Source organism: Castanea sativa, chromosome 1 (assembly GCF_040712315.1).
Source record: "Castanea sativa cultivar Marrone di Chiusa Pesio chromosome 1, ASM4071231v1".
In the NCBI taxonomy this organism is placed as follows: Eukaryota; Viridiplantae; Streptophyta; class Magnoliopsida; order Fagales; family Fagaceae; genus Castanea; species Castanea sativa.
In genome coordinates this window covers 9562609-9633913 of record NC_134013.1, presented here as the reverse complement: position 1 = coordinate 9633913, position 71305 = coordinate 9562609, and the positions used below count along the sequence as shown (strand labels likewise).

At 34.5% G+C, this 71305-nt stretch overlaps 6 protein-coding genes and 1 pseudogene across 14 annotated transcripts in view; 3 read left to right on the top strand and 4 right to left on the bottom strand.

Annotated features, from left to right (window-relative positions):
• LOC142614226 (bifunctional nuclease 1-like) overlaps positions 1–2311 on the top strand; it is a 5474-nt gene extending 3163 nt beyond the window's left edge. For all 5 annotated transcript variants that reach the window (XM_075786795.1, XM_075786802.1, XM_075786811.1 and 2 more), the window contains 4 exons: positions 468–586; positions 961–1052; positions 1701–1755; positions 1987–2311. In XM_075786795.1, the coding sequence (XP_075642910.1) occupies positions 468–586; positions 961–1052; positions 1701–1755; positions 1987–2002 (282 nt within the window). In that variant the 3' untranslated portion in view covers positions 2003–2311. The remainder of the gene's footprint in view (positions 1–467; positions 587–960; positions 1053–1700; positions 1756–1986) is intronic.
• A 12286-nt stretch (positions 2312–14597) lies between these two features.
• On the top strand, positions 14598–22827 carry LOC142613661 (phosphatidylinositol/phosphatidylcholine transfer protein SFH8-like). Its single transcript, XM_075786112.1, has 14 exons — positions 14598–14997; positions 15466–15772; positions 16574–16673; positions 16802–17068; positions 17172–17249; positions 17360–17461; positions 17575–17624; positions 17740–17839; positions 17968–18063; positions 18151–18264; positions 19386–19518; positions 20663–21066; positions 21697–21771; positions 22462–22827. The coding sequence occupies exons 1-14, from the start codon at positions 14964–14966 to the stop codon at positions 22483–22485; spliced, it is 1884 nt and encodes a 627-aa protein (XP_075642227.1). The 5' UTR covers positions 14598–14963; the 3' UTR covers positions 22486–22827.
• Positions 22828–35626: 12799 nt separating this feature from the next.
• Positions 35627–41494, top strand: LOC142619100 (bifunctional dihydrofolate reductase-thymidylate synthase-like). Of its 3 annotated transcripts, XR_012841443.1 has the most exons (13): positions 35628–35781; positions 35882–35969; positions 36340–36878; positions 36955–37333; positions 37471–37515; positions 37730–37795; positions 38476–38537; positions 38622–38696; positions 38778–38943; positions 39029–39152; positions 39328–39434; positions 39981–40156; positions 41291–41494. XR_012841443.1 is itself a non-coding variant. In XM_075792167.1 (12 exons), exons 2-12 carry the CDS (start codon positions 35925–35927, stop codon positions 40089–40091), a joined length of 1719 nt encoding a protein of 572 aa, XP_075648282.1. In that variant the 5' UTR covers positions 35628–35781; positions 35882–35924; the 3' UTR covers positions 40092–40250. The 3 variants fall into 3 exon arrangements, 2 of the variants coding, with proteins under 2 accessions (XP_075648289.1, XP_075648282.1); XM_075792167.1 differs by lacking the exon at positions 41291–41494 and having other exon boundaries at positions 39981–40250; XM_075792174.1 differs by lacking the exons at positions 35882–35969; positions 41291–41494 and having other exon boundaries at positions 35627–35781; positions 39981–40250.
• Positions 41053–42638, bottom strand: LOC142619124 (AAA-ATPase At3g50940-like). The gene is made up of 2 exons (XM_075792197.1): positions 41618–42638; positions 41053–41549 (listed from the first exon to the last, which is right to left on the bottom strand). Exons 1-2 carry the CDS (start codon positions 42599–42601, stop codon positions 41193–41195), a joined length of 1341 nt encoding a protein of 446 aa, XP_075648312.1. The 5' UTR covers positions 42602–42638; the 3' UTR covers positions 41053–41192.
• A 1350-nt stretch (positions 42639–43988) lies between these two features.
• LOC142619115 (AAA-ATPase At3g50940-like) lies at positions 43989–45664 on the bottom strand (annotated as a pseudogene).
• Positions 45665–52276: 6612 nt separating this feature from the next.
• On the bottom strand, positions 52277–61844 carry LOC142621612 (inositol-pentakisphosphate 2-kinase-like). Of its 3 annotated transcripts, none has more exons than XR_012841813.1 (10): positions 61660–61844; positions 61415–61539; positions 61087–61290; positions 59551–59695; positions 57725–57765; positions 57481–57591; positions 56631–57230; positions 56123–56324; positions 54244–54400; positions 52277–52823 (listed from the first exon to the last, which is right to left on the bottom strand). XR_012841813.1 is itself a non-coding variant. In XM_075794909.1 (9 exons), the coding sequence occupies exons 2-8, from the start codon at positions 61517–61519 to the stop codon at positions 56160–56162; spliced, it is 1371 nt and encodes a 456-aa protein (XP_075651024.1). In that variant the 5' UTR covers positions 61520–61539; positions 61660–61844; the 3' UTR covers positions 52277–52823; positions 56123–56159. The 3 variants fall into 3 exon arrangements, 1 of the variants encoding a protein (XP_075651024.1); XR_012841814.1 differs by having other exon boundaries at positions 54244–54390; XM_075794909.1 differs by lacking the exon at positions 54244–54400.
• On the bottom strand, positions 52500–53034 carry LOC142606176 (heavy metal-associated isoprenylated plant protein 2-like). Its single transcript, XM_075777589.1, has 2 exons — positions 53026–53034; positions 52500–52916 (listed from the first exon to the last, which is right to left on the bottom strand). Exons 1-2 carry the CDS (start codon positions 53032–53034, stop codon positions 52500–52502), a joined length of 426 nt encoding a protein of 141 aa, XP_075633704.1.
• Positions 61845–71305: the final 9461 nt, after the last annotated feature.

Sequence of the window (71305 nt, the reverse complement as noted above, 5' to 3'; positions counted from 1 at the left end):
CTTGCTATATCAGATTCAATAATGCATAATGCTGTGTTAGACATGCATTTGAATATGCTATTTAATATCTTTGGTGTTCTGATTATTCGATTTTGCTTTCTTTTTTTAAAAATTTATTTTATTATAAATAAATATAAAAAAATTATTGCAGTTTGTTTGTTTCTTTCAGAAGTAATAAAATTATAGTCTTCACAGGACGCCTTTTTGATTTCCTTAGTATGGGAACTCCTTTTGATGCCATGAAATGCAATAGACAAATGCTAATTATGTAGTTCATCCTTTTAATGTAAAGTATGAATGGTGGTGGTAGGCCTACTGCTGACACAAGGTATTGTAGATATGGTATTCTCTAAGATTGACTTTTGTAAGCTTTAGAAATTTGCTATATTGCATACTTTGAAATATGAAGGCTTTAAATGCTTATTATTAAATTACTGATCAACTGACCATTTGTGTTTCATGGGCAGGTGCCAATTCAAGTGAACAAGTACTTGGCATATAGTGATGGAATGAGAGTTATTGAATCTGGGAAGCTGTTTACACAAACCCCTGCTTCAGATGGCTTACTATTTACTGAAATGGATCGGTAACTCCTGTGATCACTGGAGCCTTCTTTTTTTTCCACTTAGTTTCCTTCACTAGGAGCAAATTAATGTGTTGTATGTCCCCACAAGTTGTAATCTGGGTGTTTTGTTTGAATAGATAAGTTTTTCTATTATAAAAATTATGTGCATCTTTCCATCCAGTGAACCTGACTTTTCTACAATCTGATAATTTGACTGTTATCTGTTATCTATTACAATTGTTTGCTGTGGCTTAAGAGGTTCACATTGACCCACTCTGTTGGCTGTAGATTCTGGAAGTTGATAAATGAGAAATTTGAAAGTAGTGGCTATCTATTTATATTATGACCCTGTATTTGGTGAAAGAGAGGTGCTTATGAAGATGTTTTGGTTTCAGGCCAACTGGTCAACCGTGCATTGAAACAAAGGAGTTTAATCTTGTGCGCAACATGCTGATTGCTGCTGTTGAAGAACGCTATAGGGATGCTGGTATACTTTTGTCCTCTTCTTAGAATTTCAACATTATTTTTAAAGGTTGATAAAAAATGCAAAGTAGATGATATTGAATTCACAAATGGCAATTTACTGCAATTTTGAACAATAGCCTTAGATATTGATATGACATTATGCTTTCTGCTAGTAAGTGGGTTCAGGGCCATCATGCCATGAGTCTTGTTTGTAAGAACTTGATTCTCTGACCATTAGGCGTCATCACTTGGAAGGGAACTGGTCATATTGTGCATGGTATTCTTCAATTAATGAAAATATTCAGTTATTTTATCCTCTGATTATTATTTTTTAAATGAAGATAGTGATTTTCTCTTTAATCATTTCAAGGCACCATCCATTTTGTAACTGGGGTCATTATGGAAAATCAAATAATAACAAGATGTTAATGCTTTATAAGAATGATGCATTGATGCTACTATGGATCCCATCATGGGCGGTCTGGTTGTTTTGGTTTTTTGAAAATAACCTGAGTATCCCTAATGAACCATAATAAAATGGAATGCTAGCACCTTTGCATCCCCTCCCTTCCACAAAAATAATAATAATAGTAAAAGAGAACAAAATGGTTGATATTTCCTCCATGTTAGAGCGTAGGAATTCTCATGTTTTTTGATGCTCTACTTACAGCTCAGTGGAGGGACAAACTCAGTCAACTCCGGGCTAAAAGGAATATAAATAACAGGTATGGAGCTCATTGTTACTCCCAATTCAATTGAAGAATTTTTTGCTATGATTGCAGGATCATTACTCTCTCTCTCTGACACACCCTCCCTCCCCACAACCAAAAAAAGAGGGAAAACCTTGTTTAATCACTTGCAATTCCACTCCCCCCCCCCCCCCCCACACACACAAAACAAAAAATGTTAATGCAACTGACATAGTTAAGTGACAAGTTTTTCATTTTCTTTTTCAGCTCTTGGACAATTTAAACTGTACATAAAAACATTGTTCAAAGTGGATGAGATCGGCCACATATCATTGATGACTCTCCTCCCATCTACCTATATATATATAGCAAGCTTGTGAATATATGTAAATACGAACTCTAATGCAAATGTACTTTTTGAGCATGTGCTCTTGGTTTCTTTATAATATTCTGTTGCTGTTTCCCAAGCTTATGGGCTATTCTGTGTCACCAGCGTATTGTCGGGCTGTGCTTCACTGTTAGGCAAGCAGCTCTATGGGATGTTTGGTTGCAGTGCGTTATCTATTTATTTGATGATGATGTTTCACTAGTACCTTTTATCTTCTATTATATTTGCTGAGCTCTTGTATATAAATTTAGTGAACTTTAGTGACTAGTGCACCAGCCTCAGAATTTCGGGGTTTCAGTGCCTTGACTCCTTTTTCTTTGCTATGATTGTCCTTGGTTAACAGTGGATATATGAGTTTTTTTTTTTTTTTTGGATAAGTTATACACGCATTCAATGAGTCTTGATTTCTTGAATCCACGGCCTTTCCTCCTCCTAAAACTTATAAAGGGGGAGGTGTGAACTCATTGAATTATGTGATTTGATACAACTTAAACCTTCTAGAAGAAAGAGGGAAAAGAAGAGAAAAAAAAGAGGAAGAGAGGGGGAGGGGGGGGGGGGGGGGTTAGTAAGCACTCTCAATTGTCCATTTGTATTATCAACTAGGATTAAAGTGCCTAATAGCAGTTTATTGTGGTTAATTGAAGATTTTACTCCTTTAAGATGTCTACGTGGGCAACTGGGTGTCACCCTTCCACAGAGAGGGGAAATGGAGACGAAGACGAAGAAGAGTGATCATGAAGAGGAGAGAAAAGAAGTGGGAAAGTGGAAAGAAACTAGATTTTCTTTTTATTTGGTTTGAAATGGATGAGAGACTGTTTCACGGATAAGATGTAGTTTTGACAAAGTTGGTGTTTTTTTAGTGGTTACACATTATCAATGATTTATATAAATAACAAAATATTAACAGTGTTATTGAATTTTTGGTAATAAAAAAAATTAGTGATTGTTAAGTGTAAACTAAGTGGATTCTTTTTAAATTAATTCTAATGAGAAAGTTTTTGGAATTTTGGAGGAAAGAAAAATAGTGATTGAAAACCGCTTGATTTCTTGTTAAATTTTTACTATTTTTTTTTTAAGGGAGTTTCAAATTACAGCGCTTGCTCTTGATAATAGTTGTTTATCATTAGATCCAATTATCAATCAGTTTTTCGTGTAGGCGAGAGATTGAACTTCAGATCTCTTATATAACCATCAGAGATTTTACTAAATGAGCTAACTGTAACTCACTAATCATTACCACTTAAAACTACAGCATTGTACCATTGTTCCCCTTTGGTGCGACGGTTCCTCTACAAGAATAAATGCTTGTAGTGCTTGTAGGGTGTGAGGGATAAATGTCGGGTTTAAGTCTCTAGAAGGAAGTTTCACACATATATACATTTAGATTAGGCTAGAGTAGAAATTTTATCTTGTATAAAAATAATAATAATAAAAACTACATCATTGTTATTAAATTGGATTTGAACATCTGACGCTTTGGTGAGGAGGGGCTGTCACCACGCGGAAGACTTTATATTGAACAGACATTATTTTGCGCATTTTCTCCCATCTGTGATATGGTTTTTTTTTTTTTTTTTCCTTGGGGGTAAAATGGGAAATTGCATTAAACAAAACTAAATGCAAAGCATGTTAGAATACAATCCACAGTCAATCAACCTCAAAAACAATAACTGTGTCACAATAACTAGGTCCACATGCAGACTATTATACAAAAACAAATTTCAAATCCTAAAGAGATTTTATTTTGGTTAGGCTATCAGTACTCTTGTTTGCTTCTTGAAAGTAGTGGTTAATATAAGTTTGGGAAAGTTGGGAAGTCAATTGCTTACAATCATCCACAAGGAGACAATGGAATTAGAATAGGAAGGATTAGCAAAAAAATCTACTACAACTTCTGCATCCAAGTGATGTAGGGTTTTTACATGTGTTGGAGTGTTTATTTTACTATTAGTACTTTTTTTTTTTTGAGAAACCTATTAGTACTCATTTGGTTGTGGGATTTTTTATTTTATTTAGAATATATATACACACACACATGATAGGTTTGGAATTTACTAGATCTTGTAAGGATTTTTTTTTTTCAAGTACCTTTTGTATCATAAAAAAAAAAATGATTTGAACATTTTATCTAGGTCACATTACCTATTAGCAAATTTTCATTTCCATTTGAAATAATTAAGATGAATTAATATTGCAATTATAAAGGTGTATCTAGTTTCACGTCACGTGAAACTTTGTACATTTTAAAGTTTAAGAATTAAAATCTTAACTTTGAAATGAATTCTCTCAAAGTATTTGTTACTTCTAGCTAATGCACAAGAGTGCTAGAGGAGATACAAACATAACACGTGTTTTAAAAAAGTCACATGTTAATCCAGTTTTTTGTTTAACGTATAAGAACATTAGATGTGGAAGCTTGACTTGACTCTCCCCATTAATTTCAACTCGATATAAGATAATGTTGAATATTTATAATGTTATGAATGAAATTTACTAACAATTACTTTTATGTTTTTATTTTTATTTTTGGCATGAAAACCATTACTACTACTACTATTATTATTATTATTAATTGGAAATAACTTTAACAAAGAGAAGCACAATCAAATTACTGGTATTCTATACGACAATCAAAAGACAGAATAAATCTGGGTCAGCAATGATGTTTATTTTCCTCCTAAAAAGAAGTAAAAACCAAGTGAATTGCTATCTTCCCCAAGAACCATGAAGTTCAATCTTTCTCTTTGGAAACTTTTATCTTGAACATGTTCTCAAACTTACGTAGCATTCTGGTTGAAGGTAGAATGTCAAGGTTAGGTGGGGTTGGTGATTTTATTGATTTTGGCGGCGTCACAGAAGGCAAGCCAGGACTGGACCCCATTGTATCCCAGTGGTCTGGTCTCTAATAACGACCTGTATAAGGTATAAAAGAAGTCACTAGTGGTTGGCTGTAATGGTCCTTATTAGGACTCTTTAATTCCATAGGTGTCTCCGTTTTCTTTCCACTTGCGAGTCACATGTACAATGTTCTCTTATCTAAATAAAAATATCTATATTCTTTTTTCTTTTTTTTAATATCAGTAAAACTTATTTTTAAAAAGGAAAATAAATCGAAAGAAGATGTAGGGGGAATTAGATTCATTTCTCTCTTATATGATCCCGGCAAACATCAGGGATAGAAAAGATGAGAATATTTCTTGTGCAATTACCCAAAATGGCCCACTTAGCTAAACTGTGGACAACAAAATTTGCAATCCTAAAGCTAAAAGTGTGAATTACCGCGCTCTGTTTGTTTTAACAATAATTTTTTTTTTAAATGAGTCGTTTTTCAAAAGTATTTTTTATAAAATATTTCATTTTTCTATATTTGGTAGTAATTTTAAATAAGCTGAAAAACAATTTTCTAACTTCTCATATTTAGCTTACTATGAAATAGAGTTTTTTTTATAAAAAAAAAATTAGTGAAAAATGATCTCTAAAAATAAGTCATATCTTTTATGTAAGGTCACAATTTGCACCCGACCCCAAACGTAAGAATGCGATAGGCCCAAAAAGCCCAATACAATGAAATTTGTAGAAAGTGAGCTTGAAATCTAGGTTCTAGTGATATTGGATAACAAAGATGATGGGCTAGATTACAACATCACACATAATGGACTGTTTATGTAACAGAAATTGTCATCGGACACAAGCTAAGGATGATTTGTATTATCCTTCCCTCTTTCAAAGATAAATTACAATTATGGATGCTGATGTGTATAGTGTTTTCTCTCTTTTTTCTTTGATCCCCCCTTGAATGTCTTTCTTTGCCTTTTATATCCTCCACCTTCTTCTCTCCATCTTCCACGTATGGATCAGATTACTGATTTAGATACTTGTCCCATCAACCTCTCCCTGAAATCTTTGAAGGCAGCTATAAGGCTGAATCCTGATGCTCAAGCATCACTTCGCCATTAATGCGGCCAGAGAAGTAGTTGAAGTAGTTGTAGAGTATTCAATGCGGTGGTAATAGCTTTAACTTAGATATTTCACAGCACTTCTTCTTATCTTGTACGTCTACCGTGCTTACCCTTTCTTATAGGATCTTCTAGAATATTACATTTGGACGTAAGACAACCCTTCTCCTACCTCAGTTTTACATAGCCGAGGATATACTGTTGGTGCAAACACAATGATAATGGAAATACACAAAGAGAAACTAAATAATACTTCTGAATTTTTTTATTAATTTAAAGAGAGAAATTACACAACACTATTTGGACTGAGGTGCGGTACTCGCTTTCTTTAAGGAGATTCAAGCCCTTGATTGGTTAAACTTTGTAACCGGTGCAGACCGTTTCTGACTTGTCTCCCCCAGGATACAACAGCCCAACAAGTGTTGTATGGCTAGAACAATATTTGCACAAAGTGTTCAAGCCTAAAGCTCCACCAGAAAGAACACTCTTCCTTGCCAAGAATCTCTCTTTTTTTTTTTTTTTGTATATTGCAGTCATCTGGATTATATCTGAATGAGTCTATTTATAGGCTCAATGGGCCTCACAAAATTACTACCCAAATTAATCTGATTAATTAGATCCATTATTCTGATATAGTGGGTGTTACAAGATTAATTGCTGGATATTATTCTGATAGGCTAGAGTTACACAATTAATGGTGAGATAAAGAGTTTTCTGAATAATGAAAAGGCCCAAACGGATAGTCCATTAAGTGGGTTAATGGCTCATTATTTTTCATAATAAAAATGGAATATTAATTCGGGCCATTTACTCACTAATGGATATGGTAATTACTCTTAATGGGCTGTCAAGTAGGAGGATCCAAGGTGCTGATTCATTTCCAAATTTGACACCTTCACCCTTCACCTCCCCTTGCGCACGTATCTGGCCCAATATTTGAGACAATTCATATTAGCCCATTAATCACCACAATTAAAAAGAACAAAATAGCATCTCTCCTTTTCAATGTGGGATTAAACATTTTCACTAACTCCTCATCTTCCACATTCACTCCCACATCTTTACATTTATTTTATCACATTTATTCATTTTAATTATTTAATATTAAAATACTCCAACAATCCCCCACTCATTTTAATATTAAATTTTTAGTTAAAGAGAGATTACCAGGCAAAGATGGGTCACTATGCATCATGAAGGTGTGCTCTGCATTGAACCTTCACTTAGTAAAACAACGATCTCAACTCCAGAGTCGTAGTGGTCTCCGACTTGAACTAGGACTGCTTTAGGAAAATTAAGTGTCACTGCTTACACATAACAACTCAGGTGTTGACATGAGCTTTTATAGCTAGCACTTTACGGCCATGTGCTGATCCCGGTTTCATGAGTGTATTTGAGATTAAGTCCAAATCTCATAGGGAGCGGCCCCACCCCCACACTCACATAGGTGAAATTTTGTCAAGGATGCTTCTGTAATTCTGACACTCCACTCATACGAGCTACAAATTTCATTAAGAGTTTTTTACTCAACCTCTCCACATTACAGGATAAATGCACTTACATCATAGGGATGAACAATTAAAAAATTATTTACAAAATAAATAATTAACAAAATAAATTGTGCATTTCTTATGACCATCGTATGATTCGTTTTTCCCATTGAACCCAATTCTCAGGATCTCTGGTCTTTGGGTTGGGTATCCTCATACATGGCTCATGATTCTATGGACTTTAGTTCCATCCCCCTCGATGTATTCCAGACTCTATCTTTTGCCAAGGCCTTGGTAAATGAATCTGCAAGATTATCATTAGATTTAATATAATCCACAGTTATGATGCCACTACTCAAATAAGATCGCACGGTATTGTGCTTTCTTCTTATAGGTCTGGATTTACCATTGTAATAACGGTTTTTTACTCTACCAATTGCAGCAGTGCTATCACAATGAATTAATATAGGTGGAATTGGCTTTTTCCAAAGTGGAATTTCATATAACAAATCTCTAAGCCAATTTGCCTCTTCACTAGCTGAAGCTAATGCTATTAATTCAACTTCCATTGTTGAATTAGCAATTATTGTTTGCTTTTTAGATTTCCAACAAATTGCACCACTACCTAAGGTAAAAATATAACCAGTGGTAGAGAGAGAATCACCTGACAAAGTATTTCAATCGGCATCACTATAACCTTCAATCATAGCAAGGTATTTTTTATAAAACAAGCCATAACTTTTGGTACCAATTAAATATCTCATGACTCGCTCAATAGCTAGCCAATGATCTTTACTAAGTTTGCTAGTAAATCTTCTTAGCACTCCTACTACATATGCAATGTCAGATCTAGTACAATCAGTAGCATAACGCAAACTACCAATGATGCTAGTATAATCTTTTTGATTAAAAATCTCATCATCATTATTCACAGGAAATAAATGAACACTAGAATCAAAAGGAGTAGCTACACTTTTGTGATCATGAAAATTATATTTTCTCAATATTTTATCAACATAATGTGATTGATCAAGATATATTCCATCACATGTTTTTGTAATTTTCATTCCCAAAATAAAATTAGCCTCACCAAGATCTTTCATATCAAAATGGCTTTTAAGCATATTTTTTGTCTCATTTATAACATGCATATTTGAGCCAAAAATCAACATATCATCCACATAGAGGCTAATAATAACATGTAAATTATTCCATGATTTAGAATAAATACATTTATCACATTCATTTGCTTTATAACCATTCTCAATCATGCAGGAATCAAACTTTTCATGTCACTGTTTAGGTGCTTGTTTTAAGCCATATGCTTGTTTTAAGCCATATAAGGATTTAGTTAGCTTACATACCTTGCTTTCTTGTTCAGGCTCTACAAAGCCTTCGAGTTGATCCATATAAATCTCTTCCTCTAAGTCCCCATTTAGAAAAGCAGTTTTTACATCCATTTGATGAATTTTCAAATCAAAAATTGCAGCAATAGCAATTAACAATCTAATAGATGTAATTCTCGTTACCGGAGAAAAAGTATCAAAGAAATCAAGATCAGCTTTTTGTTTAAAGCCTTTTGCAACAAGTCTAGCTTTAAACTTATCTATTGATCCATCCGGTTTCAACTTTTTTCTAAGAACCCATTTACAACCTATGGTCTTACAACCCAGTGGAAGATCTACTAATTTCCAAGTTTTATTAGAAATTAGAGATTCTATCTCATCATTTACAGCCTCTTTCCAAAATATAGCATCTGGTGATGTTAAGGCCTCTTTTAAATTTTGGGGATTTTTCCCAACGTTAAAAACATAATAATCATGACCAAAATCCTTTTCAACTCTAGCTCTTGTACTCCTTTTAGGTTCCATTTCAAAATTTTCTTGATTTTGTAAATGTGAAGTAGAAGAACTAGGTTGTGACAAAATATTTTCTTTACCCCCACTATTTTTCAATTTAAAAGGAAATTTTTCTTCATGAAAAATTGCATCACCAGATTCAAAAAAAATTTTGTTTTCCAGATCAAAAAATCTATAGGTTGTATTATTAAATGCATAACCAAGAAAAGCACAGGTAGTAGCTTTTATACCTAATTTAGGCATTTTAGGGTCAGTAAGCCTTACATAAGCAAGACAACCCCATACTCTCAAATATCCCAAATTTGGCTTATGTCCTTTCCACATCTCAAAAGGTGTGGTGTGTGACTTTTTATGTGGCACCTTATTTAAAACATGACATGCAGTTAAAATAGCTTCACCCCAAAAATGTAAAGATGCACCAGATTCAATTAACATGACATTTGTTAACTCAATTAAAGTTCTATTTTTTCTTTCAGCTACACCATTAGAAGCAGGTGAATATGGTGCAGTAGTTTCATGGATAATTCCCAAAGACTGAACAAATGAGTTGAATGCACTTGATTCATACTCACGGCCTCTATCACTTCTTATTCTTTTTATTTTTCTACCGAATTGATTTTCAACTTCTTTTAGAAAATCTTGAAATTTTTCAAAAGCATCACTTTTATTTTTCAACAAATAAATAGTTGTATATTTTGAGAAATCATCAATAAAAGTGATAATATATCTATTTCCTCCACGAGTTAAAACTTCCTCAAATTCACATAAGTCGGAGTGAATTAACTCAAGCAATTCGGTATTTCTTACAACACTTTTATGAGGCCTTTTTGTAATCTTAGCTTGACTACAAGTTTCACATTTTTCAAAATCTTTTGACAGTCTTGGAATTAATCCTAAACTACTCATGATTCCCACATATCTACTATTTATATGACATAAATGAGCATGCCAAAAATTAATAGAAGAAAGCATATAAACTGAATTGGTAGATGCTTTATTATTCTCAACATTCAATTTAAACATTCCATCACAAGCATAACCATTGTCCACAAATAATCCCTTTTTAGTGATTACATAATTATCAGATTCCATAGTTTGCTTGAAGCCAGCCTTGTTAAGCAAAAAACTTGACATCAAATTCTTCCTCATGGATGGAGTGTAAAGTACATCTTTCAATGTTAGTACACGTCTAGAAGTAAATTTCAATTCAACCTCACCACTCCCAAGAACCTTGGTTTTACTAGAGTCACCAAGCATAACAGTTTTTTCTTCTTCAAAAGGAGTGTACAATTTGAACCAATTTTTGTCATAGCAGACGTGCCTATTAGCACCAGAATCTGCCCACCACCCTTCAACATATTGCACCATATTGATGTCTGTAATCATAGCCACTAAAGGCTCTTCGGTTACGTTAGCCTGCGGGACAGATTCACATTTCCGAAATTTGCAAAATCGAGCAATATGCCTACTCTTGCCACAGACAAAACAGGATTTATTAAATTGATCTTGTGAAGGGGTCCTTGGTTCTTATTGTAATTTTTATTCGGGTTTCCCCTTCCTTGAGGTGATCTATTATTGTTTTTAAAGGCTTTCTTTTTTTGCTTCAATTGACCATTTCTAGGAAAATAATTTTTGGGCATATTATTATTAGATGAAATAAGGTTTACCTTTGTGGTGGAATTACCATTGCTCTCTTGTGTCATGAGTGCATCTCGTCCTCTAGCCTCCTCCTCCACACGGATGCGTGTGATCAAAGTCTCCAAGGATGTCTCCTTTTGTTTGTGCCGCAAAGTCTTTTGGAACTCCCTCCAAGATTGTGGTAGTTTGTCAATTATGCCAGCTACCACCAAATTGTCTCCAATCTTTATGCCTTCGGATCTCAATTCTGCTACAATCATTTGGAAGTCTTATGCTTGATCCACCACCGATTTTCCATCCACCATTTGGTAACGGAAAAATCTACTAGCAGCATACTTCTTTGCACCTGCCTCCTCGGTATCATACTTGCTTTGTAAAGCTTTCCAAATTTTTTTAGCAGACTTGTAAGTTGTATCATAATAATCATAGAAATGATCGGCAAGACAATTTAATAGATAAGAGCGACAGTTATATTCATCTTTTGTATACTTATCTATTTTTTCTTGATGGAGAATATATTCTTCGTCACTCATCTCATCGGTAAGAACCTTTGACGGATTCTTCTTAGTGAGGATGTAGGCAACTTTGAGAAGGCTCAAGTAGAAGAGGACCTTTCCTTTCCACCTCTTGAAGTGGGCTCCCTTAAAGCGAAAGGGCTTGTTGAGATCTCCAACAGGCTCATTTGATTTCTCTTGTGTAGGCTCCATGTGATTGAATCTCCTTAAAATTGTTGGTGCAAACACAATGATAATGGAAATACACAAAGAGAAACTGAATAATGCTTCTGAATTTTTTTTATTAATTTAAAGAAAGAAATTACACAACACTATTTGGACTGAGGCGCGGCACTCGCTCTCTTTAAGGAGATTCAAGCCCTTGGTTGGCTAAACTTTGTAACCGGTGCAAACTGTTTCTGACTTGTCTCCCCCAGGATACAACAGCCCAACAAGTGTCGTATGGCTAGAACAACCTTTGCACAAAGTGTTCAAGCCCAAAACTCCACCAGAAAGAACACCCTTTCTTGCCAAGAATCTCTCTATTTTTTTTTTTTGTGTATATTGCAGTCATCTGGATTGTATCTGAATAAGTCTATTTATAGGCTCAATGGGCCTCATGAAATTACTACCCAAATTAATCTGATTAATTAGGTCCATTATTCTGATATAATGGGTGTTACAAGATTAATTGCTGGATATTATTCTGATGGGCTAGAGTTACACAATTAATGGTGAGATAAGGAGTTTTCTGAATAATGAAAAGGCCCAAACGGATAGTCCATTAAGTGGGTTAATGGCTCATTATTTTTCATAATAAAAATGGAATATTAATTCGGGCCATTTACTCACCAATGGATATGGTAATTACTCTGAATGGGTTGTCAAGTAGGAGGATCCAATGTGCTGATTCATTTCCAAATTTGACACCTCCACCCTCCACCTACCCCTTGCGCACGTATCTGGCCCAATATTTGAGACAATTCATATTAGCCCATTAATCACCACAATTAAAAAGAACAAAATAGTCTCTCTCCTTTTCAATGTGAGATTAAACATTTTCACTAACTCCTCATCTTTCACATTCACTCCCACATCTTTACATTTATTTTATCACATTTATTCATTTTAATTATTTAATATTAAAATACTCCAACATATACTCCTCCTTGGATCCCCTTCTTGGATAAACTTGATCAGATATCACTTCTTTACCTATTAGTATTGCCTCGTGGGTTGATATTTCCACATCCTTGGACCATTTAATGTCCTCGGTTGGGCCTTTAGCCCAACGAACATTCCTGGGCCAACCAAACACATATTCTTGAGCCCATTGACCCTACATTTTATATTGATCAAATATAATTTTCTTTTGACTCATTTTTTCTAATACTATCAAATATTAAAAAACACTGAAAACTATTTTTATACAAAGTTTTTTTTATCGAAAGAGACAATGTTGCACATTCCAATCAACAAACTATTTTAGAATAGAATTAATTCTATCTAAAAAATCTAATTAGACTAGCACTAATCTTATGAAACTAGTGGTTTTTTTAAAAAATTATTAATGATGAAATCATGACTGGATTTGGAGGTTGGTGCAGGGGAAAGGACAAGATTACCCACTTATTATGTAGTCCACAAACAAATGCAGTAATGAAGCTTTCCATATTACGGCCCCCCCCCCCCCCCCCCCCAAAATAAAAAAGAGTGAAAGAGATTAGGCAATGTATGGTGTGCAATAGATATCTCATATCTGACACTTTACTTGTCATTAAATGGTCAACTGGTGATATAATTATAATCCATAAATTAGGCATGCCACATTCTGAATATTCAATTGGCCGTTTTAATTCATTTAAGAAAAATTAATGAGTACATTTTGGCTGACGAGCAAAATGCATTTAATCTGAGAATGGAAGCGGCTCTACTTTTTTTATTTTTATCCTCGAAATTTTATTTTTTTATTCAAAAAATTACTCATTCTTTAATGTCATCATTATCAAAACGTCAAATGTTTTCTTGAATTTTATATCAAACTAGCATGTAACCCATACAAAAACATATGAATGTATTTAAAATTAAAAACATAATTTTTATTATAAAAATATAAATAATTATTCATATTATTAAAAATAAATGTAACACATGCATATGTACATATGCATGTGTTACATTTTTTTTAAAATTTTAAATGTAACACATGCATATGTACATATGCATGTAATTATGTTTAATTTTAAATCTATGTATACATGTATAGATACATTTAAAATTAAACATAATTTTTATCATAAAAATATAAATAATTAGTCAAATTATTATTTTAAAGTAAATGTAATTAGTCACATATTAAAATTTTTGACTAAATTTAATACTAATTATGATCATTTTTTTCTAATTTTTAATAAGATAGAACATGTGGTGATCTTTATTGTGCAATAATTTTTATTGTGTAGAGATCCTTTTGTTTTGATATTCAAAATTTGTTAGCTTCTTATTATAATTTTTAAGTTTCTTGAATTCCTAGGCTTGCTAATTTTGTTGCGCACACCTTAGCTAAATAGTCTCTTAATTGTAAAATTTTTGGTTCTTTTGTGTTAGGTAGTTATCCTTCTTGTTTCAATGATGTTATCATGAAGAAAGCATTTTTTATTGTGTAATTGTTGTTTAATAAAGTCTTGATTCATAAAAAATTTATAAAAAAAAAATCCCATGAATTATTTATAAAAAATAAAAACATATTTTAAAAAATGGTATCATTCTTTCTTGCAACATTGCCAAAAAGGATAAACCTAATAATGCCACCGTGCAATAACATAATAATTAATACACAAGTCAAAAGAGCATCTCTTTTTTTTTTTAATTTAAAAAAAAAAGAAAAGAAAAAGAAAAAGTAAAAAAGAGAGCAACGATCTTTTCTTTTTTTACTAACCACCGACGACAAATTCCCGCCAAGCTTACTTAAGCAATCACGCTACGCGCAATTTTGCCACGTGGCACCTCTCCCAAACCAAACTATAAAATCCCGCTTCAGTTAAAACCGGCGCGTATATAGCGTATTACTTTTACTTCTTCTACTCTCTTCGTAGTAGTTCAACCTTAACCGTGTGTCAACGTCTCGTTTTCTTCGTCCTAGTATTTACTTACAAATTCCATTTCGTTAATATTAGAATCTCTCTCTCTCTTGTCTATGTTTCCTTGTCATTAGTTCGAACTTCGAATTCAACTACACGCACAAGAATTTTCCCCCAACACACAAGAAACCTTACTAAACACGTCGTCGTATTCTTTTGCTCCGACCAGCAACCGATTCAATTTTCATCAAAACAAACATGCTCTCTGGATTTTGACTTCGATTTCTTTTTTTCTTTTTTTAATTTTTTTTTTGATCCGATAAACGTTGTGAATTCAACATGTCGGGTCCACTAGATCGCTTCGCAAGGCCTTGTGAGTATTCATATTCATGTTTATATCTCTTTTCCTCAAAAATTCTTGTTTTGATTTTTTGTCTATTTTTATTCGGATTTGTTCATTTGCTTCTTGAATTCTCTTTGATTATTTGTAATTAACTAGTTTTTGTTGATTCTTGGATTTTCAATTCACAAATTTTTTTTGTTGTTGAATATTCTTTAATTAACTAGTTTTTTATTTTTTGTGGCTCAGAATAGTCAATATAGATGCTCGAATCGTTTTAAATTTGATTTCAATTAGAACTCTGTCTAGCCTTTTTTCTTGACCATATCTTGGTGACATATCAATTTTCAACTGTCTTATTGATAACAAGAATCTTTAGTTTACTTATCAAAAAATGAATTCAAAACCTACAACAATTAGGATTTTGCAATGAATTTCATATTAGTCAGCCTATTTTAGGGATTGATTAAAGAATTTTTTATTTTTTAAATGTTTGTTTAGGCTTTGAGGGGCTTTCTGGGGGCCATGACGAAAGAAAAGAACGGAAATCCGATTTTGAAAACTCGGAGGATGACAAGAGGACTAGAATTGCGAGTCTAAAGAAGAAAGCAATCAATGCATCCAGCAAATTCAGACACTCTCTTAAGAAGAAGAGGAGCCGGAAGAAGAGTGCCAGCCTGATTAATTCTGTGTCGATTGAGGATGTTCGGGACGCTGGGGAGCTGCAGGCTGTAGATGCATTTCGACAGGCACTTATCTCGGAGGAATTGCTTCCTCCGAGACACGATGATTACCACATGTTGTTGAGGTGATCTCTCTCTCTTTTTATATAAATTCTGTTTCTGTACTTGTTTCTGCTTCGAGTTTTAGTAAGGACTGCATTATGGGACTTGCTGGGTTCACCATTAGAATATCCCCTTGTTTAAGTTTGTTGATAGGCCATTTATAGAATCCTGCCACTTGATTTGTTGCACAACATAATGTTGGCCTTTTGTGATGCCCCAGATTGTCTAGATTGAATAGAATGTGGGTTGTGTGGGTGTGTACTACGTTCCACATCAAGCGTGTACTAGGTCAAACTAGGCTATATAAATGATTATGAGGAACTCTAATTGCAACTTGACTAGTTCTTCTGAAGAATTGTGCAGTTGTGGTTAGTGCTTTCCTCTAGCTTTCTCAATTAGGCTGTATTTGTTGGGAATGACATTATCTTGCTGTGGCCTTCATCAGTTCTCTGCCTTCTAGTCAAAGTATAAATTGGTGTTTAATCATGTCTTGTCCTTTTATCTTCAAATTACTATATTATATATTTAAAGACTTTCAATAATTTTCTCTGCATGCAGTCACATGTAACTCAATATGTAACCTGAACTACTAGGCATTGGTGTTTGATCATGGCCTGTCTTTTTCTTTGAATTTCTATATACTCTGTATATCATATCAAGTTCTTTTTTTTTTTTTTTAATTGATGATAGTCTTGTTCATATTGGTGTTTGTTCTTTTAACTAATTTATATATATATATTTGTCCTCATGAAAGACAAGATATAGCAGGTTCAGCTTATACCATACATCTGTACAGTTTTCATTGTTGGGCTATATGGTTTCAGATTCTTGAAAGCAAGGAAGTTTGACAATGAGAAAGCAAAGCAAATGTGGGCTAACATGATTCAATGGAGGAAAGGCTTTGGTACGGACACAATTTTGGAGGTAAATGCTGTTCCTACATTTTGAGGCAATGTTTGTGGGTTGTGACCCTCTCTTTGGGTTTTGCAGTAAATGCTGAAATATTTCTGCTTTGACATGATGTTTTTTTTTTTTTGCTTTTTTTCCTTCAGGATTTTGAGTTTACTGAGTTAAATGAAGTTTTACAACACTACCCTCAGGGTTATCACGGTGTAGATAAGGAGGGAAGACCCTTATACATTGAGAGATTGGGAAAAATTGATCCTAACAAGCTTATGCAAGTGACTACTTTGGAACGGTATTTGAAATACCATGTGCAGGGTTTTGAACGAAGTTTTATAATCAAGTTTCCAGCTTGCTCGATAGCTGCAAAGAGACACATTGATTCAAGTACAACAATATTAGATGTTCAAGGCGTTGTATGTTTGTTATTTTATTTTAGTATCTATAGTTTTCTTGGCACCATATTTGGTTTTGCATGGTGACATTCCTGTCTTATTTGTATGACTTATTACATTTCAGGGTTTTAAAAACCTAACCAAGACTGCTCGAGAACTCATCATGCGGCTGCAGAAGATTGATAATGACAACTATCCTGAAGTATGTCGTATTGGTTTTTACTACCCTTAAATTAGCTTCTGATATTAAGGAGATCTGTAGTAATATACATTCATGCCTTTTGTTCTAACATGTAAACCACATCTCTGCAGACACTTTACCGGATGTTTATAATTAATGCTGGCCCTGGTTTTAAGCTTCTATGGAATACGGTGAAAACTTTTCTTGATCCCAGAACAACTACAAAGATTCATGTATGTTCAAGGATGTGTTAAATTTTTGCCTTTTTATATCCAATGAAACATTTACTTTTTAAAGTGGTCAGAAATTACCTACAGGATTAACCAAGATTAGAATTTTCTCTCAGGTTCTTGGGAACAAGTACCAGAGCAAATTACTTGAAATAATTGATTCAAGGTAATTGGATTTGGCTTTGAGGTTGTGGATATGCTGGTTCTTTTTTATTTTATAATTTATATTACACATTTTTGTCACCATGACTAAAAGTTTATATATAATGGGTCTTGTACAGTGAATTGCCAGATTTTCTGGGTGGTAGCTGTACCTGTGCTGATCAGGGAGGTTGCATGAGGTCAGATAAAGGGCCATGGCAAGATCCAGACATATTAAAGGTCTAGTGCTTACCTTGATATTGTTTATGTGTTCTGTTATTTAGCTTTTGTTTCACTACTTTTCTTATTTATCTCCTTGGCAACTGTACTTCACATATGGCTCAAACAAAATGATTGTATGTGTGTAGATGGTTCTTAATGGTGAAGCCAACTGTTCTAGACAAATAACAGTTTCAACCAATGAGGGAGGGGTAATTGCTAGTGACAAGCCACATTATCCAATGGTATGGTCTGCACTGTGGAAGCTGAGCTTTATGATTACAATCAGAATTCAAATCTCTAATGTTGTTTTTATCATGTTGTTGATTCAGATAAGATATAGTGACACGTCTACTGCAGATTCAGGATCTGAAGTGGAAGAAATTACTTCTCCCAAAGCAAATAGGAGTAATTTACAACCAAGGTTGACTCCTGTCCGTGAAGAAGTAAGTTTTTGTAATTGATAATCATGTTTTATTTAAGAATGATTAGTCTGAGACACATCCTGATTAGCAAATCCAGCTTTACTTGCAAGTTTTCTTAAATATGTTAGATGTTCCCAATAAAAAAGGCTTCTAGCAAGTTTGCCTCAGATTGTAAACTTGGTTATCATTCACCTTAGGTGAGAAGAGCCTTACCATCAATACAACAAGGAATTTCCTATGTAGACCGTTCTTGCATCCTTTTGGACACACAGATTAATATGCTTCTTTGCAGATATTAACATGGTCATAGATAGATCACAGAAAAGACTTTTTTATATGTCTTTGCCTTTGTAAATAATACCGTTTTAAAAAGCATACATATCATCCTATTGTTTTGCCAGTTGGATTCTTAGGTAGCATGTTAATCATTTATTGTTGAGTTTTTTTATTTGATTGTACATTGGATAACAAATGGTGCTTTCATTCATATAGATATATATATATATATATATATAAATTTTAAATTAGAGGGACTTGTGTATATATTTTAAATTAAAAGAACTTATTTATTTACACACACTAATATATCTGTGGGTAACAGTAAGGAATACTTTCAAATAAATTGGAGAAATCTGTATTGGCAAAGTTACTCATTGTATGACTGATTATTATTTATTTCCTAATCTAACCGGGTTATGATGTGTTGTGATGACTAAGACTAATACTTGACACACACTTTTATAAGCATTGACATTCTAAAAGCTATTAGTACTCATGTATGCTTTGTTAATTGCATTGAATTAATAGTCGATACTGGCCAACTCAAAAATCTGAGTCTCATGCATGCTTTGTTAATTGCATTGAATTAATAGTAGATACTGGCTAACTCAAAATTTCTGAGTCTATACTGATTTAAAAATAAATAAAAATAAAAACCAGAGATCTATGATAGCATGATACATGAGTATAGCTTTGGGTGTTTCAGTCCTAACACTCAAACAAAAGGGGAAAATAAATGAATTGCTAAAGTAAAATTACAAAATCAACGCTTATTTCATTGGCATCTTTATGCGGGAAATTCCTTTAAACGTTATTACGAGGTCATCAAACTTCAGAGTTGATATGCTTTGATGTTTATTTAGGCTAGGGTCGCTGGTAAGGGGAGTATTGCTGGTGGCTTCTTGGAGTATGATGAATACGTTCCCATGATTGACAAGGCTGTGGATGTGGGATGTGAGCAACGAGTCTTGCGTGGAGAGCCATATGCTTCCAGAGGTCAGAATCTAATTGCTCCTTCTTGAACCTTTTTTTGTATAGCCTGGTCTTCATATGCAGCATTGGGGGGGGGGGGGGTGGGTGGAATGGCTCGCGGAAAGGTTTGGAAAATAAGTATATACAGTTTAGTGTGGTAAGAGGCTTTCAAAGAGTGTACTTGTGTAGGATCCTATCCGAATTAAAAATATTTTACAAATTACCTATAAAAAATTACACCAACCTCCCTTGAGGTTTCACAAAATGACACTCCTTCTCCCCCCTCCTCTTCCCTCCCCCCCCCCCCCCCCCACCCCCATCTTCCTCCTCCCAAACATTTCAAGAAATGACATTCTCCCCTTGAGATTTAACAAAATACAATAGACAAGTCCATCCCTTCTCACATTGTTACTTTTCTAACTGAATATTCTATTTGGGAGTGTCAATGTGAGAGGTGATAGACTTATCCGTTGAATTTATAAAACCATAAGGGTGGGAGTGTCATTTCTCGAAACTTTTGTGGAGTGTCATTTCATGAAACCTCAAGGGAAATTGGTATAATTTACCCTATTTCTTTTTAAAGAGTACAACTATTTTTATGGGGTCCAAAATCAATCACTTTCATTCTGCTAAAGACACCATCCTATCATCATGAAGCTATTATACCTATTACCATATTGATTCATCATTGATATAATTACTATGTCCAATTTATTATTTAGGTGGAAAAGAACAAAGTATTTAAGCATTGGTTGTATTGCTCGTCTCTACTTTAAGACTTATGTGATGAGATACATCATACAAGTGCTTCAATTCAAGCTCTTTGCTAAATTATCAAAAGTACTTTTTCCCCTTTTTTTTTCTATTTTATTTTGTATCAAACTTTGGTTTGAATTTGTATGTTTGATTATGTTTGTTATAATTTTGTGGTATCATAAATAGTTATACATGAATGCAAAAAAAATAAAAACATATTTGATCATCATAATTTTAGTTTCTTCTCCCCTCCCCACCCCTTCCTCCCAATAAAAGAAGAAAATTATTGGCTTTTGGCACTGTTCACATGCTATCATTATATTTTCTAATCTACGTTATATATTTCATGCTACTGAATAATCTTGGAGAGAAACAAGGAATTCCTGTCATCACCTATTGAATACAATTGCAGGGACACTCTCTCTGCCAAGTATGGAAAAGAGCCCAGAAGGAATTTTCACTCGCTTCTGGGCTGCACTGGTGGCCTTCTTTGTTACCCTCTTTACTCTAGTACATTCAAAGGCATTTCAGGTGACTAGGAAACTTCCTGACACTGTGCCTGATAATTCCTGCAACATTCCTGATCTGACTGTTCAATCAAATCCCAAGGAGGATTACCGCCCCCCTTCACCTGCTCCAGGGTTTACAGAGGTAGACCTCCTCTCATCTGCTTTGAAAAAGTTGGGTGAGCTTGAGGAGAAAGTAGACATGCTACAGGCAAAGCCATTTGAGATGCCTTATGAGAAAGCAGAGTTGTTGAATGCCGCTGTTTGTCGTGTGGATGCATTGGAAGCAGAGCTAATTGCAACAAAAAAGGTGACTACCTTGTTTGATAATTTCAAGCCAACCTAGTGACGGTAGTATTGTGATATGGTGATTTGTGGTATACATGTATATTTTTTTTTAAAGAACTAGCGGCGTATTAAAATCATAATATGATGACTTGATGTGGAGCTATAACTTCTGTTACTTGTGAGTCTAAATACTGGCTTGTATGTGAATAAATAGTATGATTTGTTTGTTCACGTTCTTTACTTTGAAAGTCTTACACTGTGCTCCATAGCTCACAATACTTGCCACTGCTCTGAGTCTGTATTTCCAATCTCTAGGGCAATAGATATCTGAATATGAAACTGAATTAGACTAGTTTAGATTGAAGTGTTTATTTCTGTAACAATTGTCTATGCTGACAAGTAATTACATGTAGCAGATTGCTACTTGAGTTAAACAGTTAAAGCTTTAGAACTGGCTATCTGCTGACATTTACACAACATCCTTGGATCTGCTAGCCAATTTTTTACTTGGTCTCATGTTTCAAATATTTGGCATCGGCCTATATTAGCAATGAGTACAAGTTTAATATGCGTGGTTCATCTTTGTTCTCATTTTGTACAATTTCAGTTACTGCCTATTAGTTAGTGATCTTATATGCTTCTTCCTGAGCAGGCTTTGCACGAAGCTTTAATGAGGCAGGAAGAACTTCTAGCATACATAGACAGACAGGAAGAAGCCAAGTTAGGGGTAAGTTTTAAGATTTTGTTTCTATCTACACTAGAAATCTTTCTTCACACTGCTTGTAGCAGGGACGGAGCCAGGACTTGGAGTTAGGGGGGGCGACTTTGTTGCTAGCTGTGTGCGGTGGCTCCGACCCTTGAGTCTATTTTTTTACTACTAAGGATTTTTGTTAAAAATTTTTTAAATGGCCAAGTAGTTTGTTCTGGGTAAAATATATTGATTGGACTTAATTTTTTTAGTTTTATTATATTGGTAATTTTTGTTGTTGAGCTAATTTTTTTGAGTTTTTATATTTTTTTTTAGATTTAATCTATTAATTTTTTATGTCCTTTAAAAGGTGAAAAATGCTAAAACTACAAAATTTTTACAAATTGCTAATGTGATAAGTGGTTATTGATATATAAAAAGTTATGCAAGTGTACAAACTAATAAGAATTTGCTACCTTAATAGTTTGTATAAACATTGTAAAAATGTTTTTGGTTGTAAGATTACTCTCAAAAGAATTAATGGCATTATTAAGGGGGGCAAAGTGTAATTTTATTGAACAAAATTGTTAAACTTAGTACCTATTAATATAATAATATTTTTATAAAAAAAATTAGGGGGGGCCATTGCCCCCCCTAGTCCAATAACAGCTCCGCCCATGGCTTGTAGTCTTGTGCTAACTGATGATTGTGTTCGTGTTTGTCATGCAGAAAAAGAAATTTCTTTGCTGGTGAATAAGAGATTCGTGCAGTGTGGCGGTATGTTGGCACTTCTTGATTTGTATGCTTGTATATTCACACAATAGTTTGTCATCCAGAGTGATGTTTACATAAATAAAGAAGTTGTAATTAAAAATAGCTATCATCACCTTTTGAGCTCTTCTCGCATATGTTCAAGTTATGTTTCTGGTGTGCGTGTGTATGAACATATGCGTCAAGCAATCACTTTGATGGATCAAATCCTGAGTTTTGGTAACCTTATGTTGAGGAAAAAGAACTGGTTTGTGGCTTTAAATTAAGTAACTATATTGTAGCAGAATATACATAAAAGTTATTTGAATGAAGTCATTTCCTTTATCTTGTTTGTGATGGAGATCAAATCTTTAGCTTTCTTTACATTGTGAAGCGTCAGGATTCATGATTTTAATGAACCCTGACATGGGCGTGATTCAGCACAGACCCAGACCAAAAAAATCAGCAAGAAATTCAACTCTAAAACAAATTCGGAGGGAATTAAATGCTTGACAGGGTTGCCTTCCAAAATTCAATATCAACTCAATTTTGCTAAGGGATTTGTAACTCAACCAGCACTTTCTTGTGTTTCCAATGAAAATATCCAAGTTTCAATTCCCCCTTCCATTATTATAACTATCAAATTATCAAAAAAATATTAGTTCAATTTGTTTTTAAGAAAGACTTTGGAAATTTGGAAGAATATAAATTAAATTTACGTTACACCTTTTATGTTTGTTAACTCTAGTTCACTATTGCCATGAGTCTTTTATCACAATTGGTATTTTACGGTGTTTCTGACAAGGATTTCTAGAATTAAAAATCTTCATCTCTTAACATATATATATTTTGCATCACCATATCTCCTATAATTGTATTATTGAATCATAAAAAAAAAAAACATAAAAAAAACACTTTGTTACACCAATCACGTCTCCAGTTGTGGAATAACAAAATTGTCTACGAAGTTATGTCCCAAACACTGCAAAAATGATCAACTTAAAACAAAATTAGCGTTTTAACAAAAAATTGGGCAAAGAGTTGGCTGGTCTTGATCTAGAAGAAGAACATGCAGCTCTCACAGGGAAGTCGTTATTTTAAAATTAAATTGGTTAAATAAATAAAAGCATTCATTAAAAGAAGAACAACAACAACAACCTAACAATAACAATAACAATCAGCATAATATTTCTGTCTAAATGAAATTCAATACATTAATTTTCTACGTTAACAATCTTCAAATTTTCATCATATATCAGAAGAATCCATTTCTGACTAGAAAAAAAAAAAAAAAAAAAACACCATTTTCTCCAGCTAAACTAAATGGCCAATCTGTAACCCTCAGTATCATACATCAAACTAAAATCTATTAAAAGAGTGAGAAAAAATATCAAGAAAACAAAAAAGTCCATTTTGCTTGATTGAAAGGAGACTGATCGACCTAGTTACATGCTACTCGATCGCTTAAGCTAACTACACTTCCCTTACTCTTATTGAACAAGAAAGCATACCATTGAGTTCTGCATCTTTTTGCTCCCCAGTTAGCTTCTTTTGACTCTCAGGGTTTGTGGGAGTTGCATGTTCTTCTTCTTCAAGATCAAGACCACCAATAGAAACGTTCCCCTGAATATTTGACTAATTTTCGAATATTTCATGACACAAGTTTCTTAATCTTTCATTCTCGGTCCAATTTCCCAACTTCAGGAGTTCGGGTCCAAGAATTTGGACCCCTTTTGGTTTCCATGTCGAAGTTACAGTTAGTGGTCCGCGAACAATTTCGTATTTGGAAGCATCTTCATCAAGTGTTCGATATTCAATACTGCCCTTCACTCCGATAAAATACTCTGACACGTTGTCAATGACAGGAGCGTTAGATGAATGAGTAGTCTCTGACACGACATTTTCAGCCGGAGGAGTATAGCTTTAAACGCAAAGCCCTTTATCTTCTTCAAGCTTTGGCCAAGAAAACCCTCACCATATAAGTGATCTGGTAGTTCTAAATGTGAAAGAGCCTTTTATGTTTAATTTATCAACATGCACTGTTGATTCTGAAAATGGTTAAGAAATGTTTATTTGATCAAATCTCAAAAGGTATATAATAGGGCTTTGCAAGTGTACTAATATGATGTGCATGCCATTCTCTAAAAATCCATTCTCTAAAATATATTTGAACCTCTTTTTCAAGCGTTGTGCGTACTCATGCACAGTACTTGCAATTGCAAATAAGCTCTACAATTGAGATAGAAACAAAGAATAACAGTAAAAATTCAATTAAAATCTATTTATCCCATTATTAGAAGAAATTTAAAGTCCTCACTTCTCAATGTCCACCCTAACACTTCTTGAGTTTGAGTGTGAATGTGTAACAGAGAATTTCTAAGAATATGAAGTTGCAAGAATTGAAATTTCCAAGGAGTTGACATTTATTATGTTCAAATATACTCAAAATTTGAATTGATACCATATGATAAACAACACTAAATATATATATACTTTCAATTATTTACTTTGAACTAATCCATATATCTGCTATCTGTTGTGCTTCCGCCTTCTGCGTTGTCGTCCTTCCCCCTTTATGGTATCAGAGCCATTCTTTCCTTGGCCGATAGTGCTGTTGTGTCTTTCATCTTCTGTCCGTGTCTGCCTGACCTTATGATACTTCGTTGTTGTGTCGATCTCACCGTCGTTGGCGCCACCGCCATTGTAAAAAGTCCCAGATCCGAACAGTAAGGCCCGTGAAGCCAGGAGAGCGTGAGGGCTATATATATAGACACACACACAATTTAATGGTTTAGGATAATCTTTTATCAACTTATTTGGTAACTAAAGAAATTATAATTTTTCATTTCACTCATCTAAAAAGAGAAGAAATTATGATTTGACCATTACAGATGGTTTTTAAACATCTTATTTGGACCAAAAAAAAAAATTTTATCTTATATAACTAGTTTTGATAAAGAGGAAAAAGGACGAATTTTTATAAAAAAAAAAAAAAAAAAAAATTGTGCATAGAATAAAGTTAAATTTAAATGTTACTCAAATCAGCCAAGTTTCCATTCATTTCCCAAGACCCTAATTGGAGTTAAATTTAATATACATGGCAAATTTCACGTAAATTAGATGTTATTTACTATTCAATTCACAATTTTATCTTTTATGCATAATTTTATACTACAAAAATTTGAAATTTAAAAACTTGATTGATAACATAACTATTAATTTTTAATCTTCTAAAAATTTTGCAAGCACAAATGATATTAAAAAAATTTGTAATGCAATAGTAAATTTGTAAAAATTCACATCTAATAAAAAAACTATTAACTAGAGTTATAACCATTAGCTATAACCAAGTTTGTGACCAAAATTCGTTCTTTAATTTTAGTTTTTTCCCATTTGATTTGGTAATTTTTTTTTGTTTTGTTTAGGAATCTTAGTGTTCATTTAATGCATCTTATTTAATAGAGTTCTGTAAGTGGGCTGTTAGAACAAACACGACAAAAACAAAACAAAAAGGGAGGTTGATGACCTCTCTTCAATTTTCTCTCATAATAGAGAATAAATGATTTAGTTGCGTGTGAAAGAAAAAAAAAAAAAAAAAAGAGAACGAATTCACTGTTTTGTTTCACTAAAATGCTTTTTTTTTTCATCATGTATTGTGTTCTATGGCGTTTAAAACCAAGAAACTGAAAATAGCTAAAGAGTTGTTTTCAATTTCCTTTGTTTTGAGTTACCAAACAAGTTTTTTGTCCTAGAAAATAGAAAATTAAGAGGAAAAAAAAAACGGTTACCAAACATAGTCTAATTATTATTTTAGTATTAATCTGGAAAGCATAGACGCGTTGTGCAGCCGTGGACCGGTTGCACGTGTGGCCTCAGACACAGTTGAACGCGCATCTGCAACCAAATTTTTTTTCCCTGTTTTTGATTTAGTCCAATTTGGTTTGAAACGGGCCAAAACAGGCTCCGAATCAATCCGATATGGGCCAAAATAAGTGTTTAAAAAAAAAAGGTAAAAATTTTGTCAAAACACACTATTTTGACATCCTAATTTAAAGAAAAAACCCTAAACTCATCTCAAACTCTCTCTTACACGTTCTCTTCGTCTTGTCTCTACTATTGCTCTTAAATTGGTATATGTGTACTATTATATGAAAAAATATACTTAGCAATATATAAAAAATTTAAATAAAAATAAAAATAATAATTTATTAATAAATGTATCCCATCACATCCATACCCTTTTTTTTTTTAAATTGCCAAGTCATCACATCGCACCCGCACTTGCACCCGAACCCGAATTTGCAACATTGATTCCTAGGTATTAATAGAAAATAAAGGGTGAAAAACTCAGATGCTTTCAGTACAAGCACCAATTTTTAAATTAAACAGACAACTTCAAAAGGCTGCCTCTCGTTACGGTATACCAATACAACATGTCACGATTGTCATAAAAATTTGCCTACAAAGTTATGACCCAAACACTGCTAAAAGGGTTAGCTTAAAACAAAAATAGCCTTAAAAAAAAATTGGGCATAGAGTTAGTTGGTCTACTGCCAAATATGCCAACAGAAACCAATTTCCATGTGAAAAAGGATCAATTCCATGATAAAAATTTGGTAGTTAATAAATATAAAGGTGAATAAAGTATCAAGTTATTTAAAATTATTTATTATTCTTTATATACAAAGTGGAATAAATTTTTAAAAGATGTATCTTTATATATATATATATATATATATATATATATATATATATATATTCATTATTTACCAACTCTTTATTACAAATTGATTTCTCTCCGTTTAGAGATAAATAAAAAGTGTACGTTTTTAAACCCCTTAAAACAATCAGATTAACCTAGTTATTTAGCCAAGTGATTAACTTAGGTAAATTAAGTAGATCTAGGTTAACACAAATATATTATATCATGCAAAGTAGCGGAAATATAAAGAACACAATGATATGATGACCCAGGAAAACCAAACCGGTAAAAAACCTGGGGAGGATTTAACCTAGCTATCCTCAAGGTGAAATTTATACAATAGCAACTTAGATCACTAACATCCTATTGCTACCTCGAGTAGGAAACTTACTACCACGACCACGTGACAGTTCCGAGTCCACGGACTACTTCCTTCTTGGATTCCCAACAAGCACAAGCACTCCCACTTGTATATCTCTAAGCTCTTAATGTAGCAACTGAATGATCATCAAGTTCTTGAAATAATCTTGATCATTGATAACTCTAAGTATGTGTGAAGACAAACACCTCTAGATCTCACAGAAGATTCACACACACGGCATCAACAACCTCTAAAAACGTGGCTAGGGTTTTCTCTTTTATACCTATGGCAAAACATAAAACCCTACACATAAAACGCGCTTGGACTAAGTTGGAAAATTCTGCAGAAAAAAAAATCCGCACGACTTTCTATCGGTCGAGTCTAATTTTCGATTGATCGAGCCAGGCAGAATTGCACAGTAAATTTTGCAGCAACTCGATTCCAACTTTACATAAAAAACACATACTTTGAGTAGTCTAAGCAAGACTTAAACGTTTTGATCATGGTTTGCCAACATTACAAATTAGTGTTCTAATACATTTAAACCTAAAGGTCTTAGAACCTAACAAACTCCCCCTTTGGCAATCCGTGACAAAACACAAATACAACAAAATGCTCAAAGTTTACATATAAAGAGCCCATTACAAAAACAAAGCCCAATATAACAAATTCAACTTAACTACTATCCATCAGTTGCAAGTGTAGACAGCAGTACGACTGAATCAACCTGTATGTTCCTGTAACACTTAACAAACACATAAACGCATATGTGAAAAATACAAGTAAAACAACATAACTACTTGATTTCACAAAAATCATAAACTACAAGACATATATCATGAATAACCTCATGTATAAATCAATAAACAATGTAGCACAATGTGAAACAAGAAACAGATAAGCAAAACAAAATATCTCCCCCTATCATGGATAACCTAACACAAACAACATGAGCCAAAAAAATATATACAGAGTGAAGCACCTAGATACAATCTAAAAACTCCACAGCTCCAAACAAACTAAAAAGCTCCCCTAACAACAAAAACTCCTCTTTACACCATATATGCACTCACTCATCATCAAAAGGAGGTAGTGGTTGAAAACTCTCCAAATCTGCTTGCAAGGCACAAAGCTCATCAAACATGTCCACCAAAAGCTAACCATAAGCCGCCTCAACGGTCATGACAGTCTCTAACATACGTCGAATGTCTGAATCATCCGAAGTAGAAGGCGGAGGAACATCAGCAGCAGCAGCAGTAGGATCGTCAGATGCTTCAGCAGAAGTATCACCTGTAGAGGAGGGCGAAGAAGGAGGTACGACACCAGAAGACTCAACCCTAGGACGTTTAGAGCTTGCTCTCAACTGAGTAGCCCTTTGCCTAAGAAAGGTGGCACCTATTAGAGCTATAATATGCGCGGGAAACTCCTCTAAACCAAGATGAAGAAGAATCCTATGAATAAAAACAGGGAAGAAAAAAGCATGAGTAGTAGAACTACTCCGATGAATCTCGTTCAAGGAACGAATAAACAGATGAGAAAAACTGATAGGAGCATCAGTAACAAGAGCATACAAAAACACACATCGCTCAATAGGGATGATGTGCAGATGAGAGATAGGCCACAAGGAATGACAAACAATCCGAAAGTAGAGATAGTGGACCTCAGTGAGCTTAGCAGTATTGATTCGAGGATCAGAACCCTACTGGATAGAAGTCCCAGTGATGTAAGACATGATGTCGTCTAGGGGAGGAAACACATCATAAGGATAGACAAGATGCTGAACAAGAGGCAACCCAAGAGCAGCAGCCACTACCGAAGGGGTAATGTTGTACTCATTACCATGAATCTAACTCCTAAGTAAGGTGTTGGAATCATAGACATGAATAGAGATGTTAGAATAGAACTCTCTAATCAAGGTGGTCCGAGGGGGATAAGAAATATCTAACAAAGACAACGAACCCCTACGCTCAAACTTTCTCCTAATCTTGGAGTCTAGCTCATCTAAAAGAACCCGCCTCTCAGTCCAAATGTTCCTCTTAAGATTAAGTGTCTCAAAGGTAGCTTGGTGTTTCTCACTCAAGAATCTCTCGCTCTCAAAGGATGGAGCAGAAGAAGAAGAGGATGTCCTATTGACTTTAGTTTTTCTAAGCATGATGCTAAGGAAAGAACAGACAAACAAAAAAGAACCAAAAAAGAAAACATGAGAAAACCAAGGGCAGATTGCAAGTTAACACAAAACAATATAGAAAATGTCAAATCTATATGATGCATGAACAAAAATAACATTGATGCATGATCTAATGCAGTGAGAATAAGTTCAAATTAGCTTTAAAATCATAAAATTGGCTTGAGCATAGAGGTTAGAACAAAAAATCCCAAAATTTTGAAAAATCACTTGTACAATTTTCAAGAAATTGACCAATTGATCATCACATAAGATAGATAACACATTAAAATGATCCAATTAATCAATCAAACAAGCTAATTTCATCAAATTATACTGAATTGAACAAAATTCCCAATTTAGGTAATTTCAAACCCTAGATTTTCAAATCTTTCACAAAACTCCAAATTGATCAAATTAAATCATCAAAAACTGTTGTATATCAACTCATAACAAAAACCTAAAGATCAATTATGAAAAAAATAGCCTAAATCATCAAAAACCCCTAAAAAACCTTAGATGCGAAATACCCTTTACATGTATGATTTTAATGCATGAAAACTGAAAATAAATGAAAAATAAAGGGTAGAATGGTCTTACCAGCCTTAGAAGACAAAAACCTTGCAAAAGATTAGGAGAAAAATGACAAAAAATAAGCTTTGACTCTTAGACTGGTTGAAAAGAGAGAGAAAAAGTTTGAAAAGTTTTGAAAAGTGAAGAACACGTGAAACTCAAACCTTTTTTAAAAAAAAACTTCCTGTGCGATTTTCAATCGGTCAAAAATTAGGTTTGATCGATCAAAAATGTCTTCGATTGATCCAACAGCGATCGAGTACGGATTGAAATAGACAGAAGTTTACCAAAATTTTAAGCGCAATTTCGATCGATCGAGAAACAGTTTTGATCAATCGAAATTCTGGAAAAATCAGATTTTTAAAAAACAAAGCATTTTTATGCAGGAACTCCTCAAAGCAAAGAATTTTATGAATAAAATGCATGAGTATGAGATGAAATACTTTTCAAAAACACAGAATTTAAGCCCAGATTTCCCAAAAATTAAGATTTTCACTCAATTCACTTTAAAGTCTCAAACTTCAAAACACATTTTGCATTTAAACTCAAGGAAGTTTCAATCTTGGATGGCCAACCAAAATCACACACAATAACATGTACAAAGTTTAGCAAAGAGTAACATGTGTAGTGTGTGCAATTAGCAAAAGCTTGAGAGACATGTGAGGTGATATATGAATAGTAATTAAGCACACTTTCTACAAAATCCATCACATACAATTAAAAGAGACTATCACCTAAAGAGTTACATCATATAACTCTCACATCTTCTAGAATAAAAGCTTGCAATCATGTAAGTTTCTTAATTTGCCTTATAATGTACACACCAATTTTATTTGATCAGAAACTTATTAAGAATTAGCCAGGATAATGTACACACCAATTTTAGCATTTAAACCGAGGCTACACCTTATGATCTTTTTGTGCATGTGCTACACTATCTTGAGTACTTCTGGTTAGAGACCAACGCCTTGGGGCTATCTTACGATATGCACTAAGATGTTCATGATTGGCTAATAAACAGTGGTAAGATAGTTATTTATGCATTTCTCAATAAGTTCAAGTCCGACAATTAAAAGCATGGGATTTCAAAATAAAAATCATGTGATCAAAAACTATAAACATCTTCCCACACAACAAGTATTACAAAGCTCACACTAGTAAAGTGCAATAAAATAAGCTCATCCAACCTAAATAAGGTACATAATCATGTTATGTAAAGATAATATGGTCAACCTTGATTTCAAATCCAAGAAAACAATGCAAAACACATTTTGTTTTCCTTTTCCTTTTTTTTTTATTTTTGATGAAACAAAAACAAAAACAAAAACAACCTAGAATGAAATGCATGAATATTATGTAATGCAAATCCTAGAAAAACGAAGAAAACAAAACAATAAATACCAAAAAAAAAAAATGGTCATAAAGAGTAGAGCAATAAATCACAAGCACCATGTCAAAAAGACTCACTTAGATTGAGCCTTTTGCACCAAAAGCTTTTTAGATGCACCTTGAGCATTGGAGTTCTTATTCACATTAGAATGACTTGCAACTCCAGAATTGGAATAAAGGTTTAAAGCCTTTACCAACTCACCAATAAGTACCATAGGATCTTGTGCCTGAGGCACAGGTACTTTTGGTTTATTTGTTCGTTTAGCAGCTTGCAACTTGAAACAGTTTGAACGAATGTGGCCAGACTTTCCACAAAAATGACAAACCCATGCAGGTCTGTTATGCAACTTGCCCTTAAAAGGATTAGAAGTCTTAGGTTTAGACTCTTGAAGATCAACCCTAATTTTTCTAGGAGGTATGACTTCTACAGGCTTGACAACCTCACACATAGGTGGCTCAGAAGAAGGAACAAAGTTTGTGGAGTGTGTTTCAGAAACAGAGATGCTTTCTACAAAACCTAACCTAGTTTTGTCTAAATGAGACTTTTGAACACTCAACATATGATCAAGTTTGGAACTAGCAGACCTATTAGTTTGTTCTCTAGCAACAGATAAATCATGTTCCAAATTCTTGACTTTATCAAGTAAGAGCATGTTTATAGTCTTCACATTATTCAACAGTTCATTTGCATCAAACAATTTCACAAGCAAATTTTTCTTTTCAAGCTCAAGAGATGCAATTTTCTTTAAGCCTATATCAACATTCATAGCATCCTTTGCAGTAACTTTGCAAAATTTATTGTAGGCTTCTTGAAAATCTGCATCCTCGGAGAGTTCCCCATCAGAAGGGTTCTCCTCAACAGCAACACTTTCATCAACTACAGCAATATTAGTGAAAGCAATGAAGTTTCCATCCTCATCACAACCAGACTCATCATCAGAAACTTCATCATCACTAAGGGTTACAGCCATAGCCTTACCCTTAGACCTCAAGTATGTAGGACATTCAAATTTCATATGACCATACCCTTGACATCCAAAACATTGTTGTCCCATAGAATTATTAAAAGGTTGATCTACTTTTTCTTTAGTTTTTTCAGTGTTATTAACTTTAGTGGGATCATTCCTCCTAAAATTTCTAGGTTCAGCAGTGTTCTTACCTCTTGCCCTTCTGTTGTTGTTCTTAAGAAAGTTTCTAAAGTTCTGGCAAGATATGCAATCTCTATAGCAGAGAACTCATCATCAAATCCACTCACATCAACAGACTTAAGAGCCATTGATTTGGATTTGCTAGTCTTAGGTAGGTCCAACTTATAGGACTGAAGAGATCCTACAAGTTCATCAACAGGGATAAAGTCCACATCCTTGCTTTCAGTGATGGCAGTCACTTTGGGTCTAAAGTCCTCAGTCAAAGATCTAAGAATCTTCCTAACAATTTTAGGTTGATCATAGATTTCACCTAGATTATATGCAAAATTAACAATATCATTAAGTTTAGCATAGAATTCATCAAAAGATTCATCATCAGACATCCTAATGCTTTCAAATCTAGTAGTTAATTTCTGCAACTTATTAATTTTAACTGCCTTTGTACCTTCATGCATAGTCTGGAGGATATTTCAAGCAGTATGAGTAACCTTAACATTAGAGTTCCTCTTAAATTCCTCCATAGAAACAGCATTAAAGATAGCATTCATAGCTTTGCTATTGAAAGCAGCTGCTTCTTTCTGAGAAGTTTGCCACTCACTCACAAGAGTAGTGGGCTTCTCCCATCCATATTTAACGGAGTTCCAGACTTTCTCATCAATGGATTTCAGGAATGCTTTCATCCTGACTTTCTAGTAAGTATAATTATTCCCATCAAAATGAGGAGGAATAACAAGAAAGTGTCCGTGTTCCATAACAGCAGAGGTCAAGGATCAGCTCAAAGATCAAAAGATCTTCAACAAAAGAGCTACTTGCTCTGATACCACTTGTACGTTTTTAGACCCCTTAAAACAACCAGATTAACTTAGTTATTTAGTCAGGTGATTAACTTAGGTAAATTAAGCAAATCTAAGTTAACACCAATATATCATATCATGCAAAGCAGCGAAAATATAAAGAACACAATGATATGATGACACAGGAAAACCAAACCGGTAAAAAACCTAGGGAGGATTTAACCTAGCTATCCTCAAGGTAAAGCTGAATCCACTATGAAAGAATTGAAATTTACACAATAGTGACTTAGACTACTAACATCCTATTGCTACCTCGAGTAGGAAACTTACTACCATGACCACATGACAGCTCTGAGTCCACAGACTACTTCCTTCTTAGATTCCCAGGAAGCACAAGCACTCGCACTCCCACTCTCACTTTTATATCTTTAAGTTCTTAATGTGGCAACTTAATAATCATCAAGTTCTTGACATAATCTAAATCCTTGATAACCATAAGTATGTGTGAAGGCAAATACCTCTAGATCTCATAGAAAATTCACACACACAGCATCAACAACCTCTAAAAACGTTGCTAGGGTTTTCCTTTTTATACCTATGGCAAAATATAAAACCTTACACGTAAAACGGGCTTTGGTTGAGTTGGAAAATTCTGCAAAAAAACTAATCTACACGACTTTTGATCGGTCGAATCTAATTCTCAATTGATCGAGTCAGGCAGAATTGCACAGTAAATTCTACAGCAACTCGATTCCAACTTTACACAAAAGACACATACTTTGAGCAGTTTAAACAAGACTTAAACGTTTTAATCATAGTTTGCCAACATTACAAATTAGTGTTCTAATATATTTAAACCTAAAAGTCTTAGAACCTAACAAAAAGGATCATGAATTTGAAAAATAAAGTGAATTATTAATTTATTTTAATTTGAACAAAGTTCTCCTCCAAACTGATTTTGAGGAATCTCTTCCAACTATTACATGAAAACTCATAAAACCATTCATATATATTGATGGGTACTGATTTTCACCTTGAAGCCGTCCATAGAGGTCGTCTGTGACCCAACAGTATTGCAAGCACCCTAGAAAACCTTACCTATAACCATCTCGTCCGGAGAAGAAGAGACTAGGACGAGGTCATCGTGACCAAGGGATGAGACGCTCGTCCAGGGTGTCGGCGATCTCATCCTTAATAAATTCGTCCGTAGACGGAACAACCCCTATTCATGAGCCAAGCACACCCGACAAGGAGATGCTAGGACAAGGGTATCATACTTAGGAAAATCTCCGAGTATAATGTGACAATTCCTCATTTTACGCGTAACTTCCAGGTATCCGTTGTAGTACATAACTCCTAAACGGTTATGGAAGTTATTTTTAAATACTTACGCCTCCTTGAATCCAGGGGAGGTTATAATTGCTATAACCGTCTATTAGAACACTATATAAAAGCTTATTCAGACAAAGCAAAGGTATGTGATAATTGCTCCCAAAAAGTTGGAACTCCAAAAATATAGAGAGAAAACTAACTTTGCCATCGGAGGGTTCTTGACCGACAGCCCCGGTCACCTTTGATCGCTTTTCTTTCTTTTTCAGGCCGTTGAGAGAGCAAGTGGTCCTTTCAAGTCCGAAGCATCCAGCCTACTGATTTTCTTTGCATCATCATATATTATTTGAACAAGTTATATAATTCATTAAATAAGTTATATGACGAAAAATATACGCGAATGGTTTTATCAATCATCGAGTTGGAGAAAATCTTCTATAAACCAATTTGAAGGTAAATTTTTTCCTTTCAACTTTATTTCAGGCTCACTTCAAAGATTAACAAAGGCTGCAATTTACTGTTTCTAATAAAAATATTTAGAATTCAAATTATCTTTAACCAAGAAAAAAAAAAAAAAAGCACCGTGGGCTTATTTCACTAGTCCTGGCCCAGTCGTTATTAAGCTGGGCTTATCAAGCCCGATACATCTCACTAACAAATTGATCTGATGCAAGTTCCCTCTCTTCTTTACCGTGATATCATATGATTCATATTATCCAACCCCATCACCGCGTAAAAGCAAATTTGTCAATTTTCTCTGCTTTTGAATCTGAAAAGCTTCCCGGCTACTTCGACTCTCTGCTAATCCCTAATCTCTCTCTCTCGAATTTCGTTTTGAGGTCTGTACTCTCTACTCTGTAACCTTTAATCTTTAATTATAAGACACTGCGATTTCATTTTCATGCTTCAATTTTTACATTGTGTTGGCTCTCTTTTTAGGACCAAATGAGTTAAATCAGGTTAGCTTTCAGCACATGTACAGATGCTGATGCAATCTTATGGTCTGAGGAACATCTCTTTTTCCAAGGTTTCTATATTAGCGTACCATACATGTTTTCTTGGATCAATTTTATTACATAAAGCTTACAAACTGACTAGTCAGCGAAAAAATGTAAAATACAGACATATTTATTACATTGTTTGTTGAAGTGATGTTAATCACATTTATTGTTACTTTTAATCCTTCGTAGTAAAATTGGTCTTAGTTTTAGAATTTTCCTGTTGCAAATTTGCAATTGGCAATCATAGATCAACTATGGATGCCAATTTTAATTACAGACCCTTGTCTTTTATTTCCTTTTATGATTTCAGAGAGTAATGTATATGAGCCTTACTATACATTTATTAGGACTTTTTAAAAATTATGTGGTCACTGTTTTTATACTAATTGTTAACAGGTTATTCTGAGTTCCTTCAATAGTTGCTTCCTTAATCTCACTTCTGTATCTGCATCCTCAAGCTTATCTGGAGTCTTGAAAGTGACTGTGAAGTATAAATCTTATCGAAGGTTTTCTGTCATGGCTGGTGGGATTCCAACTAATTGTGATGCGGATGTGGGTGCTTATAATCAGAGGACTTATCAAGTTGTAGTGGCTGCTACTCGTGATTTGGGAATTGGGAAGGATGGTAAACTACCATGGAGATTGCCTTCTGACCTCAAATTTTTCAAGGAGCTCACGATGACTACCTCTGATCCCGGGAAGAAGAATGCAGTAGTAATGGGTAGGAAAACATGGGAAAGTATCCCCCCTAAATACCGTCCTTTACCTGGTCGCCTGAATGTTGTGCTGACTCGTTCTGGGAATTTTGATATTGCTACCGCTGAGGATGTTGTAACATGTGGAAACATTCCTTCAGCTTTAAAATTATTGGCAGCATGTCCTTATTGTTTATCAATAGAGAGAGTTTTCGTTATTGGAGGCGGCCAGATATTAAGGTAATTTGATCATTTATGAATAAATTGTAATGCTATATAACGTACTGGTAGGCAGATATTGATGGTTTTGGTACAGGGAAACACTCAACGCACCACAATGTGCTGCCATCCACATTACAGAAATTGAGACCAGCATTGAATGTGACACTTTCATTCCCACTATTGATTTCTCTGTATTTCAGCCATGGTACTCATCCCTCCCATTGGTGGAAAATAATATTCGATATTCTTTTGCGAGCTATGTTCGCGTAAGAAGTTCTGCTATTGAAGCTCATGCTTCAAGAAGTAAGGATTCTAATAAGTTTGAGGTAGAAAGGTTTACCTTCCTGCCAAAGATGATCTTTGAGAGACATGATGAGTATATGTACCTGAAATTGGTTGATGAAATTATCTCAAGTGGCACCCAGAAAGATGACAGGACAGGGACTGGTACTTTATCAAAATTCGGTTGCCAGGTAGTTTGGTACTCAGATTACCTATGTATGTTTGTGTTTTTCATTTTTGTGATACTGGCCATTTTATTCAGACTCCAATTCTGGCTTACAGATAAGCATTTCTGTTTGCATCTTTCTAATACTTGTACTCTTTGCAGATGCGTTTCAATCTTCGTAGATCTTTTCCACTTCTTACAACTAAGGTATTTTTTTCTCTTCTGGATTGCTTCTCGATTACAGTGTGTTCTATCTAAGTTGCTATTTTCCACTCTTCTGGTTGTGTTTTGTCATTTTGGAGAAGTTTGCTTGTCATCAGCTCACTTTGGTCACTAAAACTTTTTAGCCCTTTCTGGAAAATTTTCATCAATGTTTCCTAAAGCTGGTAACTATGGTTTTTTTCTTTTTCAAAATTACTAGAGAGTGTTTTGGCGAGGAGTTGTTGAAGAGCTGTTGTGGTTTATCAGTGGTTCAACAAATGCAAAGGTGATATATCATTTTGTCTTAGAAACGTTGCTCTTCTTCTTCTTATTCTTTCTTCAGTCACACACCTGAAAGAATGCAAATGAGTCAACATATGCTTTGTGTGAAGTGGAAAAGGAAAAGGCTAATATTTAATTGGCGTTACTATTCTTGCAGCTGTCTCACTTTTTCTTTTTCTATTTGTTCAATGTGGATTTTAAAGTCTATATCTTTATTTTCTCTGATCCAGTGATTTGTAATATCTGATTTATGGTATTCTTCAGTCTTTCAGAACAAGCACCTCTGTTCTAATATTAGGTAATGGAAATTGGGTATTCTTCAATCTAATAATGCAACTTTATTCTCTTTCAATCCTTTTTTATCTTGTTGGCATGTAATATTAGTTATTGGGTTCATACATATTGATTTAAATTTTGTCAATAAAGATGTATGCTTAGACTAGTAATGGTAGTCCCTATATGGAATCCCATAATTTTATGATTAAATACTCAAGACTAGTTTCCTTATATGGCTGAGCTGTGGTGATGGTGGTGGTCTTATCCATTTCAGAATGTTACAATACTGACAGTTCACAATTCGTGTCTTTTTACTTTTATTTCTGGAAAATGTGTTGAAGATCCTATCTCTTTGTTAAATTAATTATGGGGAAGTTGGAAATGAGTTACAAATGTTGTTGCCAATAGGTTCTACAGGAGAAAGGCGTAAATATATGGGATGGAAATGCATCCAGAGACTACCTTGACAGGCAATTACTTGGATATCAGAATCTAATTTATCAAAAAATTATTCTGGATATGCAAATCTAACTAGTATATATCTATATTTTTAGAATTGGTTTGTCAGATAGGGAAGAGGGTGACTTGGGGCCCATTTATGGATTCCAGTGGAGACACTTTGGTGCTAGGTCAGTGATTATCATTTACCTAAAGAAATTGTGACTTCCGTTCACCATTTAGTCATCCTCTGTAAATGTTTGATTTTACAGATATACCAACATGCATGCTGACTATACCGGCCAAGGATTTGATCAGTTGTCAGATGTTATTGACAAGATTAAGAATAGGCCAGATGACCGGCGGATAATCCTATCAGCATGGAATCCATCAGACCTTAACTTGATGGCACTTCCCCCTTGTCACATGTTTGCCCAGGTAACATGCTATTAATCTTGAAATTTTCATTTATTTGTTGTTTATTATGGTAATCTGCAAACTTATGGACTCGTACTTCTTACAGTTTTATGTAGCCAATGGGGAGCTATCCTGTCAAATGTATCAGCGGTCTGCTGATACAGGTCTTGGTGTTCCATTTAATGTTGCATCTTATGCGTTATTGACGTACATGATTGCTCAAGTTTGTGGTATGCATCCATTTCAATATCAGAGAGATGAAATTTTGTTAGAAACTACAATTTATAGATGTCATTTTCTTAGCTTTATATATAATTTTTTGTGTTGTCATTGATCATCTTACTTATGGAACCTTGTTAAGGTTTTTCTTCTTCTTTTTTTTTCAATGTCAATTTGCCTTTACAGGTCTCAGTCCTGGTGATTTCATCCATATAATTGGGGATGCTCATGTTTATAAGACTCATATCATGCCTCTGAAGGAACAGCTTCAGAAACTTCCCAAACCTTTTCCTGTGAGTAGAACTAAGCATCAAAGACTGCTGCTTGCATTTGATGAATGTTTAAGATATTGGAATACCTAAGTACTTTTTCAGCTTAAATGTTTTGAATTTCACTCTGTTTGTAATGTATTTGTCCAGCACTTGGTCTGCCCTTCTTATGATGCTCTCTTTTTCTAGTTATAACTTATAAGATTTTTCTAGAAACCTGAGTCTTCAAAACGAATTCCTATTTTTATCTTCTTTTTTGTTTGTTTATATCAAAAGAAAATTTATACTTTATGGTTACGAAGCAGCCTTTCCCTCGATGATCCCTGGAATTCTTTCAGGCTGGTCAGTAAGGTAGAATTGTGCTAGTTGCACTGTCTGAATGCCTAATGCCTGACCTTTAAAATTGATTTTCCTTTCTGCTTTTTGACAAAGTTGACAAAATTCTATTGGTTTTTGGTGTATGTCTTGAAAAACAAGTGACACATGGGAAACATGCAATACAGGATGATTCGCAACTTTTTCTTGTTGCCATCTCATTAACACATGTATTCTCTTGTCCATACTGTGCAGATTTTGAAGATCAATCCAGAGAAGAAGGACATAGATTCATTTGTGGCAGCTGACTTTGAACTTATAGGTTATAATCCTCACCAGAAGTTAGAAATGAAAATGGCAGTATAGAGCTCTAAAATGGTAGTACAGTGCTTTTGGGTAGTTTTCTCCCTGAGCCTAAGCCAGTTTTTGAGGTACCCATTATTAGTGATTCATTATTATTTTTATACCTGCCTTTTGTATTATGGAGGCACCTTTTTCCTTAATTAGTCATATGAAATTTGCCAATATGTGTTTGCTTCTAGGTTTTTTCATTTTTACAATAACGTACCTTGCAAAGGCACTTAAAATTTCTTGGTGACCAATGGGTGTTGATTCTTGATGATTTTTCGTGTGAACAAAATCATTCTGCTGCTTTGTTCAAATGGAGTCATCATGGTATCAATGTTTAGTAAAGGACCATAAATGGAAGTCTTAAGTCAATTATAGAAATCCTGAACTGACATTACTTTTAAATAGTAAACATAAAAACATTCTGTTGTGTTTAAGCAATTATGCTACAGGAAATATGAGGATGCAGTTGGTATTGTCTGTATAAACAAAGCTTTGGGGTAAGTGAGATCGGATGTAGTTGGTATTGTCTGTATAAATGAAGCTTTGGAGTAAGTTAGATCAAGCTTCATATCTGTGGTGTGGAAAATTAGTTTTAGACATTGTATATATCTCTTAGGTTATAATGCATATGTAGCTACCATCAGAAGTGAGAGATGAAGATTACATGGATTGCATCATGTATGTTGGCTGAATTAAATCCATAACATGTGTCCATTTGTTTTGTTTTGTTTTTGTTTTTTGTTTTTTTTCCTCCAAGAAAACAAGTTTTGTACTCTGCTTGGTGAATAGTGTTTGGTACAGTTTTGACATTTGAGCTGGAGATCTCACTGACGAGGTATTGTTTTATCAATATGAATATGATGCAGACTATTGTAGCATGCCTATCATGATAGAACCTATATATAGTAGAAGTTTATTGCTATTTTTTTTGTGGTCATATAAATTAAAACAAAATATTAATATGATATTCTGACCCTAAAATGCAAACTGGGGTTTTGTATAAAAATTCCATCAAAAAGGAGAGGAAAAAAAAGGCAGTGTCTTACACTTGGCTAACTACCCCATTACTAATTATTCAACTTCAATTGTTTGTCCACTGGGCTACTAGATGCCCAGTTAATTTCCATCTTTTTTGCTCTGGAGGAACTTGATAAGCCCCTGTAGGGCAACTTCTATTGTGTCACTTTTCATCAACTCTCCTGCAACTTCTGCAGGTGTTGCCTCAACCTTCTCTAGCAAGTCTTCGATGTCTCTGAACAGTGGGTGATCCTGAATTTGCAAGTAATTAGAAGCTAATGTCTTGAATCCGCTAAACGAGCAATATGACATATGAAGGTGCACATCCATACGACCAGGCCTCAACAGTGCTGGATCAAGGCGGTCTTTGTGATTCGTTGTGAATACAATGATTCGCTCCTGTCCACAGCTTGACCACAAGCCATCAATGAAGTTTAACAGACCCGAGAGCGAAACCTGTAAGGAATGAATATAAAATTGTTTTGAAGCATCTCGATTATGTGAATAGAGAAACAGGGAGTTACCTTCTCATCCTCTAAGGACGTGGCTTTGTTATTCGATTCCCGATTCTGCATCTCAGTTGAACAATCAATGTCCTCTATTACCAATATAGATTTACTAGCTGTTCCAATCAACAACCGCCTAAGATCAGAATTGCACTGAACCTCCTTCAAATCCATGTCATAGATATCAAATTTAAGATAATTAGCCATGGCTGCAACTAGGCTCGACTTTCCTGTACCGGGCGGTCCATACAACAAATACCCACGTTTCCAGGCCTTCCCGACTCTCCTATAGTATTCCTTTCTCCCTCTAAACCTGTCAAGATCCTCAATTAACATATTCTTCAAATCTGGGTCCATAGCCATTGTACCAAAAGTTGCTGGATGGTCAAGGTTGATTGAGCTCCAATAGTCAGTACCATTATAGTCAATGGTATGAAGCTTCACTGTCTTCCTCTGTTCTCTTATTGCTTTTGCTTGCTCTAGAACATAGGGTAAGTAATATCTCAGCACCATGTCTCTATGCTTCTTGTGAAAACTCAGCTCAAAGTGTCGGGTCTCTGATGCTGCAAACCCTAGTTGATTGCTCCTTCTATTTGAAACTGGCTTGTCATTGCGCGAAGACAACAAAACCCACTTGAATTTCACACCATTGTATAAATCCACCAGTTCTTCGCCCTTGTCAATTGTCACTGCCAGTTCCCTCTCCTTCTCCATCTTATTAACTTTAATTCTTGATGTCAAAGGCGATTGCTTCTCGCCCAAGTAAACGTTGGCTGCCTCGAACATGTGGTTTGCAATGAGCCCATCAAACTCTTGGACAACAACAGTGAGTTGGGATAATAAACGAGCGGAGAGTCTCTGCAGGCATGAATGGAAGTATTCCTGGACAGAGGTGGGGACGACGTTGTTGATGGTTTGGAAGAGAATGGCAGAAGCAGCGAGTGAGGTAGCTGCTGATAGAATGATTTTGGAGGAGGCTGTGGTGGTTTCTGGTGAGTACATTTTTTTAAGAAGAGTTCTTAGAAACGTAAGGGTTTTAGAAAGGTTTTGACCTTTTGGGGCCTTACTTCTATATATATATAATACGCATATATTGGGAGTACTGGAATCCTCTTTCACTCTTTAGAACTTTGGCGTGACGCAAAATGCATCGAAAATAAAAGCTGTACTTGTTGAACGGTGGCGTGGCGCTAAGTGAGCCGTAGATTGAAAAGGCAGCGGTGCACACCTGACGTGGCGCTCAGTGAGCCGTATATTGAGAAAGCAACGGTAAACATGTAAGTTTGACTTGTATGCCGAAAAGATGCCGAGACCCTAAACATATGGAAGTCGTTGTTTTAAAATTAAATTAGTTAAATTTTTTTAAAAAAAAATTTGAAGAAAATAACCTACTTAATTTAATCAGAATTTATCAGAATAATTTATCCAAAAAGGCAATGATTTCTAATTGCTTTAAAAGAAAGCCTTAAAATAAATTAAATGGATTCAATCCTTAAGTTTTAAAAAGTAACAAATTATACATTGAAATTTAAAAAGTAAAAAGATTAAATCCTATATTTTCAAAAGTATGTAGTGCATAAGTTTTACTTTATCTATAATAATAATAATAATAATAATAACAGTGTAATTTATACTATATTAAACACAAAATTATGGTAAATTTTCATATTAATATAATCATTTTATTTTAAATTGATTGAAATTTTATGCAATAGAATTTTAGTTGGGGTAGAATTTGAATTTTTTGAAACTTAGACAAAAGTCGTTTTACCTAGAATAAACTATCATATATTAAACTAGTTTTTGAGCATGCTCTCATGCGTGTGCTTAAAGACTTTTTATTTTTTTGAGTAAAGGTTAATAATTTGCATCTATTATAATTTAAGAATATATTAGTTTATGTTTCAAACAAATAAAAATGATAAACTTTAGAGATAAGCGGGAACTGTAATTTCTTTTTTGAACTTGAAGGAAAAAAAAATCCTAAATTTTATAAACTCTCTTTTCGAATCCTTCATTAATGAGAGAATTTTTGAACCATATAAAAGTCTAGTTGAAATAGAGGAATCCTCTTATATATAGTATAAATTTATATTTTTAATTTCTCATAACGTTTGGTAATCGAATTTTTGGATGATTTAAAATTTTAAATTTCTTAAAATTGAGGGCGTATTGCATATAGATTATGACAAACTTAATTTAATAGAGTTTCATTTAAATTGAATGATCTTAATTCTTAAGAGTGTATCCATGTGTCTATAAGGAAGATAGTCATTTGACACAATTACAGCTTTTTTTTTTTTTGGTAAGTGGCACATCTACCGCTTTTAAAACTCAACTTTCATTATATCACATATGAAATGGCATGCATGCATATTATGATAGAAAGTTTAGAAACTATATATAATAGAAATCTATTGAAATTTTTTTGTGGTGATATGAATTAAATCAATCCTAATCTTGACATCTTCTCAACAAAATAAAAGAAAGAAAAAATCCTAATCTTATCTTGCATTCTGATGGGGTTTTGTCTAAAAATTCCAACAAAAAAAGAGGGGAAGGGGGGGAAGCATGGTCTTGCACTTTGCTAGTACTACCACAAACTAATTCCCTCAACGTGAATTGTTTGTCCACCAGGTTAATAGATGCCCAGTTAATTACCATCTTTTTTGCGTTGGAGGAACTTGATAAGCCCCTGTAGGGCGACTTCTACTTTGTCACTTTTCATCAACTCTTCTGTAACTTCTGCAGGCGTTGTCTCAACCTTCTCTAGCAAGTCTTTGATGTCTCTAAACAGTGTGTGCTCCTGAATTTGCAAGTAATTAGAAGCTAATGTCTTGAATCCGCTAAACGAGCAATAAGACATATGAAGGTGCACATCCATACGACCAGGCCTCAACAATGCTGGATCAAGACAGTCTTCGTGATTCGTTGTGAATACAATGATTCGCTCCTCTCCACATCTTGACCATAACCCATCGATGAAGTTTAACAGACCCGAGAGTGTAACCTGTAATGGAAGAATATTAAATTGGTACGAAGCATCTTGATTATGTGAATGGAGAAACAGGGAGTTACCTCATCATCATCCTCTACAGATATGGCTTTGTTATCCAACTCGATTAAACAATCAATGTCCTCTATTACCAATATCGATCAACTAGTTGTTCCAATCAACAACTGCCTTAGATCTGAACTGCACTCAACCTCCCTTAAATCCAAATCATAGATATCAAATTTGAGAAAATTAGCCATGGCTGCAACTAGGCTTGACTTTCCTGTACCAGGTGGTCCATGCAACAAATAGCCTCTTTTCCAAGGCTTGCCTACTCTTTTATAATACTGCTTTCTCCCTATAAACCTGTTGAGATCCTCAACCAAAAACTTCTTCAAATCCGGGTCCATAGCCATTGTATCAAAAGTTGCAGGATGGTCAAGGTTGATCGAGCTCCAATAGTCAGTACTATTATAGACAATGGTATGAAGCTTCACTGTCTTCTTTTCTTCTCCTATAGCTTTTGCTTTCTGTAGAATATAGGGTAAGTAAGATCTCAGCACCATGTCTCTATGTTTCTTGTGAAAACTTAGCTCAAAGTGTCTTATCTCGGATGATGCAAACTCTTCTTCTTCATTGCTCCTTGTATTTGAAATCGGCCTTTCAATGGGCGAAGATACCAAAACCCAGTTGAGTTTCACACCGTTGTATAAATCCACCAATTCTTCATCCTTGTCAACTGTCAATTCTAGTTCTTTCTCTTTCTCTAACTTATTAACCTTAATTCTTGATGTTAAAGGCGATAACTTTTCGCCCAAGTAAACATTGGCAGCCTCAAACATGTGGTCTGCGATTAGGCCATCAAACTCATGGATGACAAGGTTGAGTTGGGACGAGAAACAAGTGGAGAGTTTCTGTAGGTTTGAAGAGAAGTAGTCGTGGACAGCGGTGGGGATGATATTGTTGGTGATGGCGCGGAAGAGAAGGGCTGAGGCAGTGAGTGAGGTGGCTACTGATACAATGGTTTTGGCCCTTTTGGAGGAGCGTATGGTCTCTGGGGAGCAAAACATTTTAGTTCTGAAGGATGTAGTTGATGAAAGAGGTTTCAGAAGGGTGACGACTGATGAGAATTGTGAAGGGTTTTGAAGGGTTTTAGGGGCTTGTGGCTGAAATAGAACGAATACTTGGGAGGGGTTTTATTTGGGCCTTGGCCTTTACACCGTTTGTGTTATATAAAAGTGTACGTGACCAGGGTAGCACATTCTATATCAAAATGAGCTTTTCATTCCAATGAGCTCAAGCCCATCTTACAGGTCTGCTTTAAAGAAAAAGTCAGTACCTTGAACCCAAAAGGGGAAAAAGAAAAAGAAAAATCCATAAACTCACTAAATTATTAAAGATTTTCAAGTTTCAGAAAATGAAAATGTAAATCATTAAATTCGTTGGAAGTTTTAAAAGAAAAGCGGTTGTCTAAAAGGGATCAAACTCCAATCTATGACCCTCAAATTTATGTCTCTTTCCTATGAATCTCTTTTAAGTCTCTTTCTTTGAAAAGTTTGAATGAACTTTCATGTTGATATCAAATTAATTCATTGATAACCCAAACACCAACATTATATTAGTATGTCAAATGTACAAATAGTGACCACTCACTTGTCTGAAATCTGCACACAGGCCCCAAATTTTATTTTATTTCCAATTAGAAGAGAAACGAACTCATTCCTAAGTGGTCCACAATAGTTCCTAGTTGTTTAGATTTAGCATGTCATATTCATTCAATGCAAATGATAGATGATGTGATACCGGAAAAGTTTGGTGATACTGATCTATACTAGATAAAGGGGTAGGGTGATTGGATATATGATTTTGATAGATGAAATAAACCAAACACATAATAATACAAATGATAAGAGTTCGGTTAATGTGTGCTTTAAGCCATTAATTTTTAGAAAAATTTTATCGGGAATTGAAAAAATTGTCAAAACTTTTTCAATTCTCAATAAATTTTTTTTTCCAAAAATAGTATACTATTATGTGCCTTTAGGGCACACATTAGTAAAATGCAAATGATAAATAGCTCATCATCAAAGCAAAAGACTATAGAGATGCAAATTATCACCACCCTAAAAAAATTTACTAAGGACCCAAGGCTGAATAAGTTCACTGCTTAATGGATTCCACCAAATAGATTCGGAATAAAAACTCGTCATCCAAAGAAAATCCAACTAAGGGATTAGAGGTAAAGTATAAAAAATCCTTATTCTCGCAAGCCAAAGGCTAATTTTTTGAAAGTACATTCTCTAATTTATTAATTTCAACCAAATAGCTTATATAAGCTTAGACCATTCTTCTAAGCATAAGAGAACGACATTACAATTTAATTCATTATATTTTAAAGACTAAAGTCAAAATAGACTCATAAAAATGAGAAAAATAATATATAAAATATTCTTAAATAATTTTGACCAAATAATAAAGACATGATACACAAAATAATATCGTCTACGTGATTGTCACATAATCTGCCACTATGTACACTGATATCACCTTCTCATTTAAGGAATTCCATAATTAGGGTGATGTTTCAATGAAAATATCATTGTATTGTATTATTATTATTATTTTCATATTATTTGGTTTTTGTTTTATTGCTATTATCACTTCTTCTTTTTTTTTTGGATAACTATTGCTATCATCAGGTTGAACGGGAATTTAGTTCTTTAATTTTTTTTTTTTTGAACAATTGTTCTCCAAATATTAGATTTTTGACAAAAACAACCTCTTATTAAAGCCTAATGTAAATTTAGTATTTTTCATCAAAGCCTACTAGGTTAATCACGTAATGTGCACGTAATTTTTTTCCACATCTTGAATAATTTTAAAATATCATTATTAACATATGTAATATAAGAAATTAAATCCTTAGATCTTAAATAAAGATGTGATTTTTTTTTTTTGATAAATTCTTTTGCTGGAAGTCTAACGTTGGAAAAATAAAAGAAGAATATAGTCCCAACTTCCAAGGGATTCATTTTTGTAAGGATCAAAATGTTAGAGCTTATCAAAACATATTTAGGTTTTTTTTAATAAGTACATATATAATTTTAAGAGAAAAAATAAGTACATTTTTTTTGAGAAAGAAATAAGTCCTATTATAAGTACTTTTTTTTTTTGAGAAAATAATAAGTACATATTTAGGTACCATTATAACTCGTTTTTATTTTTTTTTTTTTGGGGGGGGGGGGGGGGGGGGGGGGGTGTTTGAGGTAGGATATGACTGATTTTACTTTCAGTTCATAGTTGGACCTGCTGGACTGGTTTGATTTCTTTTTTCTTTTTTTTTTGAGAAACAAACACACACAAAATAGACGGAATGACAAATATTCAATGTTCCTAAAGCAAATGCCATTGATTTTAAAGGAGAAAAACAAATATTCAATTGGTTAGAAAAGATAACTGCCAATTGCCTCGTCTATTCTAAAGAAACCACCACTGAGAAGCACCTCAAATGCCTGTATATATATATTAGGCGTAAATGCACTTTTAATCCCTACATTTTGATTCTATTTCTATTTTGGTTCCTACATTTTCATTTTACCACTTTTTGTCCCTAAACCAATTAACGCATATTATTTTAGTCCTTACCATCACCCAACTAACAAAAAATGCTGACGTGACTAACGGAGGGATTAAAATAATAATTAAAAATTCTATTTTGGTATTAAAAAATTGCCACGTCAGCATTTAAATTAAAAAAAATTATTAATTTTAACTAAATGAAAAAAATTAAAAACAAAAAATCACATGAATGGAGATCTAAGAGTGCCTTGAACAAGAACAACAAAAACACAACCCAGAAATTTAAAAAAAAAAAAAAAAACCCAACAACAACAACAACAAACAACCATTCAAGACCAAATTCTCCAGCAAATCACTAATCCACATGATTTTCACAAATCAAACCCATAAACCCGGTAAACAGACCAATCTCCAACAAACCCATAAACCTATATTTTCTTAGGAAACAAACACAAAATAAACCCAAAAAATTTAGTCTCGGGTCTGGGTTTGTTGTTTGAATTGTGTTAGGGCTCTGCAATCGAGTTCCAAACCCCTACTCCCAAATCTCCCAAATCTCCAACTCCAAAATACTCTATTCTCCGGAGCTAAAGCTTAACGAAGCAGCCAGCCGTGACTCATCTCAGATCCTTTTCTTCAATCTCATCCACAAGCAAAAACAGAGTCTAGCTCTGATTCCGGCGAGCCGAAATGATGCCATCAGAGCTCCAACCTCGCTCCTTCCGCCCTTACATCTCTTCCTCCATTAGCGCTCCTTCTTTCTCCTCCTCCTTCAACAATGGCTCCCCTTCTCCGTACTCCTCTCCCGAATCTAACCCTAATCAAAGATTCCCCACCACCTCTTCCAGATCATTCAAAAACTCTCGATTCTCAGCAACATCATTCGCCTACAACGCTCGAATGGAATGGTTGTTTGAATTAACATTCAAAACCAAAGTGGGTTTTTCTTTCCGATCTGGGTAGTCTCGAATCCAAGCGATTACTTCGATGGGTGTTCTTGTGGGTGTGGGGTTTCTTTAGCTGGTGTGTTTGGATTCGAAGATGGGTTTGGTCTCGACGTGCTTTGGAATCTCGCCCACGGCGGAGCAACTTTTTTTCGGTGATGGGGATTTGGAGCTTGGATTCTTGGTTATTTTGGCCTTTGAGATTTGATGATTGATGAGTTTTTTGGTTTGTTTTTCTTGTGGGTATTTTAGATCTTTTAGGTTTGCTGGATTCTTGGTTATTTGTGATGTGGGTAATGGAAAAAGGTTAAGTTTTTGTGAGGTTGATGTTAGAGCTGGGTAATGGTTATTGTTAAGTTTTTGAAAATTGGAATGTTAGAGCTGGGTTTTTTGTTATTGCAATGTGCTTTTGATTTTGTTTTCTCTTCTTACTTGTGTGTTCTCCATTTAGATTAAGAAATAATTAATTAAGATCAAAGGATTCAAAAGTCCACCGAGATGTGAATTTGTCTGGTTTTGAAATTTTCTGGGCTTGAGCATGTAGGTTCTTACGGAAAAAAAAATGAAAAGTAAAAAAAAAAAAAATTAGATTAATGTTTATTTTAAAATTTTTATTTATTTTCTGACCTAGCTTTTTATTTTTTGGGCTTTTTATTTTTTTTTAATTTTTTATTAATTAAAATGCTGACGTGCTGATGTGTCATGGGTGATGTGGCATTTTTTAATAATATTTTAATCCCTCTGTTAGCCACGTCAGCATTTTTTGTTAATTGGGTGACGGTAAGGACTAAAATAACACATGTTAATTGGTTTAAGGACTAAAAGTGGTAAAATAAAAATGTAAGGACCAAAATAAAAATAGGGCCAAAATGTAAGGACTAAAAGTGCATTTACGCCTAAATATTAACTAACCTTTGCTTTGCTTGATCTATTGGATTTTAACTATAGCATTTATTTCACCACCGCACACCCTTGATGCGATGGTCACTCCACAAGTATAAATACTTGTGGAGTGTTCATGCACATGAATTCACTGTACAGGAGTCAAAGTTACTGTTCATGCACTGTTCATGGGACCCACAAACACTTTATTCAGAAAAAAAATATTAAAAATTGGTCCCACAATATTATTCACACATTTAAAAATTATTTTGCTATAGTATTTTCAGTTTTCAGTTTTCAGCAATAAGTTCTATCCAAACGGATCCTTAATATTCTAGTAGCCTTATCATACTTGCTTCGTCGACGCAATGTGATTTTTCTTTTTCTTTTTTTAAGTTTAATGTAATTTTTCAATTTAAATTTATCTATTGTTAATGAGATTACACATGAAGGAATTTTTAAAAAACTAAAATTTAGGATTTGAATAGAATATATTGCCGGTTTAGTGTATGCTAGTTTTTAGGAAAAAATGTATTAAACATATATGAGATATATTTAAATAGAGAATGTGCTAATTTTTAGAAAAAACGTTTCTCTAGTATTTTTTTGGGTAAACTATATATTTGATCCCTAACCTTTATTTCATATTTCAATTTAGTCCACAACCTTTCAATTGTGTTAATTTGGTCCTAACCTTTTAATATTGTGTCAATTTAGTCCATGCCATTATATCTTAGATGAAAATTGTTGACGTGGCAAACGGCCAAAATAAAATTTAAGTTTAATGTCACACAAACAGAAATTAATTTTTTTTATTTTGGCCATTAGACCCGTCATTAATTTTCATAAAAAAGATAACATCAGGGACTAAATTGACAAGGTATTAAAAATTTATGGACCAAATTGACACAATTGCAAAGTTAAGAATCAAATTGAAATATAGTGTATTGGCTAGGGACCAAACACTTAGTTTATCCTAGTTTTTTTTTTTTGTTGAATTTTGTTAAATTATAATTTAAACTCTATTCTTTATTTATTTTTTAAGAATAATGATTATCTAATTAGATTAGGGGTATTTTTGACATTTTTTAAAGCCATAACTAACTTTATGAATTTTCTTAATATATAGAGATAATTATCTAAAGTTATGTAAAAAATACACACTTCTTTAATATTCTATAATTATCTAAAATTATGTAACGGCACTAATAACATTAGTGTGGGTGTGTAATAGAAAACTGTGTAAATTTACCCTAAAACTATTCATTTTACATTTAGTTTTTTTTTTTTGGTTGGTTTTTGTATGTGATGAAAGAGAAACAATTTTAAAAAATTAAGAAAATAACATATTGTGTAAAATAGATAATATGATATTATGATATGAGATGTTTTGAAAAATTCGTATGTAAAATAGAAAAAATAGGTTCTTATGTTAAAATAAATAAAAAGTTTTACATGAGCTTATGCTAATGCTCTTTGAGAGAGAGAGAGAGAGGCAATTGGTATAGGAAACAATTAAGCTTAGAGACATAGAAGGTGACTTACTATTAGCCACATTTCTTGCTTATCCTAAACCACTCTTATTGTCTTGTAATAGCTCTTATTGTCTTGTAATAGTGTTCTGTCTCTTTAAATTATCACCTAAATTTGAAGGGAAAAAAAAAATCTTTCTATTTCATTTATCCACATTTTCAACCCACATTCTAACAATCTCATTCAGTCATTCTCATTCACATACATAGTAGCAGATCTACCATAGCAGTCAAACCCAAAAGACCAAACACCATCTACGATCACGCTTAAATCCAAAAGGCTAAACACCGCACAATCAACTTTTGCCCTCCCCCACGCTCATCCCCTCCACCGCCAAATCATCATCCCTTCGCCGCACCGTGTCATCTTCATCCCTCCACCACCATGTCATTGTTCTCATATCTTCATAGTCCACCTCCGCCAAGTAGAGATTAAGGGTTGGGTGAGAAAGAAGGAAGGGACTGAGAGAGGGTAGAGGCTCTTTGTGTGTTGAAGAGACTGTTGTTGGAGTGTTGTTTAGTTGAAAAAAAGGGGGTTTGGAGGATTTATTGGATATGCTCTTTAAATCGTAAAATCAATTCCTATTTCATGAGATTTGATAACTAGAGAGAGTAAGATTTTAATAAGATTGTGATTATATGCAACACTTCCTAATTTTCTATATAAAAATTTCCAATGGACAGTTTTATTGGAAGGTATAATAGGGGAATTTACATTAAATCTCAGAAAAAAAAAGTCCTATACTTCCATAAAAAAAAGTTATGAGATCTATATCAATGATAATGAACAAAACATTACAGTAAATTGCGAAATTTTCAATGCAAAAAATACGCTCTGAGGCTGCCAAGCCCCCTTAAGTTCAGATTAAATTGAGACATTGTTTTGATCAATCTCAACATCTTAGGGTGGGAAAGACATGAGAACATAGTAACAGTCAATACAAAATAATACATGAAACGTGGGATAGTCACATAATGGAACAATAACTATAATAATCTTCGCCAATCACATACCACACATCACATCTTTGACAAGTCTTTGGAGTATTAAAAACATCTTTCTTCTCATCTTTCTTCTCTTCTTTAGGAGGACCTACACTAACAACTTCTGCAGATTTTCTGAATTTTCTGACCTTCTTGATGATCTTCACTGGATCAGCTTCACCAATTACTGTCACTGTTTTTTTAGACGGGTCAAGGACTATAGAATTTATACCTTCAATTGTTGCAATTAACTTCATCACCCTCTTCCTGCACTTTGAACAGAGCAGTTCCACTGACACTACAGTTTTCTGCAACAGAGAGGAGTCAGAAGTGTTAGTACGAACTTCTGATAAGCTCAGAGAAGATAAATTATATGCCAAAACAAATGAGCTGAACAAGTACTGCAATGTCAGTCAAAAGCCCATACTGCTCAGGAATTAAATGGGACAGACAAAAGCCATCATGTGAACATGCTATATGAAGGAATTGGAACCCGAGGAGAGATACAACCTTTGACATGATCCAATACTATAAGTTTAGGGCTGGAAGAACAAGCAACAAACGCTACAGACTGATGAATCTAGAGTTTCTATCAGCTTTCATTTGATTATATCTTTGGATAGAAGCATGATTAAATACTGAATAAGAGTAACATTGTTAGTTGGTGAGTAGAATTTAGCATGGTTAAATACTAAATAAAAGGAGTGACATTGTTAGTAGCTGAATGGAAATAAATGCCAGTCAGAAGGTGCTCTTGGTTGGGTCACCTACGCATCCCACGTGCATTTAATGCAGAATTTACACACTAAAAACTGACTGGTCTAGAATACAAGATATGCTACTCACCACTGACAATTTTACATAGGTAGGACAGTTTATTTTCTAATTTCACACTCCTTGATAAAGGAAAATTCTTAGGTACTCCTAGAGCATAGTGAATTTAATGAGTGGACTATTTCCATGAATGTGAGAGAAGAGAGTACTATTCACCGTGCTCCGAAAATACCCAAAGATTACTCCTTGATAAAAATCACTTCGGCCAATACATGTGAAAGCTATCTTAGGCTGCTAAAGGAAAGCATTGCACAGGTAATACAAAATGTTGACATATATGGCTGCTACAGACATGAAAAGCGATACGAGTTATTATTATTATTATTATTATTATTATTATTATTTGCTTTTTTGAACCATCGATCTTGACATTATTGCTTTGCTTTAGCCTAGGATGCTTTGTGAAAAATTTATGTAACATACATATTACACATCGTCTTAAACAATGGGGCATAAGGCCTTTAATGCCCTTTAGCTTCTCAATTCAGCCGAATGGGCACAACTTGGCCTACCTGTAGGACCTAATTTTTAATTTCCTTTTTGGTCGTAATCGGAACTTTAGCTCTAAGTTTTAAATACATCACGTTGACAGGGTCGTGTTGTGTGTGTGTGTGTGTGTGAGAGAGAGAGAGAGAGAGAGACCTTTTCACAGCTCTTACATATTACACATCGTCTTAAACGATGGGGCATAAGGCCTTTAATGCCCTTTAGCTTCTCAATTCAGCCGAATGGGCACAACTTGGCCTACCTGTAGGACCTAATTTTTAATTCCCTTTTTGGTCGTGTTCGGAACTTTAGCTCTAAGTTTTAAACACATCACGTTGACAGGGTCATGTTGTGTGTGTGTGTGTGTGTGTGTGTGTGTGTGTGTGAGAGAGAGAGAGAGAGAGAGACCTTTTCACAGCTCAGGAACTCATTGTTGAGCATATGGTTCAGCCAAGCTGCAGCCAACAAACTGGACCGTATGTTCAAATAGGCTGATTTAAAGTACCAAAACTGCTCAACCACAGTGCACGGAGCCTTTTATATTAACTGCAGCTCCTGTCATTGGCTAAACTCCTCTGTCAGTCTAACTTATTCCTCGGTATAATCAATAATGTGCTCAGTAAAAATGGACAGTTGAAAATGCAGTTAGAAACATGAACTATCGTATTCCCAATCTGAGACCCAACAGGGATATTCTTTCAATCTTTCTGCCCACAATATTCATTTCAAGCTGAATTATCCAGAAATATTGGGAATCTTTAATACTTAGACAATTGTTTGAGAAACAATACCTCAACATGCCCATAAATTATTTCGTAAAAGCTCAAAAGAAAACCTTTTTTGAAATTTTTGAAAAAGAAAACAATATACAATTGTAGGAACATTCTAAAAATATCTACCCAACTAAAAAAAAAAAAAGGAATGTTGTAAAATTTAACCAGCTTTAAGAAATTTGAAATAAGTGATGAAATGAACTACTACTTCATGCTTAAGATGCATTGTTATTAGAGTTTAGATTTGCCATAGAAATTTTAAACTGTCCTTAATATAAACAGCTTCAAGAGAATGGAATCATTTGAAAGATGGCAAAACCATAAATGGCAGCAGAGTTCTAATGTACGCTCCCATGGTGGCAAAAGTAAAATACCTCAAACACAAGGGCATCTAAAAATAAAAACCTAAAGCATCACCTTTCTACAATCTAGGCAATTTGCCTTTGAGCTCTGCCACCATAACCAGTCAAAAGGTCCAGTAAAACTTGCACATATACCATCTCAGGCACATTTGGCCTTGACACTAGGCTCAAAGAGAGGTTTGAGTATTTGAATAAGCAGTTCCTCCTCCAAACTGATTTTAAACCATTCCATCTAGAACTTAATTCAATTTGGGTTTGCAGGGCTGTTTCAAGTTCAATTGTTTTACTTCAAAAAGAGGTCCACCTAAAGCAGTAAATCAATTTTTTTTAAATTTCTACATGACATGGTCAATATGGAATCCAGCTGTATGCATTTATAGGACATGTAGGCATGGATGGAATGGCACTGAAGTAGCTGATATATCACTTTCCCTATCAAGCCCAAAAACTGTTCTGTCACTTTCTTCTCTGATCTAATTAAGCCCTCATCAAATATAATATGGAATCCATACATGTTAATACAATTTCAAAATGTAGGCATGCATTTAGATGCAATATAATCAATCTTTCTAATGCATCTGCATGGTAAGCTATTTAATGCACTACAAAACTGATTGACAATTAAATAACTACAGCATTCCTTGACAAATCACAAAGAAATTCAAGACTATTTCAGTATTTTGGTAGGAATAATACAGTCAAGATAGTAACCCATCTATGAGCATCAGATCTAAAGTATGGACAGAATTTTGCATGTAGCAATAAAATTCCAATCCAAGGCACTCTGCAATACATAAAATAAAAAGAATGGAAAAAGGGGTTTCCGCATTCTTAACCAAATAAACTTCCTCCAGCACCAACGCCCAAGATGCAAACACTAGAAACAAAGATCATTATGGAGATTTAACTTTGACTAGTATTATAAATCCTTCATGTGGCAACATGGCACGAAAGGGAAGGGGAAAGAGAGGAAGAAAAAATGCGACTAATACTAAGTGTAAATTACCATGAAGAGAATACAAAAGAAAAACATTTTATAAAGGAAAATCTGATTGCCCCAACCACAGGATGAAATGAGCAGTTCTCACCTGCACCACTACAAACATAATAACAATTGCATAAAAGAATGCCTATCAAACTACTTGCACTTACCAATAGAATCTTCAGCAGAAAATTATCCTCCATGGCATTATATTGAATCTTTATTAGTAGTATAAGCCTCCATGCTTGTGGCTTCATCTGCTTCTTGTTCTGTTTCCACCATCTTAGTATAGCAGCTCACTATCTTCTTGTCTAACTCATAATATTTGCCCATCTTCTTCAAAGGTTTCAAATCCAGGTCAATGAAAGATGCCTAGAAAATTGCAACTCAAGTAAGACATCAATGTCATGAAAAATGACACCTTGTAGTTGAGAAATTCAACTTAGAACTTGGAAATTTACTTATTTAATATGTTAGAAACAATCTGATTTTACTTATGATTTTTAAGAAATCATATAATTCCAAACTTTTGGCCCTGATATCAATTTTCTCAATAATTCCACTTCTCCTGGGAAATAATTAAAAATAATAAAATCAAAGGAATTTTCAGGACATCATGATAATACGACGCAAGACTGGCCTTATATGAAAAATCCTCAAATGTCAAGAGCCGCCTACCTTGTAATCAAAAGTTTGGTTGGTTGACTCTAGGTGTACTTCATTGTATGGAGATCCCAAATCCCCATCTGCCCTTGGTCTAAAACTAATCATCAGACTACAGTCCTTTGCAGTTGCAGCTACCAAATAGTCCTTAACAATCTTCAAGCTTTCATCCATAGGAATGGAATGCAAAGAGGTATATCTATGTGATACTTCTTCTTCACCCAATTCTCCACATACTGGACAAGACTCAGAAATAACGTCATAATAAGCATGAATTGCTCCTTCTATGTCAAAATTGTCAAGCTTCTGGACCTCAAGAAGCTGATCCAGTATTCCAGACTTATAAACTGTCTCGGAAACAAGCTGTAGGAAATTCTTTGTGCGCAGGCCACTATCTGCCCTAATGACAGGCTTGAGTGCATCTTCAAATGCTTCACTAGTCACAACATTAGTACTGTCTGCACCACCACCCAAGCCCCCAAATATGAGAGAACCATTCAAAAATACCCGGAAATTATTCTGTGGCGTGGTAAAGAGATCATTGATAGCTTTGTGTATTTTGTCCTTAGACATGGAGAACAGATCGAGAGGATTGTATTTACTTAATTCTGATATCTGTAATAAAAAGTGGAGTGGGTCAGAGTCTTAAAAGCATACGAAAAAGAAATTAATATCATTATTGAAGGAGAATGCTATACACCAAAAAAAGTGCACAAATTTCAAAAGTGGTATCTGACCCATTGGATCAAACACAAATACAGGTTTGACACAAACTAACTTGACCCCAACAGCACCATTACAAAAGGAAGGAACCAGAATTTTTTTTTTTTTTTGGGGGGTTGGGGGGTGGGGGAGGAGTGAGTACCTCTCCTTGATGCAACTTCAGGGTTTGGTGCATTCTGAACCGAGTTATGATCCGTTTAACAGCATTCCCTTCAGATATGAATCTTGAACAAGGGAGAAATCCACATTTGGGCTACTTTTGGGAAAATAGAACAAAAAGAAATGAACTAAATTACTTAGCATTAAATTTGAAAGTACTATTCAAGAGTCACTAAAAAAAATTAACACCATTATGAATATTTTTTTTTAATAGTAAGGTTGTGCACCTTTATCTCAACAGATATACAGGGTACACCTTTAAGAGTACCTAACATGGAAAAAGCAGAATTAACTACCACTCTTTTTCTTTAAATATTATACTAAATGACATAATCACAATGCAGATCATCAATGAGATTTTGGCGCTTGATTTGAAGATCAAAATAGCTGTTTAACACATTACAATTTCTAAGAAGAAATCAGGTGCCCACCCATTGGCAGTATACAATTCCTATCAGAATTTCCATCCGGGTGGCTTCCTAGAACACGAGATAGTGATTAATGACCAAATTAATTACATTAACCATTGTGATGCTATATTTTTTTATGTGTGTGAGTGGTAAATTTTATAGGTGCTTCTGATTTTATTCTTTGGTTCCCTAACCTCTTGGGGTTTAGAGTCGTATTCAAATTGTGGGACAGATGGCCTAGTCCTCTAGGGTTGTGAGGGGTTGTATTTGTGTGCGCCAGGGATTAGGGGCCTCTAATGCGTATATTGAGCCTTCTTGTATATCTTTTCTCTTTTTCTTTTTCTTTTTTTGTAATAAGATTCCCCCCCCCCCCCCCCTCAAAAAAAAAAAAAAGGTGCAAGTGCTAGAAATTCCTACATGCACAGTAGCTTGATCTTCTAACAAATTAATTACTATATTGTAATTAATTTGGTATATCTTGGTATGATCTTCTTGTATATCTTTTCTCTTTTCTTTTTTTTTTGGTAATAAGATTCCCCCCCACCCCCCCCCCCAAAAAAAAAGGTGCCAGTGCTAGAAATTCCTACATGCACAGTAGCATGATCTTCTAACAAATTAATTTGGTCACTAATCACTATGTTTTTTTATAGTGATTAATGACCAAATTAATTACATTAACCATTGTGATGCTATATTTTTTTATATGTGTGAATGGTAAATTTTATAGGTGCTTCTGATTCTACTCTTTTGGTTCCCTAACCTCTAAGGGTTGAGAGTTGTGTTCAAAATGTGGGACAGGTGGCCTAGTCCTCTAGGGTTGTGAGGGGTTGTATTTGTGTGCGCCAGGGATTAGGGGCCTCTAATGCATATATTGAGCCTTCTTGTATATCTTTTCTCTTTTTCTTTTTTCTTTTGTAATAAGATTCCACACCCCCCCCCCCCCCAAAAAAAAGGTGCAAGTGCTAGAAATTCCTACATGCACAGTAGCATGATCTTCGAACAAATTTTAATCCTGCAATCCTTCTTCAACAGTAGTCTATTTTGAAACATGAATATTGTTAGAATTATGGTTTATGATTAAATCCACCATTTCAAACAATCAGTAATTTATCATAATATCAAAGTATGAGATCCTAAGTTCAATCTCTATTTTCATCCTACCTCCCATTTAAAATGTTAAAAATCTCACATGATGGGCTCCTATTATTAAAGGGAAGGTTAGGCCCACACATGAGAGAGAGTGTTAGAATAATGGTTAAAGATTAAATTCAGCATTTCTCTTAAACTTTTGGGACATATTGGTATTTATCAAATATCTTGCAACTCACCATCTAATGGGGCTGCATGTTTTTTACCAAATAAATTTTAAGTGAAAATAAAAGGGAATAGACTAGCTTTAAATAATAGCAACTAAAACAAGCATGAAAAAAAAATTAGCTGGATTTGAATCCAGATTAAAATATACTAGTAAGGTAACCATCTGATTTTTTAATAAGGTAAGGTTTCAAAGCTAAGATCCTTTTTACCTGCTTGCTAAGTGTGATACTTGTGTGAGATGCACACCTGTAAATATTTCCGTGTGACACAAATTGTAACCAAGTGCAGGATAATTATTCGACCAAATTCTAAGAGACAGAAATTACCAGGAAAAAGCGAATGATCACTCATAAGGAGCGCAGAATCACAATCTCTATCAACCTTGGCAGCATCAACTCGGCAAGCAGGACGCTCACTTAGAACATTCTTCTCAATTGACTCCAGGAATTCCCTAGATACAAGGACATGCATCTGCCAAATTCGATCCAAGCCAAGGTCAGAAAACTTCAACTGACAATAGTAATTTCAAAATGTTCCCAAGCATCAAACCATTTTCCCTTGAAACAATCCAATCTAATATGGTTTTGAAAATCCTAATAACAACATAGCTAATCTAATTCTAATTTTCCTTTTCTTTTCTATAAAGGATCAAAATCAACCATAGCAACACATAACATACAAACCACGTGCTAATTTCCAGATAGTCCACAATAAACTGCTCCAACTGATAGGAAAATGCAGAGACACAACATTTAAGCAAATCAATAAGTTCACCTATACCACATTTGCATCATTATTCAAATTAGGCATATTCTAGGAAGCACGGATAGAAACATGGGTACAATACGGTGGCACAAGCAATTTCTGAAAAATTAAAACATTAAATGGTCGGTACAACACCAGTATGACATGGGTACAGTACCTTAAATGAAGTGTCCGTACTTCCTAGGGCATATCACATCCTTTTAAGTTTGGGGTCATTTCTAAGGGTCTGCCATAAAGATTTTTTTGCGCTAACAAGCACTTTAAGCCAAAAATTCCCCAAACCACTAAAAAAGAGCCAAAGGGTTCCCTTAGAAGCTGCTGAAATTTGGAGAATCTAGCCAAAAGAAAAACTCTACAATCCACTATATGCTTTATGAATCTAGAACTATAGAGCATGTAATTTGGCACGCAGTCAAAATACTAAAGCGCTTTTCAATTGAAACTCCACTTCACATTGTTCACATTGCCAAATGAGCACTAAATCAGTCCATTGACTATGAAACATACAATTTACTTCATTGAGTATTACATCAATGTCAATATGCTAGTAGAATCTTGCTGTTAATTTATTAAAAAATCAGCATCATTTTAAACAGAAAGTGTGTGTGTGTGTGTGTGTGGGGGGGGGATGGGGGGAATTCTTTTATTTTAGGATGGTTAAAATGTGGTAGAGCATAACAAATGGGCACATTGTCCTTTTGTCCTTATAGTAGTCAAAAGACCCATTTAAATTAAAAACACGTTTGGCTGTAAAATCTATTTTTAGAGCATTCGCAACGGCTCATGCATTTTTTTTTTCTTCTATTTTAACGTAATAACCCACTTTTTCTATTTTACGTACTCAAAAAATCACACATTATCTATTTTACTCTACATTTTATCAAAATAACAATTTTTCTTATATTTTTTTTAATTATTTCTCTTTCTTCCTATACAACAACCAACCTTCCTTTATCCTCGGGATATGTAAATTTATACTGTTATTACGCAATAACAAACTTGTAAATGTATACAATTATTCACTTTTATCTAATAAAAATAACCACTCTCACTTGCCAAACAAAACAAAGAAGTGAGAGAAGTATAGTAGAGCATACCCCAGAGTCAACATATTTAGAACCTAATAGCGGAGACATAACGTGTTCCACATAGAGCTGGGCAGCAATTTCTTTGTTAGGGCACGAAACGATGTCGTCTATCTCCTTCCACAAAACCCGCTCATTCTCACTCAACGCCGTCGGGCCCCGCCTCCCCGCCGACCCGACCCGCGGCACCTTCTGTACCCGCATCACTTTCCCCATCTACACACACACACACACACACACACACACACACACATACATACATACATAAGCACATACATACATACATACATAATTGTGCAAAGAATTTGAGAAATGGTAAGGTTTTTTTTTTTTGGTTTACAAAGGAGGGAGAGGATCCAGTGTAAGCAAGAACAAGATTACAAGCTCCTTCGCCTCTGTACGCCCAATCACCAGCGTCCTTTTCCTCTAAAACCAAACCCTCCATCCAACTAACTGTTTTGCTCTCTGTGATAGTGTGATATCAAAAAAAGAAATTCAAACTCACTTTCACAAACAGTTAAATCAAATTATAAACACCACAATCAACCAAAATGGACAATGATGCCTAATATTTTTTTCGAGTACCTGATTTTTTTTTCGAGTTTCAAGAGAGATTGAGAGACGATCAGCCAGATCTTTTTCACCTATACGTATTTCTAAAAAATATACAAACAACGTTAGCAAACGGCACAATCTTTTCGACTCACAGTGAGTGGAGGTCACTGCTGCGTTGAAACTTGAAAGTGACTATGAATAATAATGAGGGTTTCTTTTTCCTTTTCTATTTGATACTTTTATAGTGGCTTTAATTATGGAAAAGATAACGGATGCATTCACGCCATTAATTTAGGATTTTTTTTTTTTTTTTATCGGAAAAGAATAACAAAACTAACTGTTTTTTTATTTTATAATGATAGTAAAAATAAATTACATTAAATATTCATTGATTCTTAATTTTATGGGTCATATTAACCGCCTTTAGATAATTGTTAATAAATTATTTTAGAAAAATTTTGACATTACTTTTATGAAAAATATTAAAAAAAAAATTTTAAGAAAAATTTTTTTTTTTTTCATAAAAATTTTCTAAAAATATATCATAAATCAATATCTTAAGCATTCATTAACATTTTCCTAATTTTATAAATAACTAAGAAAGGGTGGTGTTAGTCTTCTCTTTGTTTCAATTTACTAATGCTAATTATTGAGAAATGAGTAATCTTTGGTTAATCTATTAACAAATACATAAAATACTTGTTACGTTGATTCTTGATTTTATGGGTCACGTTAATGAGTGTTTTTAGAGTAATTATTTTTTTTTAGAGCGTTTAGAATAATTGTTAATAAACAATTTTAGAGAAGTTTTGACATTACTTTCATAGAAATTATAAAAAGCTATAAAAAAATTAATTAATTTTTATTTTATCATAAAAATTGTGGGGAGTAAAAGGACCTAAATGGGCATATGGGCGCTTTGATGCGTGAAGGGCGACACTAGAATTAAACTCTACGAATCGGCGTATGCGGGGTTCGAGGATACAGGGTGAATTTCTCCTCGGACCGACCCAAGAGAACTCAAGGTTATGAAGGTCAAGGCACAGCTCTGGAAAGACTAATGGTTAAAGAGGGACACCCTGAATAGGAATGGCAACGGGTCGGGTTCGGGCCGGGTTTTTGCATACCCGGACCCGACCCGCGGGCCAAGACCCGGAACCCAGACCCGGCCCGATTATTAATCGGGTTTTTTTCCCGGGGCCCATACCCGCCCCGCCGGGCCCCACGGGCCCCGCGGGCCCCGTTTATCTTCTTGGGCCCAAATCTAGCCTAACAAAAAAAAAAAATTTTTGAAGCCCATTAAATTTTTTCCCTAGATTCAAGCCTATTCAACCCATTTAACATGGCCCAAATGCCAAAATTTGGCATTTAGGCCACATTATAGGGCAACCAAATCAAACCAAATTATAAGTTAATCATAAATCAATAAATCACAACTAAGATTTTAAATCAACAAATCACTTAAAAAGTTACAAAATAAATCTCACAAGTCTAGGAAATTACAAAATGTCTTATCCTCCAACTAATAAATGAAAAAGACTAAGAAATTCTTACAAAATGTCTTATCCTCCATAACCGGGTTTTTATCCGGGGCGGGTTTCGGGTCGGGTTTCGGATTTTTTTATAAAACCCGGACCCGACCCGAACCCGCTTCGGGTTTTTTTTAAAAACCCATACCCGACCCTATTCTTTATCGGGCCGGGTATCCGCGGGACGGATCTAAATTGCCATCCCTAACCCTGAACCTTCTAGATGCACCAGTTTTAAAGAAAATATCAAGGGCAAAGGTTGCCACCTCCGCATTAAAGGCTCTGCACCTACCTCCCTGGCCGCATTAATGGGGAAGTGACCCCTGAATAGTAGGGCTGAAACTTCTAGTCACTGTCTAGAAAGTGTGACAAAATGAAGTATTTAAGGGGGATGGAGGGCGGGGAGAATGGGGGATCGAGAAAAGAAAGAAAGAAAATTAAGAAATTGTAATCTTTAAAGGAAGAAAGATAAATAATAAAGAAGTAGTCCTCGGCCCGAGTCCGAGGAGATCCATTTGCAATTATCGTTCGTTATTTACCTGTACGTGTTCATAAAAGCTTGTTATCAAGCTCCTAGTACTTCTAACCTAGGTTTCAAGCCCACACTCTACAAAATTTTATTGTTTAAGGCTCATTGGGCCTGAGCCCGTGATTGTCTTTGGGTTCAGGTGCAATTGTGCACTTACAAAAATATATCTAAACCAGTGAACTTATAGCATCCATTAACATTTCTTTAATTTTATAAATAAGAAAGAAAGGTAGTGCAAGCCTTCTTTTCTTTCAATCTATTATCAGAATCTAATGCTAATTGTTAGGGAACGAGGAATCTTTGAGTAATCCATTAGCAAATGCATAAACAACTGTTAAATCAATCCTTAATTTTGATGGATAACGTCTTTTTATGATAATTGCTAAGAAATCAATTTTTTAAAATTGATACCACTTTTACAAATAATATATAACACTGTCAAAACATTTTATTACTTTTTTTATTTTCTTTCTAAAAATTTCTAAAAGTATATTCTAAAGATTCATTAGCATTTCTCTAATTTTATAAATAAAAAAGAGAGGTAATGTCCGCCTTCTCTTTCTTTCGAGAAATTATCATAATCTAATGCTAATTGTTAGGGAACAAGGAATCTTTGGGTAATCCATTAGCAAATGCATAAACACCCGTTAAATCAATCCTTAATTTGATGGATAACATCTTTTTAGGATAATCGTTAAGAAATCAATTTTTTATAAAATTGATACTATTTTTACAAAAAATATATAACGCTGTCAAAAAAATGATTACTTTTTTATTTTCTCTTTAAAAATTTCTAAAATTATATTCTAAAGATTCATTAGCATTTCTCTAATTTTATAAATAAAAAAGAGAAGTAATGTTGGCCTTGAAATTCTTACTTATACTGAAAAGATTGTTAATGTAGTATTTTCTAACCAATAGATGATGCCATCTATGTAAATATACAGGTAAACTTTCTAATTAGAATAAAAAAATAAAAGTTATCAGATAATATTATATTTATTTAAACAACAGTATTTTATTAGTTTGTGGTTAATAATTTATCCTTTCTTCCATTCTATTGCCAGAATCTGATGCTGATGGTTGAGGAAGTAGGAATCTTTTGGTAAACGGGTCCTCTCAAATTGCGTGCCTTCTTTAGATTGTTGTACGTTTGGGACATAAATGTCTTTTCGGCTGAGAAGTGTAACAAAGGAAGCAGTTTTTTTTTAAGAGTCTGCACTTGATCCCCTGTGGCAGCCGCAGTCTCGCAGAGTGTAGCCTATTGTAGCACCTCAAAGCCCAAAATAGGAAGCCGAATTTGAATCCAATGTGGATCTTAGAGTCCAAGCACAGAACAGCCCAAAATTCACCATATGTATTTTGGGTCCAAAAAGCAAAAATCGAATTAGTTGAGAGTTGAGACTGCCCATGTAACTTAGATGAGTTGTAACCTGTAAGGTTGTGACGGACATATTACAGCCCAAAAAACGAAAAGAAAAAAGAGAGACCATCATGTTGTTAAATAATCAATTGAACCAATAAAGAGACTACTGGCTAGTGAGCTACAATTTGCTTTCTCCATCATCGGCTGAGTTATCAAATCAGCTAAAGTATTGAATTTCTGGTGCATTTGGCCGTTTATGGTTAGGAGAAAACATGCACCTAAAATTTTGGGGTGAGATTGAATCAATTTGGACATATACAATGGACTCAATAATCGAAAAAGGCAGATTAAATGTAATATTAACCAGATTTTGTGTATACGTGACACTCAATTTATTATGTTAAAATTGGTTTGTCATGTTAAAATTTAAGTGTTAAAAGCTGAATTTAGTAATTAATTCCAAAGTCATTCCAAATTCTAACAAATTCGGTTATTCAACAAACGGAATTCAATTTAAATTGCATATTTCAATTGTTCTCATTGTTTTCAATGCACGTTAATTCATTCACACTTATTCACCTACAACTAATACATTTCTCCCTCCCATGAAATTAGTTAGTGCACCCAATATGTAATAGACCCCTCTTCACATAAAAGTGAGTTTTATATGTGGGTGGCGTAGATGAGGTCCATATCTCATTGATTGGTGCAATTAATCATTGTTGGATAACATTTTGGACAATTCTTTATGTGTAATATATTAAATTCTTTAACTAGACTAAAAAAATATAAACACAATGAATTTAATTATTTTTGAAAAAAATAAGATAGTATGTGCTTAATTAGTCAGTATAACAATCTGTTTGAATTTAATTGGAGAACTCACGTACAACATCTTAGAAAACGTATTTAAGTGACCATACTCCATAGACAAATGTATAGGGCCGTTTGGTCGCAATCAATGAGTGATTGTATTTATGGGACCAAACTCCATAGACAAATGGCCTAGGCCTAAAGTCAATCTAGTTACCAGCGGTCAAATTTCATATTAATGACAAACAATTGATAAGTGGCAACCACTCATTTTAATTTCAGAAAAAAAAAAAAAACCACTCATTTTAATTGGGCGGCTTTGAAAAGTTATGTAATGACCTTGGATCACCTATTCACGCTCACATGTTAAACATGAAAAAATTAATCAACGCTCACATGTTAAACATGAAAAAATTGATCAAGAAATATGCATTACTTGAGACAAACACAACACTTTACATTTTCCACGAAAGAAATAATTATTGTGTTGTAGTCAGGTGATATCGACATACTTTTTCATATTAGAGAATTTGTGTTCAAATCACCTCCCCATTTTATTGTCGTAAAAAAGAAAAAGAAAAAGTATAAATTACAATTTATTATACTCATCCTATAATATTGAATCTTTTTTTTTTTTTTGGCAAATTACAATTTACCAAATTGTAGTTTGACCAAAATTTAAATTGTCTTTTTTTTAAGATGAGAGAGACATAAAAGTTGAGTAAAACTACATATTTAGTCACGTTTTTAACAAAAGTGTGTTACAAAACTCTAGCTGAGCTAATCTTAGATGGGTAAATGCTAAATTTTAAATCACGTGTAACTAACTTAAATTTCAGCAAAACCACAGGTGGTTTGAAATCCTATGATGTAAGTATTTTGCTGGATTCTTTTTTATCTTATATTTTTAAGTTTTTTTGTGTTTTTAGAGGAGAGATATAAATGTGGAGCTAATTGAGGTTTGTTAGAAACTCTAACTGAGCTAATTTTGGATGGATAAAGTGTCCAATTTTAATTTATAAGTAGTCAACTTAAATTTTGATTAAACTACTAGTGGGTAAGTTTTAATTTACCTTTTTTTCTTTTATGGTTATATAAATTTTTTATTTTTTTTTATTTTAAAAGGTTATATAAAAGGTTGATCGTGCATTAAATGCCTAGAAAAAGTATTTACTGTTCCTTAAAGAATTGTTAACAAAAATCTTATAATATTTTTTTAAAATAATTACAATATGTTACTAACCTCGCAGTTTGAACCTTTTCCTTTTAGGAACCCCAATTATTTTGTGAATGAAGAGGTGTCAATTTAGCTATTAGGCAATTGGCAAAAAAAAAAAAAAATATATATATACTATAATTTGAAACACTAAAATCAGACAATTAAAATCAAATTATATCCTATCATCGAAAGCGATATTTTGACTTTGGTTCCTCTTAAGGGCTATTGCTCCTTACAGAACCTCATTTGAATTTCACACATTATAGGTTTGGATTTCACAATCATTTGTCACTCAACAGGAGACAGTAACTACAATCAAAACCAAGTATATCGTTGATATAACTTTTACATATCGTGAAACGTTTTAAATGAGGGGAATGATGGAGTGTCCTATATCAGAGCGGATGCCACTGCATATTTTTCACGTGCAGGTTCGATTCCCATTCAAGAGCTTAACATTCTCTTTAATGGTAACACAAGTTTCGGTGATAAGTATATTTGTCACACAATTCAGTATATGGTACCATACTGCTTTTTTTTCTTTTTTTCTTTTTTTCCGAGTGAAAAGGAAGGCATAGAAAAAGAAAACACAATCTAAAGTCTATTTTCAGTTGACTCTCTTGCATCTACTAACGGAAAGAGTGCCAAAAAGCACTTGGTTTTGATCACATTTTCCATCTATGATGGTAAGTTGTCCTCGATAATTGCATCCAACTTGCCTACCTTGCCCCACTCCCACCAAAAAATAGAAAGCAAAAGAGCATGCACCGCTCTTTTCCTATTCTTTTTGTTAGGTACTTATTAATTGGAGTGTGGAGCCGGAATATGTGTACCTTGTGGTTAGTTAGTTCTCATTGAAATTAGCTTGGAGGTTGATTCCCTCAAAGAATTATTAGAGGACTAGCTCCCTCAAAAAACTACCATATTAAGTAAGAGAATTAGAGAGTTAGAATTATTGAGGATTCTTGATTCTACCATTTTTGAACCATCCGGTTTGACAAGCATGAGTTTTGCCAAAGAATTTGGAGTGATGCTACCTCTACAATAATTTCATAATAAATTTTTTGTAGCAAATTGTTATCAGTGAATAAAAAAAAAGATTTTATTGGTGAGCCCAAATTAGAATTAGCAATAACTTATCACCTAGAAGTTGTTATTAAAATGTAGATATTGAAAGAATCTATATGTAAGCTTTTCCAGAATGCAACAATGGCATTCACACTATGGAAGATTAAATTGTGAAGCAATGAACACACACAGTGAAGAAAAATAAGAAAAGAACAGAGAGAGATGCGAGAGAGAAAACAAGACTGATTGACTTTGAGAGAAAAGAAAATGAATTGCTTAACTTTCTATTACACTCAATGTACAGTATTTATAATACAAAGTACTCTTAACCACCTGATCAACAACTCCTAAATTCACGGAATTGATCCGTGAAATGTGGAGGGAAATAAGGAGCTAACTAACTAACTGTAAACTACCTAACCACCTGGAGCTGATGCCTAACCACCTGGAGCTGATGCACTACATGAAACGCACCGTATTCATAAGTTCAATTCCACATAAATGAAACGCATCGTTTCATTTAAATACGTGTACACCTGTTAAATAGAACGACACCGTTCCGCGACACTTCTTCAAGTCCTGGAACTAGCCGTTGAAGCACTAGCCGTTGAGGTTTGAAACTGGGTTTTGAGTAATGCTCTGTGACGCTCTGCTTGGATTCTCAACATCCCCCCTCAAACACGAGGCAGTATCTGCCAAGAGTTTGCTGCGTAGAACCAGAAAATGGGGACCAGGCAACGGTTTAGTAAAAACATCAGCGAAATTGTCTCGCCCAGAAATGAATTTGATCCCCAAAGTTTGACGAAGAACACAACCCCTGACATAGTGATAATCAACCTCGATGTGCTTGGTTCTGGAGTGAAAAACAGGATTAGAGGCTAAAGCTATCGCTGAGTTGTTGTCACACCAAAGAATGGGAAGATGATAAAGAAACAGTTTGAGATCCTTAAAGAGAGCACGAAGCCAAGTCATTTCAGCAGCAGTGGAAGCTAAGGCGCGATACTCTGCCTCAGTGGAAGAACGAGAAACCGTGGATTGTTTCTTGGAAGACCAAGAGATGGGGCTCGATCCAAGGAAAATCAAAATACCAGTGGTGGACTTTCTGTCAGTGGGGTCACCAGCCCAATCTGCATCTGAGAAAGCAAAGAAGGTAAGTGGACCAGGAGTAAGGTGAATCCCAAAGTGTAAGGTGCCTCGCACATAACGAAGGACACGTTTGGCAGCCTCCAAATGAATGGTTGTGGGATGATGCATAAACTGACATAATTGTTGCACAGCAAAGGCCAGATCAGGGCGAGTGAAGGTCAAGTACTGGAGAGCACCCACCATACTTCTATACTCAGAGGGGTCAGCCAGAGCAGAACCATCAAAAGGGGTAAGACGAACATTAGGACAACAAGGGGTCTTGGTAGGTTTAGAATTCTCCATATGAAACCTATGAAGGACATCAGAGGCATACTTCGACTAGCAAAGAGTAAGGCCAAACTTTGAAGGCATTATTTGAATGCCTAAGAAGTAGGAGAGAGCACCCAAGTCCTTAAGCTCAAAAGCCTTACTTAGTGCAGTAACAAGATGAGTGATCTGTGAAGGAGAATTGCCTGTGATGATAATGTCATCAACATATACCAAAAGATAGATGACAGTGGAATCATAGGAGAACACAAATAAGGAAGAGTCAGCCATGGAAGCTTCAAAACCAAGGTGCAACAAGTGGGAGGTAAATCTGTCAAACCAGGCACGAGGGGCTTGCTTCAAACCATACAAAGACTTATGCAATCTGCAGACATGATGAGGAAATTGTGGATCAACATAACCAAGAGGCTGTTCCATATAGACCTCCTCTTTGAGAAACCCATGGAGGAAGGCATTGGAGACATCCAACTGCCTAAGAGGCCAATTAAAATTGACTGCAATGGAAAGAACTAGTCTGACAGTAGCAGGTTTCACAACTGGACTAAAGGTCTCAGTGTAGTCCACACCTGCTTGTTGATGGAACCCCTTTGCAACCAGCCTGGCTTTATAACGAGCAATAGAGCCATCACTGTGTAACTTAAGTTTATACACCCATTTGCAACCCACCAAGTTAATGTCAGGTACTGCAGGAACAAGAGACCAAGTTTTCTGTCTTTGTAAAGCTGAAAATTCTTCATCCATGGCCTGAACCCACTGAGGAAATTGACAAGCAATTTTATATGAAGGGGGCTCAGTGTGATTGTAATCAACTATAGCCTTGTAACACAATTTGGGTTTAGAGATGCCATTCTTGGATCTTGTGGTCATTGGGTGAACATTCACAGGAGGAATGACAGGAGCAGACTCAGTGGGTGGTAAAGAGGAAGTAAAACAGGTGCTAATGGGGATAGATTGGACAGGAGGTGAAGAAGGAGGATTGGGTGAAGTTGAAGTAAGTGGAGGAATAGTAGGAGTATGAGACACAGAGTGAGGTTGGGTAATAGAATGGATAGAAGAAGGAGATGAGGGAAACAAAGAAGAATTTGGTGATGAATGATTAGAGTTTGTAGTGGTGGTGGGATAAGGACCAAGAACAGAAGGTTGATTAGAGGCATGTAAGTAAAGCATGTTAGAGAACCAAACATCAGGTTTAGGAGTAGAAGGAGCTGAAGTAGAGGATGGTTTAGATGAGAAAGGAAATTTAACCTCATTGAATAACACATGTCTACAAGTGTAAAGATGGTGAGTGTTAAGGTCAAGACACAAGTAACCCTTGGAATTGGTAGAATATCCTAGGAAAAGACACTCAGTGGTTCTATGGTTAAGTTTGTGCTTGGTGTATGGTCTGAGAAAAGGATAGCAAGCACAGCCAAAAACTTTAAGGGAAGAAATGTCAGGTTGTTGAGCATATAATCTGCACCAAGGGGAGTTGAAACCTAATGTAGTTGTGGGAAGTAAATTGATAAGGGATACAGCTGATTGAACTGCAAAAGACCAGTATGAAGGAGGTAAGTCAGCTTGAGAAAGGAGTGTGATAGTGGTTTCAATTAGGTGTCTGTGTTTTCTTTCTACTAGGCCATTCTGTTGGGGAGTATAGGGACAAGAGATTTGATGATGAATTCCATTGGAGGAGAGAAATGACTCAAAAGATTTGGAAGTGTACTCCCCTCCACCATCTGATCTAAGAGTTTTAATGGTGG

What these genes read in the sequence shown, in the direction of transcription:
- LOC142621612 (XM_075794909.1), bottom strand. Translation starts at nt 61,519, where the DNA reads ATGGAGGGTTTGGTTTTAGAGGAAAAGGACGCTGGTGATTGGGCGTAC. An exon ending in CTGGATCCTCTCCCTCCTTT is followed by an intron (nt 61,291 to 61,414) that starts GTAAACCAAAAA and finishes GTGTGTGTGTAG; the next exon opens with ATGGGGAAAGTGATGCGGGT. An exon ending in GTATATCTGTTGAGATAAAG is followed by an intron (nt 57,592 to 57,724) that starts GTGCACAACCTT and finishes TCCCAAAAGTAG; the next exon opens with CCCAAATGTGGATTTCTCCC.
- LOC142619124 (XM_075792197.1), bottom strand. Translation starts at nt 42,601, where the DNA reads ATGTACTCACCAGAAACCACCACAGCCTCCTCCAAAATCATTCTATCA. An exon ending in CGTCCTTAGAGGATGAGAAG is followed by an intron (nt 41,550 to 41,617) that starts GTAACTCCCTGT and finishes CATTCCTTACAG; the next exon opens with GTTTCGCTCTCGGGTCTGTT.
- LOC142619100 (XM_075792167.1), top strand. Translation starts at nt 35,925, where the DNA reads ATGCTGATGCAATCTTATGGTCTGAGGAACATCTCTTTTTCCAAG. An exon ending in GGAGGCGGCCAGATATTAAG is followed by an intron (nt 36,879 to 36,954) that starts GTAATTTGATCA and finishes GTTTTGGTACAG; the next exon opens with GGAAACACTCAACGCACCAC. An exon ending in TTCCACTTCTTACAACTAAG is followed by an intron (nt 37,516 to 37,729) that starts GTATTTTTTTCT and finishes CAAAATTACTAG; the next exon opens with AGAGTGTTTTGGCGAGGAGT.
- LOC142613661 (XM_075786112.1), top strand. Translation starts at nt 14,964, where the DNA reads ATGTCGGGTCCACTAGATCGCTTCGCAAGGCCTT. An exon ending in ATAATGACAACTATCCTGAA is followed by an intron (nt 17,250 to 17,359) that starts GTATGTCGTATT and finishes ACATCTCTGCAG; the next exon opens with ACACTTTACCGGATGTTTAT. An exon ending in CTTGAAATAATTGATTCAAG is followed by an intron (nt 17,625 to 17,739) that starts GTAATTGGATTT and finishes GGTCTTGTACAG; the next exon opens with TGAATTGCCAGATTTTCTGG.